General features: G+C 32.8%; 1 protein-coding gene across 1 annotated transcript; it reads right to left on the reverse strand.

The window, feature by feature from the left end:
* Positions 1-35,056: 35,056 nt before the first annotated feature.
* On the reverse strand, positions 35,057-40,237 carry LOC128238771 (neuropeptide CCHamide-1 receptor-like). The gene is made up of 2 exons (XM_052955011.1): positions 40,041-40,237; positions 35,057-37,635 (listed from the first exon to the last, which is right to left on the reverse strand). Exon 2 carries the CDS (start codon positions 37,564-37,566, stop codon positions 36,367-36,369), a length of 1,200 nt encoding a protein of 399 aa, XP_052810971.1. The 5' UTR covers positions 37,567-37,635; positions 40,041-40,237; the 3' UTR covers positions 35,057-36,366.
* Between the last annotated feature and the right edge of the window lie 31,852 nt (positions 40,238-72,089).

The following is a 72,089-nucleotide window of genomic DNA, read 5'->3' on the forward strand; positions in this document are numbered from 1 at the left end:
ATGTGTCCGTATCGAGATCATTTGATATAACTAACTTGCTCTTCAGAAATGAATAATACGGTCGTTGTTGTTTTAATCAGCATTCTCAATCAAAGCGAGACAGCTTGTATATACATAGCAAGAGGTTATTGCTTTCTGAAGAATTGCGGTACTAATTGTCGTTTAAAATTTCAATGTGTCTGTTAAAAATGAAGATGTGTAAACTTTAAAAGTGGGTTCTCGCCAAACAGTTCATTCGGGCATAAACTAATGGTACATTAAGTCAGCAATTTAAATTTTATAATCGTTTTCGTTTCCAGATGCACAATCTGTAATAAAATCATTCACAAAACTATTGATACGTTTGATGGTTGCTATTAACAAATAATATGTACACTAAATTAAAACAATAATATAACACCCGCTTTTAAGATACGATACAGGTTGAACATCCATTATGGTGCACAACGTAGTAATTGTAACCGTTAGAAGTAATAATTGCATTAGTTGAATTATGTGTCATTGACTGAAACCTGTTAGTCTGTCTGGACATATTTTTAGCATCTGGCAAAAGCTACGGTAATTATATACTAATAGATTATGAGGAGAAACAAGTGTTCGACGTTCCTTAAAATAGTATCAAATTAAGATAATGGAGGAACAAAACAAATATGCTAGATAAATTATATTTTTTGTGCTTTCGGTAAAACATTAATGTAATTGTTTTTCATGTTTTACGAAGCTTGTCAAATCTAAATTTGATATTAAATAGCATATGGTCACAAAATGAAAACAATATTTGTTTAACATACACTCTTTCTATTGTAATATTCAATTTAAGATCTCGAATATGGAATCTTGGAATGTATAGTGGCGGTGCATGTGATTTATACAACTACAGGATCGATACATCTTGTTAAAAGGTACAAGGCAAGGGCCCAAATGCCAAGGACTAGATATACAAACGAACACACGAATAAACAGAACTTACACAGATGAAAACACCACAAACAGACAACACATGCATAAAAAGGCTTTATCGCTACATGATTGGATTACCGCATTGGAACAATCAGTGAAATATGGGTTCACTGGAACACGAGTCTAATGGACTTGATCAGCACATGTAGTATTCTCGCAAACAGTTAAATTAAGAAAGGACATAGTTTAACAAATACATAATCATGTGTTATACGTACAAGATCCGTCAACTTAAGTATTTGTTGTAAAATGTAACTGAATGTGTGAAGTAGAATAAACCTTTAACCAAGACAAATTGCGAAATTTATAATGTTATTTACTACGGATGTCCGTCAGTCGAAAGGCATTGCTTATCGTTGAGATGATCACGCACCATTGACGTATTTAAAGTTCAAACTGCTATAATCGCTTTTAGCATTTACAGAATGCTTCAAAAGAATGCTAGGAGTATTTACATATAATAATATACATTCATTGAATACGTATTTGCCGCCCTTTTTCTTAGTACCATACATACTCGCACCATACAAACTATCTGCAGTGGTGTTTTGTTTTCAAAGCATATGTCCGCTTTCATCACTAGGCATATATTTGGTAATATCCAGTTTTGCTGATTGTTTGAAGGCTGTCATAAACTCCGACATTTGTATGTGTAGTATTGTGACGTCATGTGTCTCAAAAAAGTGTCTGCTAGGCAATAAACCTGTGACTCCAAATACCGTTTATTGTTTAAGTTACTTTGCTTGTCCCTGTTATGTGTTTACATTGCTTTGTTGATACCAAGGGAAAGGGTCAAGCGGGGCGCACAAATTTTTCTATTGTAGCCCAATGGGCGGCACTCGTGGGCGGCCAGAATGCCGCCCAGTGACGCCCTTGCGATCTCAAAGTAGTTAACATGACATCTGCCTTCTTAGAAGAATGCGACCGGTCTCTAAGTGGACGAGAAATGGTCTAGCTAGACACAAACAGTTACCCGCGCATTGTAACTTAATGGGCGGTCCTCGGTGACGAACAGAGACGCCAATGGGTGCCATTGTGACTAGAAACAAACTGTAGTTAACATGACATCCGTCCCTGAGTAAATTGTGTGTTTCTTCTAGCACCATTTTTCTTTGTATGATGAAAAGCATCCTTATTTTAGCTATAATAACGCTTGTTGTGGTACATTTTCGACAGACGTGGATACGAAGTATCATTTCCTATGTCCTAAAGCAACACTTGTAAATTGCAGGTAAACTTCGTATTCCCCACCGATCTCCAAATATGTAATCGGAAGAAGTTCTTGAAGGACATCTGATTAATAAAATAAGGATTTTCTGCAATCTTACTAATGAGAACTTCGAACGAAAATGAATTTCCTCTTTGTCAATACCAAATAGTCTCAAACGCACTCAAATGGCGGTAGATTTCAGAATGTAAACTACATGGTCATGTTTATTAGCCATACATTTAACAAATACCATATTTAAAGGAAAAACATGGCTTTTAACTTACAGACACTGAACGAGAGGAATAGCACATTTATAAAAGACATACAGACCATACAGGAATCAAAACAATCATCTGTATGAAAATATGTGGGAGTCATCGCCCTCGAGCGATCAGAATAAAAAAAAAACTCGATTGTATGCCCCTCTTACATGCACATTCTCAAAGCTGGTTGACACCAATTATTCCCTTTAGCATAAACTAGTTTTACATTTGTTCAGCCATTTGGTTTGCTTTAAGAGTCAATCATTCTTCTCCACTAAAAGATTCACAAGATGAGGATCCATCATCTGCATAGTTTTGCACTCTTTGCTTAAGCAAAACATGTAATAAAAATACGAATATAATTGCATCTATGACTCGATAAAAAATATGTATCCATTTCGTTCGAAACGCATCTTCTTATTTACAAATATTGCGTATTATGAGACTACTGTAACAATATCAAGAGAAGTCCACGTAGCCGTCAAATAAATTAAAGAAATCAGCTTTCTCGAGTATCAGATCGCTTCAATTTCGCCCTTGGCGGTTAAAATGCGCTTACAACACGAATGTATAGCCATCTACAATCTGCTGTAATGCCAAACACTTTTGTATATATATTGTTCAAAATAAAGATGAGGCACTAAGAGTGTGCCGATTATTGATAAATGTGATTGTTGAAGGCACCGAAACAAAATTTGTTTTATCAAAGTGTTTTAAAAGTTCTCGTGAAACGTGTATCATAATGTCAATACTTGCCCTGATCGTATTCAGATGACGCTTGTAATGTTTCATTATAAAGCAATAACCGTGCACTTTAAGTGTAGAGGTTATAACCCAGAATTTACGAAATAGTTTGGGGTAACCGAAATGTTTAAACGCTTTGCATAGACGATTTGAGTTTTAAACGTCAATCACTAAATGGCAATAGTCGTACAGTGTTCCGGGAGAAAAGCTATGTCTTATAAGGCACAACATTGAAATATTCTGTCGTTTTGTAATGATTCCATTGCAGGGCAGGCGTAAAATTGATGGTTACTTTACTGCAATATTAGTTAGCGAATACAAAAAAGACTGTCATTCTGAGAAGTGAAAGTATGCAAGAATTAGTAGTTACTTTCCTACATATATTTTGTTAAATATGATGCAGAAAAGGAGATCCTCAAGCTACATTGAAAGCAAAAGGAGATTTAACACCGACAGTTTGCCTAGCACTGAAAAAATAGCTCACATTTTTTCAAATATCATAAGTTTTTCATATAAATATTACACGATAATTAACCGGAACAAAACAAACACGTTTGCTATATGTCCACAAATTCGCAGTCATAGATCTTATATGAAATGATATGTGTTATGGTAAAACAGTATGAGTCCTTTCCTGTTTTCACGTATCCATCATTCCTTTGAAAATGAATGATCAATGCCCTGTTAAGTATTATAGCGAATCAAACTGTTCTATACACCTTATTGACTTATCATGTACCAATTTGAAGTATGTTCCATAATTATTTTCATATTTATGTATCGAACATTTGTATTGAAGTGGTTACTCTGCATTACACTGTGTATCTATTGTAAACTATTAATTTGGGACTTAAGTCTTCGGTACCCTTTTTAGAATAGCGTCGATAGGCAAATCACGTTCAGTTTATTCATATATAAGTATATTAGAACAGAGAAAGCTACCCGTGCGTCATCATATATGTATTATAAAAAATAAGTGACACTATATATGACATAGTGTAATCTACCTTTTGCACTAAAAGAATGCACGATACGTGAAACATTTGCACACTTTGTTTTAATCAGATTGCAGAGCAGACAAAACATCCTAATACAGATACAACTAATTACACTAACATATACCACCGCATTCTTAGCTCGATACAAATGCACAAACATTACGTGAATTACACAGCTTTATGTTTATAGCTACAATGCACATTTTGAAACTACTGTTACAAGAGCAAGAGAAATCTACGAAGAAGTCTGTGAATGTTAAGAAATAAAAGTAAGGCACCCAGCTTGTCGCTTTATGAGACACCCTAGAGATAAGACTTTTAGAGTGGCCTGAATTTTGTCCAGGCAATTTCCGTGCAGAGAAGTGGCATATCGCCATGATTGTGTACCTAATTATGTCTCTTTGTGTAGACCACGAACAAAAATAAATGTGCTGCGTCAAATAGAAACTCGTTTGAGCAGTTCCGCATCGAATATATATTTTTGGGATTGTTATCACCATTATTGACAGTTATGTACAAAAGTATAATTGAAATTATCCAGGCCACGCTATAAATGTCAATACAAAAGTCGCTAATTCAAATTGCAGGCTGCGTCAAACACGCCTAGATACATCCATCACATAATCAGTTTACGGTGGTCCAAATACGGAAATTAAACATTTAAAACCAAATATTATGTGCGAAATTCGAGATTTCGTTTTTTCTGCGTTGTTTTTTAAATTTATTGCCCATGATAAGAAGGATTATCGATAATCAAACGAATTTGTGAATACACAAGCAATATACCAAGGACAAGCAGTACTGTGTGGTGCTATAAAACTAAGATTACCAATTGAGATAAGTCAATATTTGTTTATTGTCGGATTCTATAATGCTGTTATGATGTAAATTGGTGATTCAAAAATACTTTTCTTGGAAAACGACATGATAATCCACTTAGAAAAGTGGCAAGGCGTTGATTTCGGTTTTGACATTCCGTATCTCAGAAGGAAGATATGTTAATTCACATATCAAGTCACTTAATTCATAATATACGATATTCGTATATGCATACTTTTCTTTTCTCTTCATTTAATCTTTGTAAGATAGTCTAGGGATGATTTAAAGCAAATGGAATATTTAAGCCTTAGTATATGCCATATTGAAAGCTTCTAAGCTGTTTCGTTTCCGATCTAACTTTATACTACAAAGGTTTACGGTAAAAAACAATGTGTATAATCCTTTAAAATCTTATAAAATTGGTTTAGGAAAGTTAACAATTGGCCATTAGTTCCTTAAACATATTATTTCTCTTTGTCGAATATCAATATGCATTTAAATCCTATGACGTTGGCTTACTCTATTCATTTTATATTTTATCAAAACACCTTCTACCGCGGAAAAAAGCTGCTGTATCAATTTGGTGACGTTTTCCTGGTAAAGTGCATAGTTCGTTTCATGGATTTGATCTCAGGTCCGTTCGGTCGCCTTCAAATATATATATATATATTGTTCGTTATATTTCCTTGAATGAAGATATTGTTTTATCATTTTCTATTATTGGTAAGTTTAAAAGTGATCTTAGTTTTTGAATAACTGTAGTTCATCTAAATTATGTTTAATTATATAATGCTGTCTGTCCATTTTGAATGGCGACGTTGTGTGTTTCTAGTTCATTGTCTGTTAGCCCTTGGACGATGTGCCTCTAATCAGCTTTACCGTAAAATGTTTAGCTATTGGGCTAGTCGCTGTAGTTTCCATGATATTACTGTTATATATCTGATAAAAATTGAGGAAAATCCTTTGCGAGAAACCGTAAGATATTGGGGCCATGTTTTTACGGTTATCAGAAATGAAATGAGAGCCGGAGGCGAAATAATAGACCTGGAATGGCCTAAGAGGAATCAAACAGAAATCAGCCGTAAGAGATTCTCTTAATTGTAGGGACTTCTCTTGATGTATTAAGCCTCATTACAACAATAACACTTTCAGCAAATGGTAGCGGGAATGTTTACAAGGTAGGTAGGTGATCAATGCTAGAGATAATTATTTTGGAAATTGGATGAGAAAACCTATTGCTGATCAATGTGCATTTACCGATCGTCGTTCTTGTCGTTATTACCTCTAATTTGACTAGTAGTTTTTACTTTGAAAAGCTTTCAAGTGACAAATAACAAAAAAGGAGGGATAAAAATAGGACGATGTTTTTGAAAAAGTAGGGAAAGATAGGGATATTAAGAGCAAAAAGTAGGGATAGTAGGGCTGCTCTTTACTTACCTTTTGGGATGCGATTAATGACTCTTCGTCAATTTTGATGTACATGTAGTTATCTTTGCTTAGAAACCAGTGCTTCAAGAGAGATTCAGCCACAGGATGAGGAGATGAACCTGAAATAGGTGTCTCTGCCTTGTCAATATGCACCACCCATTCTCATCATAGAACCCCTCTTGCAGCACTTAAGACCTACTGCATCAAACTTATCCTACAACAATACTTGAAATGGCTTCTTATTAAAATCATGATTTAGAATACTTCAATCTATGTATTTCGTTAAAAAAAATTTTTTTATCATTTCTTGAACTATTTTTACAAAAAAAGTAGGGATAGCAGGGCTTTTCAAGAAAAAGTAGGGAAAAGTAGTAGGCTAATAAAAAGTAGGGAAACGTAGTAGGCTAATAAAAAGTAGGGAAAAGTAGGAAAACAAGGAAAAGAAGGGCCCGCTTGAAAGCCTGCTTTGAGCACAAATATCAAGTTTAATGTATAAGGTTTAAAAAATGATGATAGGTACAATTTAACAGTCTCCATTCGTATACCAATTAATAATCGTACGATGAATATATATATAAAATGCAACGACACTTTAGTACTTGAACAAAATTTGATTACATGCATTCCGGTGAGTTACAGATCAGTTAAATATGATTCAAACTTCCCTGTAACAAACAGTGGTATGCCAATTTAATAATATTTCACTGTTCTGTATTCTTAGCGCGCTCTCAGTTCCAAATCAGACGTCAATGTTTCCGAATTGTTGTTATTTGTGCATTAATTTATACATTAATATAAATCCAACTATATCGCTCTTCATTTCGTACCATTTTCGAAGACTGTTAAGAGTTTAAATACAACAGACGTTAGCAAACATTAGAGGTGTTTTTTTTCAGACGATTCTTTCAACGAATGAGTTATTAAACGTGAACAGTACATGCTTAATTACATATGTGGCAATGTGACATATGAAGAAATGCGGTTAGTACGCTTGAGATTTCCTAACATTCTCTGTGAGCCAAGATGTATACACAGTTGAATGAAGAAAAACAATTACATTCGAGCCAGTAGTTTAATCACTTTGTAAATTTCCCTTAAGGTTAATTCAAATAGTTTGACTTAAACTTTTGCTGCCAATATTATAAAGCATGTCTTTAAGGAAAACAAGTTATTCAGTTAAATACGGCAAGGATTTTAATTATTTCCGCGAACGAATAACTTTCTTTATCATATTAGAAAAAATACCTTATCAAATGCTATTTAAAATGCTTAATTTCGATAAAGCAATAAAAGCGAACAATTGTTCGCTTTTAGTTTCCTGGTCACGATTTTCTTCAATGAGTCAAAAGGAAGTTCGGCAATTGTTTTTGTTATTTAATCATGTAATACATTAAGCGAAAAATTCAAGAGGAATTGTTCCCTCTAGGCTGCAATAAGGATTTAGTACGTGCACGTCAATTTCGTCATTCGGCTAGCTGCAATTGGTAGGGATGGTATAACAGATTTTTCCGTCCGTCCGTTCTTGGACAAGTATGCATATTTGGTATATCATTTGGTTAAGAGCATTCCCCATTAAGTCTTTAAGCTAAGTTGATGAAACTTAATAGTGATGGCGATAACTACCTGTGGCTTACTGCTAGTTAGGGAAATGGTAGAATGTTAAAATAATCATTGTTGAAATATATTTTCCGAGTTCAGCTTTGTAAGGATGCAAACAGAACAATTAGAAAATGAGACTGTTTTCTGTTACAAGAATCAAATCAATACAATTTTTATTTTGTGTAAAAGTGGAGAGTTACAAAATTCAATATCATTACTTTCTGACTGCCCATCGTATGTGAAATGAGCCTTTTAAAGCATATCAATTTCTTATCAGAATTATTCAATTGAATGTAAACATATGACAAAGCTTATAAAACTATTTAATAAAACTGGTCATACTTTAGCGCGTCTGGAAAACGATGTGTATGCAGAATTACACTCATCAATCTAGCGGTCTCATTTATTTATTACAAAATTGGGAAATATACCTCGATTGACCGCTCTGTCATCGAAGGTAGTTCTTCATTTTCCTAAACTGCTTTGGAAATGATATTGAATCAAGCTAGAGCGCTTTAGGTGGTGATTTATTTGACATCTTATTTTACGGTCAAGAGATAACATGTGTTTCCTATTTAAGCCTATTCATTCTGGTAATTACACAAAATTTGTCATTCTCATGCATTGATCTTCTTATTCATTTAGTAAACAACAGGAATTATCAGCAGTCAGCTTCTACAGAAACTCACCGCCAGCAACACATGGCTGCTAATGATTTGTTAACGATAATGTATTTTGCAAAGAACGTACTTATCTTTCACTCATGACTTGTTAACCCAAATTTGACGGTTATTTGATCAGTTGGTAGGGGTTTGAAGGACCCTTGAAGAAACTTAGTACAATAAAAAATACAACGAGTCACAGCGTTACAGTCCGACTTATCATTCATGCAGATGCTCCTTGTAACATGCTTTATAGATTTTAACGGTGTATTTCAGGACAATTTATTTATATAGGTAACCAGCTTCTTTGTTACGTTCTGCTTTGAAACCGTGTATGTACCCTTGTTACCTCTAATATAATAACAATGTTTGCCGCTTCTATATATTTTGACAGCTGTTTGTAAAAGAGGTCTGCACCGAAAAGTTGACATAACAAAAATAATATCAACTGAAAAAGAAAAGCAGTCATTATGTAGAGATTTTTTTTCTTTTGATTTAGGAATAATATGAATTATTATTAAGGTCTCTTCTTTCTCCTATTGCGAACTTGGTTCTAAGTTGAGTTTCTACGGTGTATGCAATATGATATATTTATAAAACATGACTTGTAATGTTTGCAATGGTTATACAGTCAAGAATAGCAGGGGGGTGTCCACATGCATTTTGCAACTTGTAAATTGGAAATGGGTCAATTAATTAATAGAGAAAACAAAATGAGTTTCAACATTTTCACATGCAAAACTATACTTGATACACACGAGTGGTAAATTAACATACTTTATACGTTGAAAAACATTGCAGTTGTTTCAAATATTGAAACCTAAACTCTTTTAATTCAGTGTTTTAGATATAAGGGCATTATTATTTAAGCGCTCATGATGATGAACACGGCGAAATACAATTAATGAATATGCTACCAATTTAAAGCCGAACGATGTAATTGGTGTATGGACATTACAAAGAGAAGAGGGACCTCAACTGTTTAATAGCATTATTAAGACATCTATTACGCCAAGTGTTTCACGTAAGTATTAGTTGTATGTAAGCGCCATATACAAACACCTGTGGGATCATGACTGATTTTCCAGTTTACTAGTTCTGTGATATTTAAACTGTTTCGAAAGTTAATTGAAGCAGACATGTTTGATTTGAATGGTTTTACCTTATGCTTCTATCCATATTTGAGTTGGTATGTATTGGTTTTCATTGTTCTAGTTTGCATCTGGTACAATGAATTTGAATAGAATTTGCATTTCATTCACTTGGCTGGACATTTGAATTTGTGACATGTTTTCGTGTCCTAATATAATCTTTTTCAGAATAGCAGAATTATCAGGAATATGTTAATATCACAGTTTTGCAAGTTTACTTAATAACTGTTTGACTTACAATCCTAACAGCATTATGGCCTTAACCATGCTGATGACACACACAGTGTAGAGGCGTGATAGTGATGTGAGCGTTGAGTGAGCTTTCATACAAAAATCATTTGGATCCACAATCCTGTAAGTTTTAGTTGATCTGTGGTAAGCCATATTATTATTGTTTTACACTAGTGTATATACGTAAGGCCAGTAGATACGTGATAAGTTATTGTTTATTGCATTAGGTATTATTCTACTTATTAAATATATAGCGTCATATTTTATTGATTTACTTAATATCGTATTGACTGAGATACTGTACAATGCATACTTATTACCAAGTATGTTCTTACTATTGTTTATTAGTTTATTTTCAGAATGTTCTCATATACGTGTAAACCATTTGAGTGACGAATACAAGGTGATATAGAGACAGAGTTGTACACCATCATAATAAAAGGGCAAATACTATAACCCCTCCCTTAACTCGAGGACATTCCCTTATCGATATATATATATTGACATTATAAGCCGGAAATCCCTGGGTTACACATCTGGTCCCCAAATCACGAAAATAGTAATTCAAATGTCAAGGGCGATCTCTACTTAGTTTACCAAATAAAAGCATGTCATGATCCAAAACTATTTTGAAGAAGCAATGTTAATACGAGATAGAAATGATACGGCTCATGCCTATCATTTCTATCAAATAACATGATCATTAACTGACATGTCAACCGCATTATCATAGGCACTTTATCTTTCAACAGGGTCTATTTGATTTATTCTACACTATTCACACGCGTGTTTGTTTCACGTTAGAAACCTCGACTTTTCAATTTCTTCATTTTAGTGTGTGTTGAAATATGTTACTTAATAGTTAAAGAATTTACGTTAGTTTAAACATTTATCAGACCCGTTTACAACTTTGTCGTTCAAGACAAGTTATAAATGTTGATTTAAATATGATGAAACTGGCCTGTGGTTAATAATATCAAAGTGAAACGGCCACAGGTTCAATTTATTCATTAACGCCAACGTTATCCAAGCTTAAGCATCTACGAATTTAATACTGTTTTATTACTGTCATCATTAACCAGACCTGACTGGTTTTCAGTTAAGTTTTGTTGATATTGTTATTTCTAAATGTGCTACTTATTGGAAATAAAATAACACTAAATGTGCAATAATTTCGACATCTCAGACAGAACGTCAAACGCTAAAGTATATTTGTAGTAGTTTAAGATTCCATATATTGAAATGCCGTCATTTTCGACGATCATTTAAGAGTAATCGGAAATAACTTTTCGATTAAGAAACCGTATACTAGAAGTTCCATTTCCAGCAATGAACGTTTTGATGTAATAACATATTGCCTTTTTAGTGTAAATATCATAAAAATCGCCTAAAATCGTCGGTTTATGGATTGAAAATGGAGGATGATTGGGGAAGTGGGTGTATGGGTGCTTTCATATGTTTTCGTGTCGAGATCATTTGATATAACTTACTTGCCCTCTAAAATTGAATTAAACGGTCATTGTTTGCTCTAAGCAACAGTTTCAACCAATGCGAGACTGCTTCTATATGACTAAAAAGAGGTTTGTGCTTCTGAAGAAAACCGGTACTAATTGTCATTTAGGTTTTAAATGTTTTTGTTCAAAAATGTAAATGTTGCCCTCTTTCACGCAGACATTAAAAATTGGTTCACGCCATATAATTTATTCTGGCAAACATCAATGGTACGTTTATTCAGCACTTAAAGATTATATTAAAACAGGGCCTAGTTCTTTTATCTTCAAAAATGGCACAATGTATTTACCGAGAGAAATCTTCCTATGCGTTATCACATATGTATTAATAAGTCATACTATATATGACATAGTGTGATCTACCCTTTGTACTAAAAGATGCACGATGTGTAGAACATTTGCAGATGGTAGAGTAGACTAGTACAGATACAACTAATTACACTAACATAATATACCACCGCATTCTTTACTCGATACAAATGTACAAACACAATTACACAGCTTTATGTTTATAGCTACATTTTGAAAATACTGTTACAGGAGTAAGGGAAATTCACGAAGACGTCAGTAAACTTTAAGAAACAAGCAAATTCGTAGAATTGATATCCCGCGCCAGATTGGGCTAAGTGAAGTAATGGAAACCAATTGTTGGTGAAATACATATATGAGTTTGAGTTTGATTGCAACTGTTTGAAATAAAAAAAAAATATTGTTTATAATATAACATTTAGAATTGACCAAGAAACATAGTTTATGACTCCATGTTACCCAGTTCCAAACTAATCTAAGATTTCATCAAGGCAAACATTCTGATCAAGTTTCATGAAGATTGGTATAAATATATTGCATAAATATAGCCTCTAGAGTGCTCACAATATTTTTTTAAAGATTATTTCAAACTATTCCGAGATTTCATCGAGGCAAACATTCTGATTAAGTTTCATGGAAATTTGAGCAGATGTATTGCCTCTAGAGTGTTCGCAAGATTTCTGTAAGAAATAACCTAGTGATCTAGTTTCTGACCTCTTGTGACCAATTTTAAAACTCTTGTAAGATTTCATTAAGGCAAACATTCTGACCAAATTTGAACATAACTGACTATTCATTACCAATGTTTGGTTCGGGACACAATGTTTCAAAGATTTCATCTACTGAACTGGTTTTTGACCCCACGTGACCCAGTTTTGAACAATTCAACAACAACCAAAGAAAACAGTCTGATTAAGTTTCATGAATATTAGATTGCCTCTAGTGTGTTCCCAATTTTTTCTTAGATTTTACCTATTGACCTTGTTTTTTACCTATATGACCCACTTTTAAAATGCAGTCTAAATTTAACACCAGAGGAATTTCTGACCATGTTTGAACATAATCCGACCAATCACCATCATAAAATAGTTTCGGGCAAGATTTTTGAAAGATTTGACCTAGTGACCTAATTGTAATGACCAAGTTTGAACATAATCCGACCAATCATTTCCATTCCGGACAATTTGTTCTAAGATTTCAACTAGTGACCTAATTTTCGATCATATGTGATTCAGTTTTTAATAAGTCATATATTTCATCAAGGAAAACATTCTGATTAAGTTTTATGAATATTTGACCATGTATAATGCCTCAAGTATGTTTCAAAGATTTTTCTAAGATTTGACCTAGTGACCTAGTTTTTGACCCCATGTGACCCACTTTTTTAAGTGGTCCATATTTCATTAAGGGGTACATCATGACCAATGTTGAACATAACAATCATTACCATGATATGGTTCCGGCCAAGATTTTTCAAAGATTTGACCTAGGGACTTAATTTTCGATCATATGTGACCCAGTTTTATTTACGACCAAAAGTTCATCAAGGAGAAAATTCTGATTAAATTCATGAATATTTGACCATGTATAATGCCTCTAGAATGGTCCAAAGATTTTTCTAAGATTTGACCTAGTTACCTAGTGTTTGACCCCATGTGACCCGCTTTTACAAGTGGTCGAGATTTGATCAAGGGGAACATTCTGACCAAGTTTGAACATTTTCAGATCAATGCCTACCAAGATATGATACCGAGCGGACGGACGGACGGATGGACGGACGGAATGACGGACGGACGGACAACGCCAAAACTATATCCCCCTCCTGAAACCTTCGATTCGGCGGGGGATAATAAAAGTATGGACCAAGCTTCTCGCTATAAAAGACATCCCAGAGATAAGAGTCGCCTGAACGTTTACCCTTGCATATCGCCATGACTGTGCACCTTATTATGTCACTTTGTGTAGGCCATGAACAAAAATAAAACGCGCTGCATGAAATAGGAACTGTTTTGAGCAGTACCGCATCGAATATATATATTAAGGTTATCATCACCATTATTGACATTTATGTACAAAGGTATGATGAAAATAATCCAGGCCACGCTATAAATGTCATTAAAAATAAATGTCGTTATTTCAAATTGCAGCCTGTGTCAAACAGGCTTCACTTGTCTAGGTCATCCATCACATAACCAGGTAACGGTGGTTCAAATACGGTCACTCAAGGGTATGATCATATTTATGGTAAAAAGAACACAAAGTCGCATTCAACTTTCCCTACACAATGTATGCATTTACGGTTAACTTCTTTTAAAAAAAATCATTGCGGATTTAGGTTTCAGTTTAAATTCATTAAATATTTTAAATGAATCATAATGCGCGAAATTCGAGATTCCGTTTTTTCCAACGTTGTTTTAAAATTTGTCGTCCATGATTCGAACGATTATCGATATTTAAACGATTTAGTAAATACACAAGCAATATACCAGCTGGACAAGAAGCATGTGTGATGCTGTAATAACTAAGAATACCAACTGAGATAATAAATTTATGATGTACATTGGTGATTCAAAAAAAAAATTCTTTAAAAGCGTCATGGTAATCCACTTAGAAAAGTGGCAAAGGCATTGATTTAGGTTTTGACATTTCATATTTCAGAAACCACCAAACATATCATTTATTTAAAAAAAATATGTTAATTCACATATGAAGTCAATTAATTTACATTTATTTTATAATTTTCTTTTCTCTTTATTCAATCGAAGATTTACTTATGTTATCCTTTTGGTTTTATTTCCTCGCTTTGTACGATAGTCTAGGGATGATTTAAAGCAAATGGAATATAATATTTTAGGATAAGTATACGCCTATATTTAAAGTTGCTGAGCTGTTATTTTTCCAATCTATGTTTATACTACAAAAGCTTACGGTAAAATAAAATGTGTATAATCCTTTTCAATCTGATAAACTTAGTTTAGGAAAGTTAACAATCAGCCATGAGTTCTTTAACGTATTTTTCTCTTTCTCGAATACCAATATGCATTTAAAGCCTATGAGGTTGGTTTACTCTACTCATTTTATAACCAAAACACTATCTACCGAAGACAATAGCTGCTAAATCAACTTGGTGACGCTTTCCTTTGCGTTGCATGCTAAAGTGCATAATTATTTTTAGTATCATAGTTCATGGATTAGATCTCGGGTCCTTTGGGCCGCCTTCAAATAAGTATTTTTCGTTGTATTTCAAAGAATAAAGATATTGTTTTTCATTTTCTATTATCGGTAAGTTTAAAAGTCATCTTAGTTTCTAAATAACTGGAGTTCATCTAAATTATGTTTAAAAGTAGTATGTTGTCTGCTCATGTAGTATGGTGACGTGATGTGTTTCGTCGTTAATTATCTGTTAGCCCTTGGACGATCTTAGAGTAAAATGTATGGATACTGGGCTACTAGTGGTGATTCCATGATATTATTGCTATATGTCTTATAACAAATGAGGAAAACCCTTTGCCAGAAACCGTAAGACATTGGGGCCATGTGCTTATGATGATCATATATGAAATAAAAGACGGAGGCGAAATCATGTATCTGGAATGGTCTCAGAAGCATCAGAAATAAATCAGCCGTTTGAGATTCTCTTAATTGTATAAACTTACCTTGATGTACTAAGAAAATAATATAATTAACAATGCCCCTTTACACTAATTAAATTCTGTCAGCAAATGGTAGCGGGGTTTACAAGGTAGGTATTTGATTGAAACGAACGAGGCAGGGCGAGTAACAATACAATAAACATTACCGATTTGGATAAAACAATCCTACGCTGAAATATATGAAAAAGAAGAATATATTTTTCTACTCTAACACAATCTATCAATATGTTTCGGTGAATTACAGATCATTGAAATAAAATTGATATTTTACTGTTACAAACAGTGTATTATCAACTTTATATTTTTCCTGTTCTTAAATTTTGGCCACTCTCAGTTTAAACATATCATATACGTTTTTTTTAAACAAATGAGTAATTGAAAGTGAACAGTACAAACTCATATGTTAAAATGTGACATATTAAGAAATGCGGTTTGTACCCTTGATAATTCCTTACATTGTCTGTGAGCCAAGATGTATACACTCGTGAACGACGAAAAACAATTACATTCCAGCCAATAGTTTTATTCACTTTGTAATTTAATTTCCCTTAGGAGTAATTCAAATAGGTTGACTCAAACTTTCGCTGTTAATATCATAAAACATGTCTGTAAGTAAAACAATTTATTGAGTTCAATTCGGCAAGGATTTTAATTATTGACACGAACGAATAACTTTCTGTACCATATAAGAAGAAATGCCTTATTAAATGATATCTAAACTGTTTAATTTCGATGAAGCAATGCTTGTAATATTGTTTGCTTGCCGTTACCTGGCCACGATTTTCTTCAATGAGTCGGTAGTATTTCGGCAATTATTTTTGTTATTTAATTATGTAATACATTAAGCGAAAGATTGAACATGCTGCACTAAAGAGGAATTGTTCCCTCTAGGCTGCAATAAGGTTTTAGAACGTGCACTTCAATTATTGTTTTTGCTAGCTACAATTGGTGTGGATGGAATTGCACATTTTTCCGTCCGTCAGTTATTGGACAATTATACACATTTGGTATAGCATTTGGTGTAGAGCATTCCTCATTACGTCTTTAAGCTACGTTGATGAAACTTTGTTTGTGAATAGAGGGGGATAGGTACCTGCGGCTAAGCGATAATTAGGGAGATGGTAGAATGTTAAAATAATTACTGTTGAATTATATTTTGCGAGTTCAGCGTTGTAAGGACGCACAAAAAGCCTTAGAAAACGTTCTTTTAGACTGTTTACAGTTACAATAATCCAATCTATACAATTTTTGTTTGTGTAAAAGTGGAGAGTTATAACATTATGAATCTCTAAATTAGTTCATTACCTAAAATAAAAACAATAAATGGGATTCAATATCATTACTTTCTGACTGCCAAGCGTATGCGAATGAGCCTTCAAAAAAATTATAACAATTTCTAAATAGAATTAACTAATTGAATGTTGGTATATGACAAAGCTTCTAAAACTATTTAACCAACTGGTCACATTTTTGTGCGTGTCTTATAAGTGATGTTTAAGCAGAATCACTCTCATCAATTTAGCGGTCCCATTTATTTATTACAAAATTTGGAAATATACCTGGAGGTAATTCTTCACTTTCCTATGCTGCTTTGGAAATGATAGTTTCTCAAGCTAAAGCGCTTTAGATGGTGATTTATTAGACGTCTTATTTTCCGGTCAAGAGATAACATGTGTTTCCTATTTAAGCCTATTTGGTAATTCCACAATATGTTTCATTCTCATGCATCTTCTTATTTATTTAGAAAACAATAGGAATTATCTTAAGTCATTTCCTACAGAAACTCACAGCCAGCAACACATGGTTGATAATGAGTTGCAAACGATAATGTATTTTGCAAGGAACGTACTTATCTCTCAATCTTGACTTGTTAAACCCAAAATTGACTGTTATCTGTTTGGTTGGTAGGGGTTTGAAGGGCCCTTGAAGAAACTTGGTACAATAAAAAATACTATGAAGCTCAGCATTTCAGTCCGGCTGATAATTCAGGCAGATGTTTCTTGTAACATGTTTTATAGATTTAAACTGCATATTTGAGTACAATATATATATATAGTTAACCAGCTTCTTTGGTACGTTCTGCTTTGTAGCTGTGTATTAAACACATATGTACCATTGTAATCGCTAATATAATACATGGATTGGTACATTATAATTATCGGACAGGTTGCAATTGATGCATCTACCTTGCAGCATTACAATCTAGGGTACAGAGCACCAAGATCAAGCTCTGTGACTAGTTAACATGCACGTAAAAGGCGCTCGGAAAGCAAGGTCAACTTTAAATAAAAAAAGCCAAACCTGTTTATGGTGTATAATTTTATGCATGCGTAACAAATAATATAATAATATTTATTATATCATATATGCAGTTCGTTGGTGTATTTTGGAGTTTTAAAGCAAACCTGTTGTTTTCTTTCGATGTCAAAAGCCCAAAACCCAACAGCGAGATGACACTTATCAATTTTAACTTTATTATATGAACCAGCAGCCTGATATAAAAAAGCAACATGGTAATGCTCCGTTACATCATGCACATTCTGCGCTACTGTTATGATGTTTACTATCGATATCAAAATTTTGCGCAGATATCGCCCTTGACGAGAAAGGACGACCATTGTCACCACGTACGATCACTATCTTGATTATTGCTTTTGATTAAGAAAATACCCTCCAAATATTAACATTGTTACCAATTTAAATTTCTCTCATTTGACAGAAGCATTTATATTAAATTATAACTTGGTTATTCCATCAATATCTATTTATGTGTGGTGAATGTAAATATATGTTATTATTTATATTGGGTGGGGTATAATATTGACATAACAACAAATGAACACAATAAATAAATAGCTGGCACCTTTGAATTAAATGATTTAATTTATCGTGTTCATCAACTGTTGTCCGAGTTTATAGATTTTGACCGCTTTTTGTAAAAGAAGTCCGCACCGAAAAGTTGACATTCCGATAAAAAAATCAACTAAAAAGAATAGCAGTCAATTATTATCACCAATAAAGTTGAATGGTCAAGCTATTTGAATAGGATTAATTAAAAAGGTATTTGAAACACAATCATTTAAGAAATGATAAATATCAATCCTTTAAACATGTTGATTTATGTTTTTTATATTGATTTAGTAATAAAATACAATTATTACACAAGGCCTCTTCTTTCTCCTATTACGAACTACGTTCTAAGTTATGTTTCAACGGCGTTTGCAAAATGATACTTATAAAACATAACTTGTAATACTTGCAATGGTAAGTAGTCAAGAACAGTAGTTTGATGTCCACATGCATTTTGCAACTTGAAAATTGGAAATAGGTAAATTAATAGAGAGAACAAATCGAGTTTTACCATTTTGCAAATGCATTACTTTATTTGATACAAACAAGTGGTAAATTTACCTACTTTATATGTTGAAACATCATTGCGATTATTTTAAATGTCGTAATCTTAACTCTTATAATTCAGTGCTTTTAAGTATAAGCGCATTCATTTAGTAGTTAAGCGATCATATAAATGGACATGGTGAAATGAATTAATGAATATAATACCCATTTAAACAAAAACGGTCGTATTGACGTATTCGGTGTTTTTAGGTATAAGTGCATTAGTATTTAAGCACAAGTTGATAAACAGGGCGAAACATAATTAACGAATATGATACCAATTTATTGCCAAAGGATGGAATTGGTGTATGGACATTACAAAGAGAGCACGGGCCTAAATTATTTTTCAAGAAGCAACGGTAATACAATAGAAACTACAGAAACAAGCCAAGTGGCCAACCGCTTAACTATGGAACTGTTTAAGTGACAAAAGGCTCAATGCATAACAAACGCCGAACATCAGACACACAATTATGCCATATTCAATGACCACGAAGGTCTTTTCAAGGTATAAAATGTTTTATATAAGCAGGTATTTTAGAACAAATACTGTTTCAGAGGGATAGGTTTGCATAAGCGTAAGTTGTGCCAAGTGCATAATTCACTAAAACGTGTTTATCTAAATTTGAGCATTGTTATTAAGTTATACCGTAAGTCACTTTTTATATATACTAACAAGATCATTAATTGATTAGTCTCAGCACATTAGGATTGTAATTATATGGCTCATGTCCACAATTTCTGTCCAATAACCTTATCATCAACGTCAAACACATCATCAAAGACACTTTATCCTTCAACAGGACCTAATGCTCCGTTTGATTACTTTTTCTTTTGATCACATGGTATTGCCTACTTCCTGGTATTTAAACAAACACGTGGATAAACAAAATAACAAAGGCAAAATCCATATTAATACATTTCGGATTGATAAAATAAATTGAGTTACCGTATAGTGCATTGACAAGTATTGGATATTTCAGTAAAATCATAAACATGAGTCAAATTTAAAGAGAGACGACTCATGATATGAGATGACTGTGCACACCGATGAATACCCAGATAAATAAATAATATTTCAATCCGATAATCATAAACTGTTAAGAAAACATTTACCAGAACCAATTACAACGCATGACGTAAAAGACAACTTATAAATGATTGTTGATATAATGAAAGAGAAACGCCTGTCTTGCTAGTATGGACATGGTGAGCTAAAAGAAACATGTGTTTTAATCATAATTATTAACTAATATCGTTTTAATTGTTTTATTTTGATTTTAATATTCATGCGAAAAACTACAGACACAAGCTCAGTAGAATAAAGTTTAAATATAAACCCGGTTTAATGGCACTGGGTAAACGCCAAAGACATAGAACATAAAAACAAAAAATCACAAACATGAAACAGGGAAAAACAGCACAAAACTCCACAAACAGCACAGTGCATACACACTATATATAAAAAACTAGGTATGTTTATCAAGGATTGTTAAGTACCGCCTAAGCCAACTTTATTCAATATTCAGTATCTTACACTTTTTGTAACTCTGTAGTCAGTAATCAGCCTTACATGGTTTTCAGAAACGAGGGAATCAAATGCCTCACTCACTTTGAACTTATTTGCTGGCTAGCAATGCTCCTACTCTGTTCTGGAGACGTTCATGAAAATCCTGGCCCTGCACATTCTCTATCCTCTTCCTCTGAAATCCCAGTTGACGTTACTGGATGTCTTAATGTCGTCCACTATAATGTTCAAAGCTTCAGTAGTAAAAAGGATATCTTGTACGCTGACTTACGCAACTTTGACATACTAGCCTTCACCGAAACATGGCTCTCTTCTAATTCAGTAACCTCCGATTTGATATTTCCGAACTTCCATGTTCCGTACAGAAGAGATAGACTATCCGATGCACATGGGGGTATTATTGTATATATTAAGTCAGATGTTTTTGTATTAGAAAGACATGACCTCGAGATAAATGACCTTGAATGTATTTGGCTTGAACTGCGAATTAAAAATAGACGCATTCTACTTGGAACATTCTATAGACCTCCTAACTCCAATCCATATGTCCTTGAATGTATTACCAACTCAATTTCATTGGCTGTTGATACAGGTATCAAAGATATTCTTATCACAGGGGATTTTAACCTAGATATGAATAAACCCTCAACCCGTCAAAAGATTGATTCTATCTGTCAACAGTTCAACTTGACCCAAGTAATTCGAGACCCTACCCATTTTACCGAATCCTCTAAGTCTCTTATTGACCTATTTCTCGTTTCTTCAAAAGATATTGTTCTCGACTGTGGAGTAGGTGAACCATTCCTCGAACAGTTAGTCCGATATCATTGTCCAGTCTATTGCGTCCTACGCTTCGATAAAACTGTCGGTTCATCATTTAAACGAAAGGTCTGGAAATTCGTTCAAGGTGATTATGCCAAACTAAGGAACCTTATCTCTAATTTTGACTGGCAGTCCTGTGTGCACACAGATATCAATATATATACCGATAATTTCACTAACCACTTCATGACTATGTGTGAGACATGCATACCTACTAAGACTGTTGTAATTCGCAATAGGGACCCCCCTTGGTTTCATAACGAAATCCGAAAATCTCTTCGACAAAGACGGCGCGCTTATAGAACGGCGAAACGTATAAATTCCAAACACCAATGGTGTATATACAACCAAATACGAAATCGCGTTACCAACCTTGTTCGAACTGCCAAGCAGTCACATTATGACAAACTAGCTACACGACTTAAGGAAAAAAACATTGCCACCTCCGATTTTTGGAAAACCATAAAGAACTTCGCTATCTCAACAATTTCATCTAAAGAAATCCCTCCACTTAGCAATAACGGTACTATCTACGAATCAGATACGGACAAAGCGAACCTATTAAATAATTTCTTCCAATCCCAGACTCTATTAAATATACCAAACAGGCCCCTCCCTTCCTCCACTGACAGTGATAATCCAAAACTTCAAGACTTTGTTATTTCACTTCAAGATGTAATCGATTCAATAATGGCTCTTAAAACCGGCAAAGCAACTGGACCAGACTTAATAAATAGCTATGTACTGCGCGAAGTAGCAATTGAAATTTCTTACCCACTCCGTGATCTTTTTAATACCTCACTTCGTCTCGGTAAAGTACCATGTAAGTGGAAGTTGGCTCATGTCTGTGCTATTTATAAGAAGTCTGACCCTCAAGATGTTGGAAATTATCGACCAATTTCACTTTTAAGTGTTGTCAGTAAGGTTCTTGAAAGAATTTTGCATAAGTACATGTTTAATTTCTTGCGTCAAAACGACCATCTATCATCATTTCAATCTGGTTTTGTTCCTAAAGACTCCACTGTCAACCAGCTCGTATCGATCTATCATTCTTTTTGCCTCGCTCTAGATGAAGGTAAAGAAGTAAGAGCAGTATTTTGTGATATTTCGAAAGCCTTTGATCGAGTATGGCATGACGGTCTTATCCATAAACTTCGTGAAAGTGGCATTACCGGTTCTTTATTGTTATGGCTTCGTGATTATCTCAGTGAACGTAAACAACGTGTTGTTCTTTCTGGTTCTATGTCTGATACAGTTACAATATCAGCTGGAGTTCCTCAAGGCTCAATTCTTGGGCCGCTGCTCTTTCTTATCTACATTAACGACATTGTTGATGATATACAATCACATATTCGACTCTTCGCAGATGATACAACCTTATATATAATTGTCGAAGACCCCGTGTCTGCTGCACAGCAACTTACTAATGACCTAGACAAAATTCATATGTGGGCTGAGAAATGGCTTGTTACATTCAATCCTGCAAAAACCAAATCGCTATTATTCACTAGAAAGTTTAATAGGCATATGCACCCCTCAATATTCATGAATAATACAGAAATATCTGAAGTTACAACTCATAAACACTTGGGCGTCACACTTTCTAGCACCTGCTCCTGGCACGATCATATTCAATCCGTCAAACAGAAGGCTTGACAGCGAATTCACTTCATGCGATCATTCAAATACGTTCTTGATCGTAAATCGCTTGAGGTTCTGTATTTTACATTCATTAGGCCTTTGTTGGAATATGGCGATGTTGTCTGGAATAATCTGACGCAAGCTGACGAGGATGACTTAGAAAAAGTTCAACATGAGGCGGCCAGAATTATATCCGGTGCAACTCGTTTAGTATCTTTGACAAATCTTTATGTTGAAACTGGAATCGAGCCACTCAAAGAAAGGCGGCGTAAACATAAACTTATCCTATTTTACAAGATGTTTCACTCTCTTGCACCAGCATATCTAACTACTCTGATTCCAACAAGAGTTGGCGACACTACTTCGTATAACCTTCGAAATGCAGCTAACCTTCGAAACATTTCATGCAAATCACAGTTGTTGACGAGTTCATTTCTGCCATCAACTATATCCGCATGGAACGCACTCCCGGAAGAAGTTCGTACATCGCCATCCGTGCCCTCTTTCAAATACAAACTTAATAAGAACAAAAAACAAGTTCCTGACTTCTACTACGAAGGTGACCGCAAATCTTGTGTCAATCACGCGAGGTTGCGTATGCACTGCAGCAACCTTAACGAGCATCTATTCTCAAAAAATATTGTCAACAGCCCTAATTGCCAATGCGGTGAAATTGAGGACACTTTCCACTTTTTCTTCACCTGTCCATTATATAACGTCCAACGAAATTATCTCATTGTTCAGTTATCCACCGTTGGTCATTTGTCTCTTCCACTATTACTCTTTGGATCGAAGGAAGCTTCATATCAAACGAACAAACTTATCTTTGACCACGTCCAGAACTATATACGCCAATCAAAACGTTTTTGAGTACAAGCTCCAACAAACCTTATCCCGATCCCGATCTGACCAGTCCCTGTACCACCTTGCTTATCACACCTTCCTTTTCTTCAACCTTTATCCTTTCTTCCTTCTAACTAATTGATTACAAACTAAAACAACTTGTTTTTACACAGCATAGTCTGCACCATTCGATAAGATTATATTTATTCGAGTCACTGCAACTTGCGCACCAGCCTAGCAGCGTGAATGACATACAGAAGAGAGACATAGTATAAGCCTCAAGGCTTTCTTCTCAATTCTGTGTACACTATTGTTTTGTGCATAATTTACATGTTCTTCTCTTTCAATGCATTACTTATTTGGTCTTTGTTAATTTGGATTATGCTCAAATTTGTTAAACTAAACTAATTGTAAATATTATATCGAAATAAATATTGTTTAAACCTTTAATGTTTTTCATAATGTTTATGAGCTCACGTGCTATGAGGTAAGGAAAATATAATTATCGTATTTCTTATATATTGTTGGTGGTGTTCTTTTGCCACAAAGTTTCAAATATTTGAGAAATGCATTGGTTTTCCTTTCGTACATTCTGTAGTTTCATTTTGATATTTTGTGAATACAGCGTACCTTAAACATTCAGATCATACTCGGATAATTATTGTTGCGTCTGCAAGATGGCACTATTTCCCCGTTAGTTTGTAGGCTAGGAGCAAAACCATTATTTGTCAAGATGCGATAAAGGACATAATAATGAGACAGTAAACTGAGTTTTGCTTGATAAATTCAGGTTTTCATTCTGTTTTTTATTCGTAAAAAAATGTAAACTAGTTTTGTTCAACCGGAAAAAAAGTAATACGACTGCCAAGAAAAGCTTTCTTACAAGTATCTATATGAAGTTGAAACGACATTGTCGAACATGACTACTCGTTATTAACACGTAAATACCTCATGAGTGATGTGACTGCAATATAGCTTTGCTCTTTTATGCAAAACTCAGTTCATTGTCAATAGAATACATTGGTAGCGTCTAGATGCCAAATCCCAAATGAGTGATACAATTATTGCTTAAGAAACTTTTTGTCGTTCTGGGAAAATCAGAATGAAAAAATATTTCCCAGAAATGCTTTATAACCTATTGTTGTCAAAACGACAAAAGTGCAATTATTAGACATATTACGAGTATGTTGGGAGCATTTCTATCGCCTGATAGGACAAAAACAAAATCAGTGCAAATTACCGCTTTAATTATCTTGCTTATAAATCGGATGTATCAACACTGATTGTATTTGTTTATGCATTATAGGTGTATAAATCGGGTAGCCAACATGTTCATCGTGCTAAAGGTGAGTTACCAATGCTTTTAAATTTTTGCAAATGTTTAATTACATGACCAGTGCACTAGCTGAACTTGTTTCCGATACATATTTGGTACATCGCGTTCTTTGTTAAGGTACAATATTTTCCTTTTTGCCAATAATCAAAGCCGTTAAAATTGTTGTCCATGTTTTGCATTAGTGTATCAGAAGTTTCTATGCAGTTGTTGTTATTATAGGCTAAGGTGATTGTCTGTTTAATTTAATGGTATTTTGCTTATATAAATTGTTTGTTTCCATTTATTCGGATATAACCTTTTATTAGAGCGTATTTTAACATGAGCTGTGGCGTACAATAAAAGGTTGGTATACACAAAACGTATACATTTATCGAAAACTATTTACAAGTCGAAGGGAACATTTTATGTTTGACATTAATAAAGCCTTCGGATGATACATTCATCGTAATAATAGATTGAATGGTTTAGAAAGTATTATAAAAAGCATTGGTCGTTCCAATTGTATTGATGTGTCAGATCAATAATTAAAAAAATAGTTCTATGGCAAGCTACAGAAACAAGTTCAGTAGGCAAAAATTAAAACCTAAACCCCGTTTAAAGGCACTGAGTAAACGCCAAAGACATAGAACACAAAAACAAAAAATCACAAACATGGAACAACAGCACAAAACTCCACAAACAACTCAGTGAATATAAACTATAAAACAAGGTGTGTTTATCAAGGATTGTTAGGTACCACCTTAGAACGGTCAGTTAATTAAATAAATTTACTGGGCGTTTAAACCAGTTTGCGTGCACAACCACCCTCATACCCCAACACTCCTGGATAAATTAAAACGCAAAAGGTCAATCTTATAAAAGTATGCATTAACATGAGGAAACTTAATAATAAAACAATACTAATAAACTAATAGGTAACCCCCAAGTACTTCAATGAGTAGGGTTCCAACTCTGTCTGCAGATGAAGGTATACAATTTAGAGTACCAAAAAGCATCATTGTAGTAAAAGTCGGAACTAAGAAAGATTGATGATTTTATTTAGCCCATAAATAAAGATGTTGTACAAGAGATAAAATATCAACAATACACATACAACAAGTACTCTTAAAAACAATATTGTTTAATGCCATATCCGTTAAAAGTTAAAATGTCCGTGATGCATCACTTACATATCATTACCAAATTATCTAAACAATTTATAATAAAATATTTAATGTTGATTTGAAAATCCATCTCATTAAAGTATTGTGACCTGTCTTTTTTAAAGCTGATGCAAAACCTTGATGTAGCTGCAAAGATGATGTATGATATATCGTCATAATACAATTATTATTAAATAGTATAGCCATTTATAATGGATATTACAATGTCAAAAAAATTCAAATTTTATTTTTACATATTATAAAAAATGTAAAAAAGTACTATGAACAGGTTTCGTTGTTTTAAATACATGAAAAGGATTCAACAAACAGTAGACCAGAATAATAATCATCTTACTTGATAATAATAGAAAAACAGATCGATGACTCATGATATGGCAACTTCTGAAATACATGTATTCGAATTGTCGTTGTTTGATAACATTTCACTTTCGAAGTTTTATAAAGATTTATTGTTTCAACACTACCTTTTATAATAAATAAGTTAATAAAGCAAATTACTGTATTGCAATGTTGTATTCAAGTCCACAGAACCATTTAAATCGAAGTTCATCATCTTACTTTTGTTACTTTTATGACGTCAATTCAATTAAATTCAATAATCTTTATTTCCACCAAATGTTGATGATAATGAAACACAGTAGGAGTACCACAATACTACAAAACACAACATATATACACTGTTATTTACAATCAGCACATAGTAAGTTGTTATTTACAACATGCATATGAGTTCTTTCTTAACTTATATTTACACATACAACAAAAAAACAACAACACAAGTTAATGATATTAATCATTTTCAAACTTGCTGATTGTACATTATTGTTCTTGATGTGATTATACATCTTTGTAGCCCACACATTTCATTGCAAACCGTTATGATATGTTCAGGAAGGCTGAATGCGTGTCTTTCAAATAGATCCTTTGAAACCAAGTACAGTTAGGTAGAATGTTTCGGCATCTGCGTGCAATACGTTTTCGGTTATATTGATGTCCAGATCGGTGACTTCACAAAGGAATTCCCATCTTAGTCGTTCTGTACTCGTGCTTGGTCAAATTCCAAACTTACGTAATTTGCGACTGACCACTGCAATTTAACAGCAAGCAGACACTCGCTTGGTTACTCTTCGTTGAAAAGCAGCCTCCAAAAATTACTACCTCTAAAGCAAGTGAAAGATAACCGCATATCATTATATACCTATTCTTTGGGGTTTTGTATCAGTTATATTTTGATAAATATAATTAGATATATCATAAAGAGACAATCTCAAAAGAAATGATTTGTATCTAAGCAATGTTGATTCTGTTTTGCAAACAAAATCATTATGAAACGATATTTATAGACAATTAAGGTGACAATCTTAATACGCTTATTACTACCAATTTGAAGATGTAATTTGTATCTGTTTTACAGAAGTATGGTCAGTTCCTGAGAAAAAATATATTTAATCAGTAATGGTCAACAAATTGTTTGGAGAACAGTCAATGAGCACCCTTTAAGACTCTTCCTTTCACCATAACTATAGGGTTAAGCTTCTGTCATACTATTGTAGAAAAGGAATATTAATTTTGTTAGTATGTCATATCTATGATTACAGTAGGAAATAATAAATAGCATATGTGAATTAATTCACATATTTCAATTTTCTTACTAAATATAACGTCCCATTTAAGAATGAGAATAACTTTTACCCAGGTTACATACTTCCTTGGCAATATGCCTGACAACCTTACATGACTACTAGATTCTGGGACCATGTCAGTGTATATTCTGCTGTTGTCGTATATAAACTGAATACACCAGCAAAGTTAAACTGTCAATAATTGGCATGCCGTTAAGTATAAAATTTCTATCGGAGTTGTATTTGTCCCCTGTTGTTTCTAATGATCTGCATGCACGTTTTATGTTGATATAATCATATTACAGATAGAATATATATCACTGTTCTCTGCATCGCCTTCAATCCAGAAAATACTCTCTAATTAAAATATTGGTTTACATTTTTCATTGTCCTGTTGTTGCTATATAGATGAGCATTTGATCTATTAATAATAACAAATTCATATGAAATTATTTATTAAACGCTTATTAAAATATGTGTGCGTAGATTGTCGGTAATGCATTTGATGTCATTTCATTCATAACCGCAATTTTGATATGCAAAAGCATGTGGAAGAAGTATGGTCTTAGCCATTGCCGTCACCTCTTTTCCAAAACTGTAAAAGAAAGTATTTCATTATATAGTACGTACTTTGTGTAAATCGGTATTCGCTTATTTATTTAATTTCCAATTACTTTCGTGAATATAGCCAGCTACCTATAAAAGTTCATACGTTCATTGTTTGGTGCTCTGTGTTACCAACACTGAACATTGAGTACAGAATATTGTTAAAACTTGTCTTGGTTGTTTTGTATTTCGGTTTCAGTTCGGTGAAAACATCAGCAAATACATGACTTTTGCAAATGCTTTTATGTTTGATGTACCGATGTATCGAAGCTAATCGCATTTGTTTTACAAGTTAACCCTGATAATTACTATACTTATAAAACAGCGGTTTGTGAAATTATTATGTTGTTTAAGTTGCCAATCAGGGACTGAACGGGTGGTTCAAGGGATTGAACGGGTGGTTCAACATGCAAATTCATGTTTAAACGAAACAAAACTTAAGTATACTTCCACTACTAAATGATTTCAGCTTTTGTATTATTTCATCAGTAAACGTTTAACCACCTTGCCATAATATACAAACAATGTGCAAACGTGCTTGGAGATAGTACTCTTTCAGGCTCGCACTATACATAGTATTTGTTTCATTTCAAAGATCACCCAAATTAAGTTATGCTTTTTTCCCGCTGTCAACGTTATTTTGTTTACTTTTGCTTCCTTTATATTTTATCATATTTTTGTCATAGGAATATGCTTTTAATTCGTTATTCATACATCGTTCTGTTATTACGCCAAAAATATATTTGTAAATCTGTCTGTTTTACTAACAGTTTAAAGTGGTCAAGGCGATGATTATCTTTAGGCTACTAATTGTACGTTTATTTGATCATAATAAAAACATGTATTGACACACGATTGATTGATATGTGTACTGTGTGTGTTCTCCAGTATGTCCTTTCTTGTCGGTTATCAATTTTGTATTTGGCTTTAGACGAAATTGTCATTTGACGAGTTCCCACTATAATTTGCTAAAGGGTTTTCCTTCTTGTCTGAATGGGTGATGCATAACATAATTCAAATTAATTATTTTTAAAAGATAACTTCTATTGTTGTAATGTTTAAATAGTCCCTAGATATGGCCATTGCTTATATCAGTTTAGACCGTTTTTCATGTCATGCTCATTAAATAACTCACTTACAGGAAAGCTATATATTTTGAAATGTGTAGTTTAAAGTTCACTGGCAAAAGCGGCGTATAAATGCATATAGATCCCTATAGCCAGGTTTATATTATACGTGTGTGAATCATAAAGCTAGTATTTTAGAAACAGTGATATTTTTAGAGAAGAGTTTCTGAATTCGAAAGCCGCTTTGATATATCTAGCTACATAAAACATTTGTGTGCCTGAGAAGGATGAAACGAGAGCCTTTAGCATATTTATAGAAAGCCATGATGAAATACAAAGATAGTTAGGTTCACTGTGAAGTGTACAACACAACATATGGTGATAATCATCTTCGATTATTTGAAGAACAATATTTGCATTTTGATCGACTCTTGAAATACCAGTATGTCTACCAATTCCAATTTTTCATTTATGTAAAGATAATCTTAAAATTGTATTTTATTTACCTCAAGTATCTTCTTTGATCTGAACCGAAGAAAATCAACAAATCGAGAAGTTTCATACTAGAATTGATTAATTGTGCCAAGCATGAACTATGCATATTAATGCATATAACTTCGTATAATATGTCCATTAACACAACGCGTTTTAAATGTACACAAACCATTACATATAGTGTGTAGCATTTATCTCTTAATGTACTCAAGCTATTAACATTAGGGTAGAACATTTATTTATTAATTGTATGCCAACGCTCTGAGTTTTTTTCAACATTAAATGAACATATAAACACTTTAAAATATTCAAATAATCGAAGAAACTTGCTAAATGTGTTTTAATTTATTACTTCAGGAGTTGCACCATAATGTGTCTCAAGAGTTTTAATACCTACCTGCGTAGAACACTAAACAATAATAAATATTTTATTAGCAATAAACAGAAGGCGAATTTATTTTGAATGTAGCTTTTACAAGAACGGGTTTATCTTACACTGAATATTATTCACATTACAAGTCACCAACATAAAGAACTGTTATATCATTAGAATGTCAATTTGATACGTTATCAATGTTTAGTAGGTCACATAGCATAAAGGGTACACAATTGGAACAAATTATCACTTGTCATACAAGCCATAACTAAATACGTACCAGTAATACGACAAACAATTAAAACTACTGGGACAGTAGATTAAAATATTTTATATACTGTTAAAATACTGATTAGAGATTGGTTGCATTGCAATAACTCATTCACCTGTTACTCCGAATTTTTAATTCATTTGTAGTTGATGTCTACACCGATAGTTGAGACATTTACATATGTTTTGTTACCTGAAGAGCGCATTGTCAATTGATCACTATTCAGTGTTCTTCAGTGTTGTTTATTCCTTTGTGTTTATTGCAAAGTTAATGTGTTTTTTTTGTTTTTACTTTTGCTTAAAACAGTTTTGAAAAGTGTTTGAACGTTTGCTATCGATTAAACAAACGACCTGGGGTGGTATTCAATATACAACTTATTATAAGCTAACCTTATGGTCACAGATCGTTGACTTAATTCACTCCATTGGTCAGTTATTTAAAACAAGTAATTCGATTATCTACATGGTTCTTAGATCCAATTAAGACCAATATTGAATACAAGCGAAATTGAATGTTTGTAGTTTAACGGACCGTTTCAAAGCGGGAACTCCACCTATTATTTATAACACAACTTTAGCTGCCATTAAGTGTATACATAGCGACATCCAATCCTGTATAACAATAGCCAGAGATAATATTTATTCTCAAATGTCTGATGCTACAGTCGATCTGAAACAGGGGGAGCTATTTTCTCCCCTTTTGTTTACATTATCTTTAAATGATATATATGAAAGTATTGATTTTAATTCACTCTGTACTAAAGGCCTTGAACTGCTATCATGGTATGATGATATTGTGCTTTTTACTGCTGATGCAGCCAGTCTTCAAGCTCATATTTGGTCTATATAGCATTACCCTATCAAATGGGGTTTGAAAACTAATGTTTATAAAACAGAAGTTTGTATATTTAAAAAGAGGAAGGAATTAGAAATATTGAGTTCTTTATAAATAATGGGATTATTGAAGCTGTTGATAATTTTACGCACTTATGCATTAAGTGCATGTTCTCCGGCCCTATGTCTAGAGCTGTTAAGATGTTACATGATCTAGCCCTTAGGGCATATAATAGTCTCCTGATGTTGTTCGACTAAGTCAAATTAGATGTTAAGACCAAGTTATCGTTATTCAATACGATGATTGTACCTGTTCTTGTATACGGGTCAGAAGTCTGGTTTATAATTATTATAAAAGAAGTTGATAAACTGCAAATTCAATTTTTAAAGCATTTATCTTGTGCCAAAAAACATACTCCTAATAATGCATTACAGTGAATTTGGAGAAATACCACTATCAATCGTTTGCAAGAAAAGGGCAGTCAAATTCTGGCTTAAAAAATGAAAAACGGTGATTCTTCAAAGAATTATATGTATCTATATCATTGTATCCTTGCTGGGCGACTAAGATGAAAGCTATAATAAATCGTTCAGGAGTAAATGTTCTTACTGATAACTTTGATGTTAATGCCAAATACATTCCGTTCATAAAAGCTAGACTCCGTGACCAGTTTATCTAAGATTTGTGCGGAACGATAAATAGCATGACTAAATCATTGAGTACAATGTTTTTACAAACGAGGAATATCTTGATAAAAAAATGAAAATGATAATTTATGAAAACATTTTTCTCCCATGAGGTTAACTGCTAACAAGTTAGAAATCGAAGTCGGAAGATAAACCGGTATTGCGAGAGAAGTCAGACTATGCAAATGCTATAATGCTAATGTAACTGAAAATTAATACCATTCTTCATGATGCTGTAGTTAATTTAGACATTTACGCTAAAAATACCTAGGTAAAATATCATGGCCAAATTTAGATATGTTAAAACGACTAATGTTAAGCAAAAAGCAACTAAAATAACAATATACATTAAAGAAGCCATCATTTTAAGAAATATTTTCCTTGTACAATAGCAATGCTACTAGTTTAAGCTTCGTTAATTAATGTATTTCATTCTAAATGTTTAACAATTTATATTGTGATATTTAATTACATAATGTATATCTATTATCATTCCGTTATTCTCTATAGTTAATTAATGTACTTGCAATAGTTATGTTGTGAATAATAGACGTCTATTCTATGCCGATTTGCCAATAACCTTTGAAACTTGCCATTGATGTCAAACATGTGTGCCTGCGTGCATTTGTGTTATCTTGTGTGCGTGTGTCTGTGTGCGTGTGTGTGTGTGTGTGTAAGTGTGTGATTTGTGGTCCGTTTGACATATGGCTTTTGATCATTGTCACCAATTACGGAATTTGGCTCCTGAGTTTAGTCTTATTTAAGATAACAAAAAACATATCATATTGTATCTTTAATCAAATTGTTCAATTTAAAAGGCAATATTCCTAACGAATAAGTTAATATATTGTTTAAATGTAAGACATTTTCTGCATTTCAAGTACTGTTTGTATAGGCGTTATCTTACTCTTGTTTTTACTTTGAAATCCTCTAACGTTTTCCGAAATAGGATTTCTTTTCTTTATTTTATACTCTATCTTGATTGTAAAGACTGATTTATAGGTATATAAATTATGCTTAAATATGTTTGCATTACAATAATCTGTTTTGACCAGCTCAGTCGTTAATATTTGAAATATTTGTTAAAAAACAAGTTCAAATTTAATATCCTCTCGTGGACTCAAGCAATTGAACTGCCATGAGACAGGCATATACTTTAGAAATCGACCAATATATCCAAAATATCTCTAGTGGGATTTATCCATCGACTCGATGTGCTTTATGCCAGATAAATCGAATATGATGATCCCCTTATGATTTTATTTACCTTGTGAGTCGATGTGTCAGTACCTTTAATGCATATGGAAATCTTAATATCTAAATATGTACTTAGATATTTGTTCAAGTCGAAAATGAAGTTTTTCATGCAAATAGTACTTTTAAAAGACATCTGTTTCCCGTTATAATATTTCTCCCGAATAATTAATTGTTCAATTGTGCCGACGTCATAACTCCTACCTGTACACATACTTTTGTTAAAACTAAACACTTTTCATTGCTCTGAAGACTGCAAAATTATTCACATATTTCGTTTAATCTATAACACAGATTTCAGCAATTAAAGAACATTTGTACCTACTTATCAATAAAGCACATGATAAGTGTGTATTGGTCATGAACTCTCCTTATATCTGTATGCTCGGCATGTGCAGCTTGACTAAGTGTAAAACCGACCAGGAGAAAGGTTTGCTTTTTTGCGATTGTTTAGTTTTGCTTTATAAAATTGTTCGAGAAAATGTAAACGGTTTACAACTATAACAGGGCATTCATACACCAACAGAACTCATGTATGTGTAGCTCTGAGCCCTAAGCATTGAGCTTTAACACACTATGAAATCACAGAAATTGTCCATTATAAAATGTCGGTTATAAAAGATGGTGACCCCCATACTATTTGAATAACGCTTAAAATTGTTTTCTGCAGAACGAAATACCGAAATTATTAATACTATCATAAGGTTTTGAACAGCCATTTAACGATAACAAACTTGACTGATGTATAATGTTCGACTTCAGTTGCAATACACATCACGTATAAAGGCTGTTATACAATTATGAATATCATTTATTTACTGTATAGATAGCCTTATGAATTACATAGATAGCCTTATAAATTACATTCAAATGATACGAAACTAATATATATGGTCACCAGGCGTCGATGTTTCACATTTAAGCCGCACCCTCACATATTGAACGTTTTGACAACTTTTTTTAGTTTTTGTCTTCGACCGAGCCAATTTATGCAAAAATACAACTAACAAAAAATCAGATCGCAGATTTTCATAGTTTAGTTTCAAAATTGATGTTTTACACATTTCTCTTAAACCGCTTTTAGGCATAAAATATTAATTTTCTAACAGAAATATGAAAGTCTTTGATCTGAGAAAGTTAGCTTCTTTCAGGGTCGGATTTTGTTTAGAATAGATGACTTTTCGGGCATAAACTAACAAGCTTCATTAAAGTTACTATCAGTGCATTTGAAGCCTTGTTGACATTGCAAACGCATACATTTTGTTTTCAGCAGCAGCACACTTTCAATTTTGGGAAATAGCTTACAATGTACAAGACGATGTGAAGGCACTCAAAACAGATGTTATGAGTTGAATATATTCGTTGAAAAGTCAGCGCTCATGAGGAAACCATTTAAAAATTAAAATACTTAAATGTACATTTTGGGTTTTTCTGTCGTTATCTGGATCTGTTCAACCTTTCAATATGGTTTGTTTCTTTACAGTTTTTCTTCGACGGCACATATGCTTAAATCTTAATACAAAACTTGTAGAACAAGGAGGTACATTAATCAATATTGAAAATGGCATTTGGTTTATTTATTGCAATTTTAAGAAAGAAATTTTGATCAACAGTTTATTGAACAAATGTTTACCATATTAACAATACATACCATTACAATTGTCTTCTAAAGTATATTTTTAAACACAATAATAATCCCCCTCGTTGGATTAATATTATGAAAAGTTGAAAAGTGTGGTCTTGCCCTGTGGGTAAAAACAAGAACACCCGGAGGAAACCCACTTATTCGCTAAGGTGACTGAAAATCATTTTAACATGCACAAAGGAAAGAAAAACGTAAATATAATAACGTAATAAAATATATATAATTATACAACTGATTTATAAGAACACATTTCACACTCATACTGGACACCATATGCTGAAAACGTTGTCCGAAAAAGGAATATATTAATATTATATTACTTTATATATTTCTAATGTCTATTCGATATCTAGCAAATTCCCCACATAAACACAATAAGCTACAATGACATTAGCTTATTTGTAATAATAAAGAAGAAATTAAAAGAAGCATCACATTAAAACGCATTCAAGACACGCAGTTTCAGCGACTGACAATAACACAAGACAAATAACTAAGAACCATTGCTCTAATTTCGCTATTGTTTTTGCCAGGCAAGTAAATTCTGTCAATTAGTGTTTTAAGCAACAGACCCAGATAGAACACCAATATTAGCAACAACAAGCGTACTGCTTTGTAATAATGACAATGACTTATGTATTTTATTAAAGCTTAATTGTAACAATGTATTTACTTCGTGCTGTGTGATGTTAGTATAATTTTACACAATACAACGAACAATTCAAATGATATACGGCTTACATTTCATCCATTGAGAGAACGCACATTCTGACATGTTCATTCTTACACTTAAATGACTTTCTGCAGGGGAAATGTAATGCATTACCGAATACAATATATCTAAGCATGCATTTATTTCTCCTTTGTTATAAAAATGAAATCTCTACTGATAATGTTTCTACAATTGAATTCTAAATATGATTTGCATAAATTCATATTTCTAGCCATCAGCATTACGGGCTTTTGCCATTCCGAAATATTTCAAGCTTACATTTAGCTAATCCCATGTTGTTTTCAATGGTTATGTCCCATACTTCGTGCTGGTTAACACTTAAATACCGTTCGTTTTTTTGGCTATACAGCACGCGTTCGGGTTCGTATTATTGTACAAATTTATGTTTCAGTGCTTATACATGAAGATCAAGTTGAAAAAGACTTGCATGTTGCGACAATTCAGAATAATCCATATCTACCTTTTTAATGATTAATATAGATGTGCACTAATTTGGCCTCATTTACAGCCTTAACACATGGACTGTGAATGCACCACACCCGTATATGTTGTGCTGCCCCGGCGCATAGTATTGTTACAATTACACGTGGCCGAATATTCCCCTCCCGCTAAACCTGGATAAGAGCTCTTACGACAGCAAAAGAACAAATATCGGTTGTAATACTTCCTAAACTTGCTGCTTAGAAAGTAGAGCGCGTATGGATTCACGCATGAGTAGATATAGGTCAGGCAAAATGATGTTATTTTAAGAACATGCCAAAACATGTTGTATTCCGGGTCGGCGAAGTGGCCAGCTAGGATCGAGATGTGACGTGGTAGCCAGCATACAACAAAGATGACGACGAATGAAAGAACTACTTTGGCTACCTTCAAACGCGCTTGAATCTGCCTTTTCTGCTGTTGATTCATTGCTGATCCTTTTACGGATTCACAGGGCAATGCCGTATTGCTGATTATTAATATTCTCGACATCATGGCGTAGAATATTGCGATTACGAGGAGAGGTATTCCAAAGAACACCATAAATCTGAACATAGAGTGTGCCTTGCTATACCACAACGGCAAGCTGTTCGCCGGATATATTTGACAAATCGCTATAGTTACTGGTATAATTGTGGTGTTGCCATTGTCCATAGGGGCTTCTCCTTCAAAATAGAGAACGTCTGATGTAACTGCCTCAGGTATGGCAAGTGCTGCGGAAAAGATCCAAATTCCAACCACAGCTACCACTGTTATAAGCGTAGGTTTTCCCGTGTGTTTGCTCATTGGATGAACAATGGCAACATACCGGTCGCCACTAAGGGCGGTTAGTGTAAATACCGAGACACCAAGAGAAAATGTTTGCATGTATTCGTTAAATTTACACAGAAATGCCCCAAAAGGCCAAGAAAAGCACGTGAAAAGTGTAGCAGAAAACGGCACTGAACACAATAATAACAATAAATCACCAACTGATAAACTGACGACAAAGATGTTAGGAGTATTCCGCAAAGATTTGGTTTTCAACACCGTAAAGATCAAAGTGACGTTTCCCACGACACCTACAAGGAATATTATAGCGAAAAGAATTGGCACCAGGAAAACTTCCAAGTTTCCGTGTGTCTCCTCGTAAACTTCCAAGGTAGTCGTATTATTCACACCATCGCCTGTCGAATCAAATGATCCGGATAAAAACGTCTTGTTCACTTGAGATAATGTTTCTGAAGACATCGTATTATACAGTCCTACCGCTCCAACTTAATTTACTTGGCTTACGTAGTCCGGTATACGGAAACAAAACTGAAATAAGAAACGTCGGTTGAAAATAACGTTTGACTTGATTAATTTCAACAAAAACATTTTCAGCAATAATTTTTATTGCTGGATGCAAGTTTTATAAAACATAACTGAAATGCAAACGATAGTTTACTCTATTACGAACGGTTTATATGATCACACATAACTGTATATAACTGTAATATATATTCTGACACATAGAAAGTAATTAATAAATATTGACATCATTTTTTCATTTTCAAGATACATACAGTGGTACAGTATGTTTAAAATGTATGTTGTTGATGTCAAACCATTTGCGGAGCGAATTTGTCTATAGACGGCTAATTGTTGAGTTAAAGCGTAATACTACTACTCAATATTTATATAAAAACTTCCGTGTTTGTTTAAGTATTTGCAATCAGGCAGCAGCGTATTGAAGAGCTTTCAAAAAAAAACCATATCAACGTGCATTTTATTCATTTGTTCGTAAATATTAACAAACCCTCTGGCGGGAACATTGCATGTCTTAGTGCTGCCTTAAAATTGACACAAAACTACTACATTGTAGTCTGGAAAGGTGTCCCTTAAGAAGCACGAACTCGATTCAAAGTATCAACATTGCTTCAAACTATTAGTTATCTATAGTGGTAAATTAACCACTGTAAATGCCCTTATACACGGCTTAAACAGGGTTCATTTTTATACATAAAAATTCGGTAAGGAAGAAAATTAATTTAAAAAACATTCACCCGATATCATTTGTATATGTATACGGAACAATTTTATTGTTTTAACGTTTTATTTCAGTACTTTACCTACAATTAATAATGTTATTAAAGACATACGCGTGAGTAAACTATGTTGCTTAAGTATAAAGTTGCAGGTGTTCTAAATTTATTTGTTGTTGTGGTAACTTCGTCAAAATGTTGGTTCTATGTTAATTATTTCAAAATAAAACATAAATGTTCTGATAGACCAAGTTACTTGCAATGTATAAGCAAAAACTGTAAAAAGCAAAAAATAAAAGGTCATCAGCATGTGCCAATTTTCAACAAGCAGAAGCATATTTTAGGTATGAACTAAAAAAATATAAAAACAAATTATTTATATTTACACTAACTGACAAATTTAAGTTTGGCAATAAATGTATACTCTTAATTTATATTTTTTTCATATTTGCGAAGTCTTCTGTTGAGAATAAGTTCAATATTAATTTTCAAAAAATGTATTGTGAATTGCTAATTCAACTACTTTTTTTTACATAAGATGAGTATTCGATAACTCAAATAATTTCGCACTAGATACACAAACATTTTCGAACTCTGTACACATTCATTTTCTCACTTGGTACACATACATATTTATTAGTATATGGATCATTTTGTCATCTATGGTATTACTTCTTTGAAACAAATATTCCGGTAGTAATGCAATATACTTTTTTGAGATAACTTTTATATAAAAAATGTTGCAAACACTTGTAATTTGTAGTGAAAAAAGTCGAACTGAAGGCTTTGATCTGTTGATATTTTGTTCGTATGATAATGGATGAGATGGTCTCGGAAAGATATGCATTTTTCATTGTTAGAATAGACAATTAGTAGGTGTAAATGATTGACAGATATAGTAAAACAATATGATAATAAGTCTTTAGGGTAAATCAAAATTATTAAGTGTTATATCAATATATAACCATAACTCACATTACATTAACTGATGTGAATATCATGATAATAATCGAACTATTAATTTGATTTAAAAAAAATATCTGCCGTTTTTGCAGCATTAGAAAAACGACATTGGTAAACAGTTAAAGACAGTATTCATTTAAAACAACGTGTAAAATGCCTGAATCGAGTACGACAAAAAATCGCGAATATATTACGTAATCGGGACATTACGTCTTAAAATGAAGATACCAATGCATCAATGGCGATTTTTATAAAAGTTCTTCCAATTATCACAATTCACTTGTCATTATTTTATTCTAAGAGCAACCGGAAAAAATGTCGCTGAAAGCTATTGGAAAAGTATGAAAGAAAAAGTTGTTTCTAAACCGATATGATTGGCTGGGCTTTATTATTTTATTTAAGGTATTATAATCCCAAGCTATGTTAAGAAGAATGGATGCGAAATATCAGAATTGTATCAATTAAATTTTAAATGTAATGGCCATTTCATAACTTTAGACTTCAATTAAAATCCCTATATTTATATACAAATGCTTACTTGTTTCAAAGAAAACCGTTCTGAAATGATGACAAATACAAAATTTTTGAACGAAATTGCCTACAAAAACTGGTCTTTTTGTCACTTACATTTTATAGCACATTTTATAGCAAATTTTTAAAAACATTTTAAAATATACCTTAATTCATTTAAAATTATTATATTTTTTCAAACTAAAAGTGTTTAATATATTTTACCGAATATCCCAGGCAGTAAGGTAATACGTCCTCTTTTTGCAATTATACATATTATTCCAAATCAAACAATGGGTAAACAACCTCCAACCAAGAAACATTCTGAAATGTTGCCCGAACTATCACTATATGTTATTTCATAGTGTATCTCACCACATGCTGATCACTTTTCACAGGTACAACAATATACAATATTTTCCCTTAACACATCGGGTACCAAGAGCGCTACTGCAATATTATTCAACTATTCTGCCGTCTGCGAAATTGATTACTTGTTGTTTACCAATCGGATTGTTTGCCAAGTCCAAGTGATGTTGTGGTCGCTGAGAAAAGAACTCAAAACGGTTTAGACAAAACGACGACATTTCCGTCTGCAAATGAAATATGCAGTGAGAAACTTGCCATGTTATAGCCAAACTTGCACGTTAGAAATGTTCTTTTTTGTATTATACATTGTTCTTCATCCAGCACACTCGGCAATTATGTTTCTGAATAGAACTGACATGTGTTCTTAGATTTTTCTCATGGAAGACTGACAAAAGAAATTCGGCAATATGAGCGATGATTTTCGGAAATATGTTTATGAGCCCAACCCTTAATTTCCACTAATTACCATTCACACATACAATCACAAGCAGGTAAATTCTGATACAGTCATTGTTACGATTAGCAAAGATAATGTACCGAAACTAACATTTTTTCTCAGACATACACGCTGATATGAATTATATCAGAGAAATTGTGTACGATTACACTAATTTTATGCATAAATTGTTTACAGTGATTTATAATTTGCAGATTCCTTTGCTGTCACGAATTTATTACTACGTCATAATTTGAGATAGATAATTAGTTTGAATTATTTATCGTACTTAAGCTATTCGGGCATTTAATGACTTAAACATATGCAAACCATATCAACGGTGTAAGAAATGATTGAATGTCGCTTTGATAATGGTATTTTATTGAAATAAAGGCAGCAGTTATAAGCCTTTAATATCTAGAGCATTTTGGGAGGTATAATACGTCATTGTGTGATTTTTTTTAAATATTACTGGCTTTTTGTTCCAGCTGAAACTTAATTGAATGCATTAATATGGGCTGGAGAATAAAACCGAGATCTAGTAAAAGAAACCAAAAAAAAAAAATTGTCGATCATAATAACTGGTTAATGTTATGGTGAACAAGAGACGTTAAAAGATTTCCAGTGAATTATATAAATATTTCCCCAAAAATGTGCGTTGCAACAACAAAAATAACTCAATTAATACTGGGCGGACGCATGTAGATCTCTACTAAATTGACACGTGTATAAACTGTGCAAGTGATGATGTGTAACAATCTTGGGTGTGTGTCATTTTTTCACTTGAGATACGGACCATTTATAAATGGGCTTTTGCTTATTCATAAAGCAATGACATACAGTTATCCTTATATATCTTTGGAATTTTTTTTTTTTTGAAAATAGTTAAAAGTCAAACTGAACAGTCTCTGAAGTATCAATTAACAGTTTGTGTATATAACTGACTTACAAGTTCAGTGGTCGAAATTGCCCAAAAGCAACAACTAAATGCACAAGGCAGGGCGATGTCGCAAGAGACAGGGAACTAGATACACAAACGTATAATAACCACAAACATATATACAGACACCACTTAATAAAATTTATAATATACTAATCAATGATGGTATTACTGCCTTGAAACGGTCAGTGAAACTGAAGTTCACTTTGACACGATTTTACAAGGGGCTTAAGCTAGAATATATAGGCACTTGTACTACGTCATGTTTTTTGTATTGTTGACGTCTACCTATAAAAGATGGGGTCTATAGGTACAATATTTTTATTCTTAAAATGACTAAGTTCGTGTTTTTTTAATCGATATTGTTTCCAAAAGAGACGGCTTTCCCATGCAGACGTATTTAGGAAGTTATGGCTTACAAAAGTTGAAATGGTTCTACGGAAACCATGTTTTTCTGAAAAACGCTGTGCTTCGATGATTATACCATACCTCCAAACAATCATCAAAAGTATCATTTGTGTTGTCATGTAGATTAACGGTTCAATGCAATGCCATCCACAGAGTTTTTAGCAGAGGTTTGATTACATGTTCATGGTCAAATCACAAAATACAGCAGACGAAGACATCGTTAGGGTCATTGGTGTTGTGGTATTATAAACCATTGTATCATATAAAACAATTCACCAGACATTTTGTTATTATACTCAACGGACGGTATGTTCTAGCATTAATATTTCTTAAATCGGAAATAGCTGAATTTTACAGATGTCTTTCATAACTTTACTTTATCTGAATGGATTTTATAATTCAAGATTTCCATTATTAGCCTGCATTCGTTTTTACCATTGGACAGTTTAATACACGTCAGCTAATACGGATGAAATCCAAGATGTATTTCAATAACGAATTATAATCAACGTGAAATTTGATCAAATAATAATAGATATCCCGCATGGAAATTTTCCATGGGGATAATTTTTCTGTTTTGTCTCATTTATATTTAATCCGAATTGTTCTACGATACATTATTGTTTCTAGCTTTTTACATCTGCAGAATATGTCAAGAGGTCCGAAATCACGATGAGCATCAATTAGTGTCTTTTCTATTATCTTTCCCATTATTTCTGTTTGATAGCATCATTCACGGACGTAAATTAATGATTAGATTTCCAGGAGTTGTACAGCGTACCTATTGCATGGAATACATAAAACGAATGCCTCAGAAATATGTCATAGTGCACAGTTGATGAATTTCTTGTTATTGCACTGGATTTAACATTAATATCGATAATTCATAAATTGCAAATACTTACATTTAAACTATCTACAGGAAACAGGACGGTAATTCATTGAGCGATATTTCAAATCCATCTTAATCCATCATAACCTTGTCCGCTGTCGCTTGCACCCGGAAAGATTTGTATTTAAGACTGATGTCACGACAACAAACCAGCAAATATTTCGACAGAATACAACCTTTTCGGGTCGGCTGTTTTTTCTGGCTTTTTTTATTTGTCGAAGAATTATCATAGCCTTGGCACCGTGGTCGATTGTGTCGTCGTAGACGTAGACAAAACACATAGACAAAGCTTAAAATATGCTGAGGTTATTCTGATATGTCTTCGTTCGTGTGTTTTGGGAGGCAAAAAACACGTGCACAGCAAGGAAAATAGCTCTAGACTAAATAATTGTTGATAATTTCCTCTTGTTTGACTGAACACATCAAACTAAAAGAGTCGACGATTGCTCAGAAGCGCTCTTATTGTGTAATTTGTAAGACGAAATGTCATACCGCGGAAACTATTATAAATGATATGCCTGTTGTAGTAATGGTAATTGTAACGTTATTTATCGCCAGGAAACACATATTGAAAGGCGAATAAATTATACTTGAATGAGGATGAAAACAAGCTTAAGTAAATGAGAAGGAGGTTGTTAAGGTATTGATTTATCAGCAATTTAATTATTGGCAGTCACCAAATCTAAGTTGGTTCTACATATTGTATACACATTAAGCAAAAAAAAACAATATTAGAATGTTGCCTTAGCGATGTTCCTTACATTACATTCTGGGTTATTATTTCATTGTCAATTGTTCGAACAATTATGATATTTTTACTTCGAACGTTTGTACCAAGGAACGTTTAACTTATTTTCACTGAAACATCATTTTTTTGTCGAATCGGTAACCAGGAAGAATACCTTTACCTTTGATAATCTATAAATAAATCAAACACTTATGTAAGGGTTGTTGACATATAACAGGCATATTGCCAATCGTCTGCGTCCGAAATAAAGTCTTCTGTCGTCTACAAGGTAATATGTGTTTACAGTTTTGATGACGGTTATGCTTGGCAATGCTTGGATTAAAACATCTCATCTCTTTACAACTTGTTTCTATGTTTTATTGAATAATTCTAAAGAATAGTTCATTTTGCTTCTGTTGAATGCGCAGTTTGTAAACTAAATTGATTACTGTGATGTAAAGACTTGTTTATGCCAAACGTTGTCTTAAGAACTTAATAATTTTCTGGTCATTGTCATTTGGATTCGTTTTATCTTAGTTTTTCAATTGATGTTTATGCTTTTCTGATTTCCTGACTGATCATGATTTAATTTTAAAATTAACTGGTCCTCATAAATACGTAACAAACCTCCACATACTACAGGCATATCTGCCTCCCGTAACAAATAATATCCGAAATGAATTTTCAATTATTGCTTGGCATTGGTTTGCCTGTTTTAAAGGTCATTTTATACAATATGTATGTGAAAAACAAAAATAAACAAAAGCTCAGTGACCAAACATTAACACATAAACCCCGTTTAATGGCACAGGGTAAACGCCAAAGACATAGAACACACAAAATATCACAAACAAGAAAAAAGGAACAACAGCACAAAACTCCACAAACAACGCAGTGCATTTATACTATATAAATAAATAGGCATGTTTATCACGGATAATTTAAGATGCATTTGATATCGGAGAACATATCAAAAATATTAAGCAAACCGTTGTGGAAGTTTTTTTTGATAAATTATTCTAAGGTTTAGGTATTTGAGTAATGTAGTACATTGACATTATCTGTAAGAATACGTGCATATCGTATAATCATGGCATACGAAATATTAATCTAAGGTAATAAATAACTTAAATTAGACGACACATATTCATTAATTATCTGCGTTTAAAGTCAGTGCGCTGTGAAGATAACGTCTGTTATATCGAATGACATTAATGTTGATATATCAGTAGCATAAGGTCAATAAAAATTTACAAGAAATGTGGGTGCTTATATGTGTTTCACACATTTTACAAACAATACCACTGCACCGAAGCAAGTTATTGCTGGCAAATTTTAAAACACAAATACCAACAGGGGGTTTAAGACGCTTTTAAATTATTTGTATAAAATAAGGTAGCTGAGATGACCGCCATGGAATACAATGTTCATTCAAATGCATAAATGTTGATTATGTTTTATTATGTTCAAATTGACTTTTTAGAGATTGTAAATAACAGTAAATTTAAGGATTGAAAAAAGTGTCTTAAATGTTTAAAATAGTTGTGAATTATTGTTCTAACGGTTGAGTTTAAAGGACAAAATTATTTTTTCAATGGAATACCTTTATTTTAATGATATGTTCAAATATTTTACAACATAGCGTCTTGGTCTTAAAGTCAAATTCTTAGAACTTACTGATATTGGACAAGTCATATCAGTGCGTAGTTTTGATAATTTATCTAAATTAAGCAACATATTGCGTTTTATTATTATGTCTGTGACAGTAAAGAACCGCAAATATTTAATTAAACCAGAAAAAAATCTTTTAAAATAATGATTGTTTCGAATCAAATGTCCAAACCAAACAAACTCAACCGTTTTCCTTACATTTTGTCCCTTTTGTAAATAAACGTTTATATTTATGTTATGGATAAATTTTAAACACCTGGCATGACAAGTAATAAGAACTTCACCACAGCAGCCAAAATGTTCTCAGTTTTGCTTTCTCATCACTCAAGCGTATGCGTTTTACATGACTGTAACATTTCAATGTTTAGTATAGTTTACATCAAACACATTCTACATCACCTATTGAGTAGAGTGGTAGTGGCAAAGATGGAGCCAAAAGATCTCAACCCATATAAATATATTTCTTTTCCCTCTTACAAAATAATAGTTGTTTACTTTCATTGACTCATCTATAAGGAACTAACCATATTCCTATAAAACAGATACAACATATGACTAAAAATTGTTAGCATTTAGTGAATATGTTTCAATAAAGATTGTCGCCATATTTATAATTATTTATATCTTTACAAATAGATTCAACATACTGAGAGACAAAATCGACAAATTTATGTGTCTTTCCGCTCTCTTTGGATAAAGTGTTCTCGGACGCTGCTTGTCCGAATCAGGTTTTACTTACGGTCAAAAGGGTATATAAAAAAAAAGTTAATACCTAAGTTTCGAACCATTTCATTTTTTAGGCAGTTCATCGTTTTTATATTTGAAGACCTATGTATTGAAGTGAATTATGTATTAGACTTATTATGTAAAGTTAGGCTTTCACTTGTGAGATCATCGTGACGACGTAGCAACAAAATAGAAATAACGAGGATAATGTCTACTACTTTTTGGCTGATTAAGTTTCACTCAGATAAATCGATTTATAAATCATACGTCAACATTCACAACTTAATATATATCGTACAACATTTTTGTTTTTCCAGTAATGGCTTGATGATTTTTTCTTGAAACTATAGTTCACGCTAGTCATGCCAAAACGGCAAACTATTTTTACGCAATTATTGTAATTACCATTTGGGATTTGACATCTATACGTTTATAATGTTTTGTGCAGACGCAGAAATGCATGATAATATTCATTTGAAAAAACAAGATATATGCAAACACAACATCCAGGAGCAATTTGTGAAACATGTCTATCACGAGTTGTCAAATAAGACAATGTTTATTCTTAGATATTTGGAACAAACCGATTCGATGGCAAGCGTATTCATTAAAAAGCATGCATTTATAGAAAACAGATACGCCAAAAACACAACAACAATATCTTCAAACGTGAGCAGTAATAGAGAATCTAAATCAAACTTGTTAAAAATTATTGAATTTCAAAGCGGGTCATTGCATGTGTATTTTAGAATAAAACATTCTTATTATAATTGTCAAATGAAAATGGTTTAAAACTATTTTAACGGATATATTAACTGCAGATAAATAATAAGTCGATAGCTGGTAACTTGGTTGAAAACAAACGGTGGCGTATACCCGGTTAAACCTAATTTTTTAACAATGACATCATTTAAACTAGTAATTCATTAATTAGATCAACTAAGTCTGATTTAGAGTAAATAACGAACTGATCGCAATCTGGCCTGGCAAAAGAAATAATCACATCATTTCCGGTATGTCATGCCTTGGCCAAATGTTGATGCAGATTGCATATCAAATATCAATAAATATTGTTTTTAATGAATTACCTCGTTATATCTTAAGGAAAATATTTCACACATGTCAAAGCAGTCGTAAAATAAAACGTTTAGTGCTTACTGAAACGAAAAGTTATCCTCTTTCTAATTAATGATTTCATATCAGAATAATATTTAATCATTCTTGCTTATATTTCAAGATAAGTATTCCACAAAAATTCATCTAACAATATAATTGCTGTAAGAATGTCACTATGAAAGGCTACCTCAATTAGTTCAAACAAAGCTTGTCAAAGACGAAACAATGGTTAAAAAGTGAAAATCTGCAAAAGTAGAAAGTAACGGCTCTAGATATTCATTCAAGATATGACATTATATTGAAGAAATCAGCTTCTTTATACACCGTTTGTGATAAATGTCAATCGCAAACTACTGAATCTTCTCTCTGTAAAAGCAAGGCATAACAATGTTGTGTTCCGCATCACAAACGGAAACGGACGGTGTCATCTTCAAATAGTTTGCTTCAATGTTCTTTAAATAATACCGTATTTTTTATTCTCTTCTGAAATACACGCCAATTTGATCGTCAATTTGAATGGTAATATTATAAGTAGCTGTGGTGTTTGTCATAAAACTGAAGTGTTTGTACTGTTTATATCAATATTCTTGAAGCATTAAGATAAAGTCGAAGCTAAAGACCCATATAACAACACCCATCTCTATGTGTGTTACGGAATCAATTTTGGCAAGAACTTTGCCTCGATTTTGGATCAAGCCCAAATATCTCGACGGTTCTCAAGAGTAACACGTGTAAACATGTAGCTTACCTTTTGAAGCCAACATTCTTAGTTAATATTGAATTTAGTTAACAAAAATAGTTTAACCTGACTATCAAAAGGATTTCCAAAAATTGAAAATGTTTGCATCAATCTAGATTTTAGTGAGTAGTTACAATTATTTTCAATACGAATGCAAAAAGTGGCATTGCGTATGATTTATGATATTAAGCAAAGTATGTATAGCTGTTCAATTGTCAATGATCTAACCATCGTGAACTAATAAATATCAAACATACAAATAAAAATAACATTTTCTATAGTTAGATGACACATTCGGGACTGATTTGTTTTACCTCCTCTAGGGCGAGATATAATGCCCAAACCACACTTTGTATATGTCTTACACAATTGTCGTTTTGACAGCTATAAGTTGATATTAAGCAATTCTGGGAAACAATAGATCATGCTGATATTCCAAATACGGCACCAACCCTTACCCGAAATAATTGTATCTCCCTTTTGGGATTTGATATTTATACGTTAACAATGTATTGAATTGACAATGTACTGTGTTTCACATGAGAAAGCAAGATAAATTGCAAATACACCACATAGAAGACATTATTGAATCGTGTCATTTACGAGTAATAATACTCGGCAACATAAGAAGTTATTACTGTAAGTGTTAGAAAGCGAAACTTGTAAGGTGTATATATTTATTTATATTTCAACAAAACTAGCTGGCCTGATTTTTACAAAGATAATATATTGTTTTTAAAAAAATCCATCGTTATCAATCGAAACACAGTATATACTCTATTCAGTACAAATTATGTTTTTCTCCCTATGCTGTCTTTCGTCGCGTCTGAACTGGATGGCTTCCACATAATTGCGTATACCCTACCAAACAGCGTGGAAACATTGCCATATTGCATACGCAAATTTTATTCGCCGAGTATAATGTAGACTTTGTATAAATTACAAATTATTAAAATAAAACTACGTTAATGTGCAATAAGTTCAAATAAGGAAACCTAAAACATTTTCAAAACATTTAGAAATTTTTGACAAAAAAACAACAACACTGTCAAGTGTAAGTACTACGATATTTTACACAACTTGACTCATTTGTAATCATGATTTTATAATGAACGTATTGATGACAGCATAAAACCAAATCAGCACGGATATGGCAATCCTGAATCATAATTATACGCCAATCCAGTTGATGAAACTTCGATTGAACTACATTTAACAGTTTTTACCTTTATCTTCCCATAAGTTAAGGTAAACAACCGCGAAAAACAGACGCAGCTTAGTTCCACAAAATATTGATCTGTAAAGAATACGGCCCAATAAAGATTTTCTCAGCATGTGTAGCTTTTTATATCCATCAGTATGCTATTGGTGTTGGAATAATTACATCGGATTGAAAATTAAAGATTTAGATCCCTCTCGACTTTCTTAAGATGTAGTTTCATTCTGTAAAAAAACTATTCTTTTACGATGAACAACCCAGACATCGTCTCAACACCTTTAATCTTTGTGATATCTTGTATCGAAGTGGGAATATTTTAAGGGGAAATAAATAGATTTCCTTGCAAGAAACTGTTACGAAATATGTTCACACATGCACACATTGCAGACAATTATCTTTTGTTGCTGAATTGATAATAGGCTTAATGATGAAACACATGCCCCATTAACTGAAGAAGCGATAAAATTGCAAAAACAAATACTAGCTAAATACTGAAATATTTGAACGATTTGTTAGAAAGATTTTCTCATTTAGTTGCAATATCATTACTAATTATATTTCATCTTGCATTTCAATTGCTAGCAGATGAATACCTTGCGTAGATTTACTCCGTGGTATTCTACTAAATTAAAGGCTGTTGAAAAACAACGGTTGAATCAATGATTGCATTGTTGAATACGTTTGTTCTAGATCCTGACACGAAGTCTGGAAAGTAAATAAAATCCGCTCTCCTGTAGATGACTGTTTTATTTTAGATCGACTGCCTTTCGATAAAGAGTTGAGTTATCGCCATAGCCTAGTGGCCGGAGCCGAACTCATCGGCGTCGTCATCGCAGTGCGGATACCAAAACAGTCGGAAATATTCTAATGAAACTTCGTTAGACAAATTAGCTCAGATCTGGTCTCAGCGTTATAAATTTACCGACTCAAAAATACTATACTTTTTATGTTACCTAAAACAATGCTTCTTCAAAACTGTATAAATATGTTCACAAGTAAGTATAAATTCGTAATGGTGAAAAGATGGTGCAAAATGTAGCTACACAAAATCTGTAGTAAAACGCTTTTGGATTTCGAAAAACATATAAAAACATCGGTTGTCTTGTATACGTAGAAGTCCTAATTTATCGCTCTTAAACCATTACTTATTAACTGTATAATAGTGTGATGTGCAAGTTTCCGCTGTGATCTCTTGACCAATTTCTCGGAGAATCCCAAAAAGCTGCACTCTTACAAATTTACCATTTTTACAACTTTTTTATTTTTTGTCTTTGAAAGAGAAAGTTTTTGCGTAAATATCTGCAAACCAATAATATAAGATTGCTGACAAAAGATCAGGTCGCAGATTTTTATATTTCCGTCATAAAAATGCATAAACATCAATTTTACAACTTAAATATTAAAATCTGCGATCTATTTTTTTGTCAGTAGTCTTATATAAATTGTTTCCATGGATTTTCGCAAATATTGGCTCGTTCCAAGGCAAAAAATTAAAAAGTTGTCAAAACGTTCAGTCTGTGAGAGTGCAGCTTTAATGGACAGGATCAAGCTTGGCACTCTGTCTGTATCTTGGTATAATGGAGATACTAGTCTCATTATGTTAACTTCTGAGAACTTTAAAGGAAATATATAAATATATGTATAATAAAAACCAGTTTTAGAAAGTTGTTTGGCTGAGTTAAATATCATACTTACGCGTTTTTTCATAAGATTTTTCGAGAAATTGTGGCTGGTGTTGCATCTACAATCGTTTTAGATACAGAGATAAGGTCCAACCTGTAAGGTTAATGTCCAAAACATTTAGGAATTTAAAAGTAGTGTAAAGTATTCACCATTTTCACAGTTTTTTATCCGTTTATTGTGTTCAAAGTTATAGACTTTTATATCAGTTTATGTGCTTTTGTTTTTTAAAATTTGTTGAATTATAGACTCAGGTGATTGTCTAACTGACCTTATGGAATGTTGCTTTTTGATATAACAAATTTTTGTTTCCATATGTTGGGGTTGAACCAATAAAAGACGATAATTTCAACGTAAGCTGGTGCGTACAAAAAAGGTTTTCATGCAAAAACGGAATGTATCCTACTAACCAAAGACAAATTAACATGAACACTTCCATTTAGGAAATGTATAAAGCCTGAAAATCAAACTTTAATAAATGAATGGTTTAGAAATTGTGAGAAATAGAAGATAAGTTGAGGCATAGGTCGGTATGTATTTTCTACTGTATCGATATTTTAATTATATTATTTATTTAAGGTCAATATTTTTAATTTGTAATGTTGAAATTTTGTAAAAATGAAACATATCGATACACAATAAATATTATTATAAATGTTCCATCTGTGTAAATGTCACCAACAGTTGTAGCGTCCGTTCCACACCATTTACGAATCAATAGTTTACAACCAATTCAAAATGAAAAATTATGTTTGGGGCTTCAAATATTATTCAATATTCAGGTGTTTCCTTTTTCTGATAAAATTATTGCGATACAATGATGTACTGTTCGCAGCACTGTAGCGTTCGTAACACAGAAAGAACAGTATCTCTATTTTTTGCACTGATTTCCATAAACCTATACTATTATTGGTGAGGTCTGGTTGACATAGATACAAATCCTACTATTCGATAGTACTTGTTAATGGACATTATAAAGTTTGAAGTTCTACAGTTTCTCATGAAAAATAAATAGATAGAAATGCAATATATTGTGGGTTACTGTAAAGCGTGAACGGTTTAAAATACACGCATGGGTTCACAAGACAATAAAACAAAATGTTTAACACTTGTTATTGATAATGATAAAAATAGAAACATTACAGAAAAATATATTTAGACCAAAACATAACAATAACATTCATACAATTGTAAAAAGTTCATTTTATCCTTTTGCAAGATAGTTGCGCAAAATGCATTGGGAACAACATTTAAAATTGGAAATGGATATAGAACATCATGAACGTCATTATTGAACATAGACCAGTAATTTGAACATAATTTAAAGTCTATCGGATGCGGGTTTGATAACGGCTTATATTCGTGTTCGTTAAACCTTAATTTTAATTTCATTTTAATTCCAAAATTTATTTATATCAATTGTTATCACCACCTTTTTAATAGGTCTTGGTTATAAATGACCATTAATATCTACGTGAGTGCGTTGATTGGTATTTTGATATATTCAAGATTCAAGATTGATATACAATATAGAGTTTTCTGGTGATGAAATGCAAAATATATTATTAAAATAAAACAATTTAAGGAAATAAATAAAAAGAAGACTAAATATAAAAAAGGCATACATTAGTGTGGCAAATCTGAATATTTCATATCGTTGTTTATTTATATTCATAGGAATCTCTAATTGTTCAATGTATGTATTATATTCATAGTAACGTGTGTGTGTTCTGTATTATTTTTTTTGTCATTGTATTTTGTTAATATCGTGTTTCACGAAAGCGACAACAACTATTATTTAATGATTGTTATAGAAACAAATATCTCTAACTCCGTATATTTGACAAACTATACACAAACCTAAACTATAGGGACCCTTAGGAAAAATGTTTTATTCTTTAAATATACTCTTGTTATATTAACTGAATCAAATAAGATCAGAAATGACCACTGAGATATCCACAAACCATTTTGCATTAATTCAAATTGCAATACATGTAATGATATATTGATTTCGGATCGATATTGATTTTACAATAATCTTCGTGAAGTGTTGGATGCTGTCAAGTCGGTAACAGGAACTTTTTTATTTGGCGAGTCCTTACATAAACCAGCCATGGTCCCGCTTGAGTAATCTCCCTTACAACGGTTTAACCCGCAAAGTAATCGAGATCACATCAATTCACACAGTGAAAGGCCGTAGAAGGGGTAGCAGCATTCACAATGAGAATCCTGAAATGAGTAAAGAACTTCTGAGCCAACTAATCAACTACAAGTTAAGAAATAAGGTCATTAATGTAGAAAAGTAAACTTTGTAAGACAAATAGCAAAACAAGAGGAACTTTAGAAAACTTTACATACCCCTATTATAATGCTTAATTTTGATGGAAATACAAAAAAGATGTTAACATCACAACATCACACTTCAATTTTTGTCATTTATTTTACCAATTATGATCGCAAACCTTGAATTAGCATTTTCGAGCAAAATAATATATATGTCAGTCAAACGAAACAGCATTAACGCACAACGTTCAACAAATTGTTGCATTGTAACATAATATATTCGCTACTTTGCGGCCTTAATGCAATATGTGTATTTGGTTTTTGGTGCAAAATGCACATGTTTTACTACTTAACCCTGGTAATGACGATACTCAGAAATAAGTGAGCCGGAATCAAGGAAATGTTTTGTATTGTTGCCAAGAAGAAGTCGGACTGGTGGTCACCGACTGTGTTCAATAAACCGATTGTTTCGTATATGAAATACGTTGCCATTAAAGGGATCTTTTTGTCACCCGTGTAAAACTACATCAGTCTCTTGTTTTTTATGAGCGAAAATCTATAAGAAGTGATGTCGTTTGAAACCATTTTAAAATAGTTTAATATATAATGTTTTAATCTGACGGATGATATATATGGTAATTGAAACATGCTTAAACTAATTATTTTCTCATGGACTTCATCAAAAGATTCCGTGTCAGAGGCAAACACTTTCACCACGTCACCACTGTCCCAACATATCCAAAAAATGTCTAGTGAGATAAATGACCTCATGCAAAAATCGATTAACACACGAATGTATACACATTATAGATATGTTTGTTTAGTAGGTTAAGTACATGCTAAATTCTAAATATTAAAATATGTTATTGATTTGTTTTGACACGCGAATGTTTTAAACCTCTCCAGAAACCTTATCATTTAAGAGCGCTTACGCCTTATCTTTTACCTCTGTATATACCTTTTGTTTTTAGGAAATCCTTCATTTTTTATTGCTCTGAAAACTTGAATGCACATATTCACATATTTTGGATAATTTGTAACGCAGATTACGGCAATTAAAGAACATTTATATGAACTGCTCTTATCAAAATTCTATTAAATAGCGTCATAAAGCAAATAATAAGTCAATAAAACTGATCATTATTCCTCCTTATCTCTGTATGATCGGCATGTGCAGACTGACTAACTGTATAACTTTGAACGCCTTCGGCGAAAATGTTTAGGTGGGAGGTTTGCATCCTTAAACTTTTCTTAGAGACCTGGGTAGCAACATGCGGGGCTGTTAATATCATTAATAAGAACATTTATTTACATATATAGAATCACAATTTTTTTTGTAGGGGGGGGGGTATATTCGAATGTATAGTTTTTTTTATATATTTCTTCTGATGAAAGTTAGTCGATAACGGTCGTCGAATTGGCCTCAATGTCAATATACTATTAAGCGCCCATGATTTAACCACTATCAGAGATAATAAAATTAATTGATTAATGTACATTTGGCGGTTGGTTTTGTTAAGCTTTCTAAATGATTCGGAATTCGTTCAACGAACCCATTGGCGGATAGTATGAGCGTCAACGCTAAGGATTGTTAATGTTTCGTTCTTCCATATAAGCTTGCTAGCAAATACTATAATTTGCAAAGTTGTACCTCCTTACTGTACAACATAAACAGACAAATTTCCTTGAAGATGGTATCAGGTTCATTTATTGTAATACTATAGATATTTTGTTCAACATTTTAATCACATGTCTGTATAATCTAAACGCGATCAATAACGTTGCATTATTTTGACATAAAAAAAGAACTATAAAGATGGTTTGATCAAAACTGGCTAATGTGGGAAGGGGTTAATGCAAGGAGTCAAATTTTGTTTTAAGGAGGTGACGAGTTTGCCCATTGAAATACATAAAAGCATGATGAAACAAAGAATAAACATTGTGTAAATGCATATAAGAATCAAAACACAACATATCCTTAACAATAATTTGCTTCTCTGATTAGCTTTTGATTACTATTGACTTGTAGAACGATTTTGTGTAAGACGGAGAGAGAGAGAGCAATGTAGAAATTGCAGGCTTGCGTAATCAATTTCAGAAAATGTGGGAAGCACTTGTTTCTGACTGAGACACCCTGAAAGTTATAAAGCTATTGAAAAATGTATTTAATTATTTATTTCATTTTTTATGACGTTTGTATTTACAAAAGGAAAATCCGTCTACAAATAGACAAAAATGTATCCGCAATTGTTTTTATGTCATATGTTATGAAGTAGGGTTGAATCTGAATCACAGTTTAATTGTACATAGCATGTAAATGCAACCAGAAATAGATTTACTCAGCAAAGACTTGTCTCTAGGTTGCTTTCAAATTTGGCCAAATGCTGTGTTTTCTTTAAAGCTGGATGAAATCATTCCATTGGATAACAAAAATTTAAATTGTCCCTTCTCAACAAAGAGACCACTTTTTTAGCAGAAGAAACTATAGGTACACGCCGGTAACCTTAACAAATAACGAAGATCTCGTTTAAGCGAACAAAGACTAGGTTCAGGCAAACACCAAACAGGAGATAAAAACAAACAACAAACATTAAACGTTTTTGCTTCCTTATTAGCTATTTGGCTTGTCTCCATAACGGACATTGTATCATTCTTATAAAACGAAGGAAAAATGAGCGTTTTATTATTGAAAGATCAAGTGAAAACTTTGAATATTTAAAATATTAAAGCATATAACTGCCGACAACTTCTTAACAGCCTCTTCCGAAAAGCATATCGCCTCCATTCCATCATGATCGGAAAATAATGGCTTACAAGATAAGTAATGGTTCAACGGAAACCATGTAATCTTTACAAAAACGCTGTGCTTCGATGTCAATACCAGACCTACATACTATCATCAGTAGTATCGTTCGAGATGTCAGGTAGGTAAACAGTTCACTTCAAACCCATGTGCGGAGTTTTGATAACATGTTTAGGGTCAAATTACAAAGAATAGCAGACGTAGATATCGTTTAGGGTCATTAATGTTGTTGGATTAAGATCATAAAACTGTCATTATGGATTAACCAGACGTTTGAAAATGATATTCACCAAATGCTTTAATTGGCATTATTTTTTTAAATTAAAATAGTTTACTTTTACAAATGTCATAACTATATGAGTCAACAGACGCAAATCGCACTTGATCTTCATGAATTTCATTTCACATATGTTTTATAAGCTATCGTCTATATAAACCATTGAACAATCAATTTTTATAAGACAGCCAATACGAATTAATTCTAAGATAATTTAATTACGAGTTGTAATAAACGTGATGTTTAATTAATTAATTTCTGATATCACACGTGCGAATGTGCCATGGGTATTCATTTTTATTTTTATTTTCATTTTAAGTAAATCCAAATCGTACTTTAAAATGTTGGATTGTCTATCTTTATATGTGGACAGAATGTGTCACGAGGTCTGTTGTCAATGTGTGTAGAAGTCATGCATTTAAGAATATTTACGCTCAACATGGATTTAGATCTGAACAATGTCTTTAGTTTGAAATAATTTCCATTGCTTTTTCTCAGAAAATTATTCTTTTCTTTATAAAACCACTATTCCAGGGCGTAATGAAATGATTGGGCTACTCCAATAGTTGTATAACGTAAATGGAAACAGATCAACGCCAATCAAGATAAATCACGTACCTCTTAAAACGGGGTTCCTTGACATAAACACATTCGGTAGAAACGAAATGTAAAATTAAACATTATTTTTATATGAAGTTGTAAATAAATGTTCATGGTCATTTGGGACTAGACACTAGATTATACAATATGGAAGAAAAAAAGGTATCAAAAACTTACATAACATTTATAGCCTTGTGTACAGCGCATTAAATCTTACTTACTGATGTAAAACATCGCTAATGACACATGTATCATTTGCAGATTATGCATATTTTTCAATGCACATTTAAAACTAGCATCGGTATATGAATATCATCTAACCATGCAACTTACAACTGCTAAGAATACACACTATAAATTGGGAATAAACAGGTAAACTCAGCAGACTTTTCTAAGTTTGTTTTGAGGAAATACTGTATTTTGCGACTTTGGGACCAACTGATGTCCCTTTAAAACTCTGCCATTATAAAAAGTAAAATGCTATTAAAGTAATTTAATTTTACAATGTAAGACAAATTACTTGTTATTGCATGCACTAGATTTAAAAAAAATCGATAGAACATTCCTTGCAAATAATTCCATTAGAACTACAAAAACTAATTACGACGATTACATTATAGGCGGAAGCATTTGTATTTAAGACTGATATCATGACAACCCAAACAAAATTAGTCGACAGCATACAACGCCTTCATGTCGGCTTTTGTCTGTTTTAAATAGCGTTTGCAGCGTGGTCGATGTCGTCGTCCTAGGCTTGCAAAAAAACTGGGACAAAAACACACTGAGGATATTCAAAAAACATTTCTTACACACGTTTTAGTAAAAATATACAGATGTAAAGCACGATTAAATTTTTTCGATTATTTCAGTGTTGAGGACTTCCTCTTGTTAGACATAAAAATAAATGAGAGTTAGTGTTCGATCAGCGGCCCTCTTGTCGGGTGAAATGGGTTTTTTGTAAGACGAAATGCTATTCCTTAAATAATAGCAATAGGCCTAGAACTGGCTACGCTATTTATCGTTAGGAAACATGTAATGAAATGCGAACATGTTATGCATAAATGAGGTAAATAAGAGCTACAGTAAAGAAGTATGAGGATCGTATGCTATTAACAAGTCAGTAATTCAAATATTAGCAGTCAACAAATCCAATACATATAAGTGCCACTTGTGTTACGTCAAATTACATATGTTTTGGTGAAGCCTGTTTCTACATAATGGTTATCTGTTGGCAAGAAACAGTATTTGAATAATGCTGTAGCGATCTTCCTTACATTAAGGGCTTGAAAGACCAATCTTAATATTGTTTTCCACTTTCTTGGTTTGTGGTTTGTTGAGTTGTATGCTTTCTCATTCAACTCATTCGGCCAGCTGCTGTCCAAACCCATCGATTAATGATACAATGGGAAGTTTACGGTAGCTCAGGATCGCTCTTTTGATGGCATATTTTCTTATTGTATATTTGTTCATTCCTTTTTATCATATAAACATGTTGATTGAACTATAAGTGTATCTAGCCAAAGACAATAAAATAAATAAACAGGATAATGAAATTATAAAAATGGTTCGTGGAAGAAACTTAAAATATTTTAGAGTATGAGTATAACGCTTAATTATGGCATATGTCATAGCTATCAATTTTTAAATTTTGTTCAGAAACATAAAAAGCAGACAAATATTAATTTATTATCCGTGTTTAAACCCACTGCGCTGTAAAGAAAGCGTCTGTTATGTCAAATGATATTCATTTTGATATCGAAATAGCATCTGGTCAATAAACATTAACTGTGAAAAGGCATCATTTTTGTGCTTCTCATAGTGCAATTTGATTTATCTGTTCGAGACTCGAAAAAATAAGTACCTGTGAGAGGCATTATGCAGTGTGTGAAACTGGTTAACCAATAATAGTTTGAGCTATTTGCAAAACATACAATTCCATTTATTATTTAATATTTCGAAAACAAAATCAATTGAAACACATTTGTAAACATTGTGAACCAACCGACCACACATTTTACATTAATATCACGAACGCAAAGCTATCTATGGTTGACAAATTTTAAAATACACAAAGACCAAAGCCTTAGTGGGCAATAGTTGCGATGATATGTACCCACATTTAAAACAGCTACTGAATATTTCGTTTAATTTATTGTGACTTCCCTTAATTGTATTTTCGGTTGCGTTAAGATTGGATTTATTGCAAGCACTATACAATAATATACCCTTTTTTACAATCAGATTCTTTATTTTTCATTTAATTTCAATATATACCATATTTACACAGATCCTTAACATTAATTGATATTTGAGGAGCCAAAGATCAGATCAGTGTGTATGTTTTGCTTTTAATAGTGTACCTGAAATCAGAAAATGGATAATATGTTATATATGAAACATAACACTGTCCATGGTGACTGAGTTTCTATTGAAAAAACGCCAATAACATTAACTCACATGTCAACACCCTTCAATATTTACACCTCAACTTCCATTCCTTAAATGAACTGCCTTGCGACAATTGCGTTCATCAATCGATGAACGCAACATCGTCGGATATGTTCGGATCGTAATTCATTGCATAATAATAAACATGAAAGCTATTGATCTTGTTATTGGTTGTATTGTGTCAGCAGGTCCCGTAAACTATAGATCAACATTTTAGAGAGTGTTAGTTTATTATATTTTAAATATATTGGTGCCAGGAGTGTTTCAATTTTTACATTTTAAAGTGATTTCAAGTGGTTGATCTTTTCCCGCGTTATTGTGATGCCATTTGGAAAAAAATGTTTCCGGTTCTAGTCGGGTCGTTCTATTTACAGAATGGGTAAGAACGGATTACTGAATGGTTTTCTTAAATGAAATAAAGGAGTTTTTTTAACAATTCTTGAATGAAATAATGAACTATTGGTGTAAATATAAGGAATGAATTGCGGGGTTGATGTCATTATCGGGGATATGAACGCAATTGGGTTGGTCAAAGTACGCGTGGAGTCCTACGAACTCCACACACATTGACCAACCGAATTGCGTTCATACCCCGATAATGACATTAACCCCGCAAATCATTCCTTCTTTTTGTCGGTTACTTGTTTTTAATTAGAACATCCCAAGGGAACTCGTGTCGTAATCAATGAACATCTCTGTCGCCACATAGCGTTAATGAAATACAGACTCGTGCAATGCTATTTAAATCTGCACTCTCACAGATTGAATGTTTAGACAACTTTTTTGTCTTTGGAAAAGCCATGGAAATCAGTTGAATTTTTTTTTTCATTCAGCAATGATTCCGAATGGAAGTATTTGAAGTCAATAGTTCGATTTTGAAATTCTTGAAACCAGAATATATTTATAATGAACTACAGAAGCACGTTAAGAAGTCAAGAGTTTTACATAAACAGCAAGATAAAATAAAATAATACCTTATATAACAATACGCAATACGCTTCAATTCGTAACAACTTAAAATATTATCCCAACATTTTATAATTACTCTTGTACGGACGTATTTCTGTTTAATTGAAGAAACATCTTTTGTTTAACAAAAGCTAACTAAAAAAATGGTTTAACATTGAACATGTGGTCCGTATTAACGTCTCTTTATTTGTATGTTCAAATAACTAGACAATTACCATGCTTGTCATTTGCGATACTAAATAGGTAGCATAGTCGAATGAAAGGATAAATTTAAACAAATATTGGACCTAGATAGCGTCTAAAGCCATAAATATTGTTTGATTATAAGACATGTTTAAATTGTTCTGGTTTCTGTTTTTATTGCCCAAATGTTCATTCATACAAACATTTATAAATGACATATATATGTATACCATTTAATACAAACCGTTATACTAAATGATATCAATGTGAACAAATAAATATTGATCTAACTCTTTGTTTGAAAATTCCTTTTAGCGTTTGGGACTTGTTTTCTAAAAATAAAAGGTAGACAAAAAATAAAAATGGAAGAGATGGTGTGTATTTGATGTTTTGGAATAGTGTTCCTAACATAAATGTTAGATTTAAAAATGAAAAAAAAAAAACTACTAACTTTAAAAAACCTTCTTACTTTAAAACAAAATCTTATAAAGTACAGTTCTTTGGTGGACATTTCATTCAAAATTGTTAAGGATTATTGAAATGCACCCATTCTTTGATTATGTCATTAAGTGTATTAATGTCGCAACGATTTATCTTAGGATTGCGTTTCAAAGAGTTTTAATTTCAATTTAGAAATGGTTTGAATTTCGGTGTAATACACGATTTCTTTCGTTTTGTGCATAAAACATGAAGGCGTATCTTAATACACTTTTTGAATGTACTCGTTTCTTAATTTATACAACATGATTGGCAAAAGACTCAGACGACAATGACGATTGGACATTGAAATATATATCATCCGTGAAGATGGGAACCGATCATTATTTCCACGTCGACTTGTTATCAACATCTTAAGCGTCCGATAAAGAACATTTTAATGCAACTGTTTGTTTGATATCGTTTAAAGGTTATTTAATATACATATATGTAAGCTAGGTCATCGTTAGATAATATTCCCATTTCGTCTCGCTTATTTCTTTCCTCTCGTTGTTTCGATGACATTATGACGCAGTATGTAATATTAATAACGACGATTTGTGTTTTTATTCTAATTACTGACGACATGCATTTAATGTAAGGTTAACTATTTACTGCGATTAATTAGTTCAAACACGATCATTTAAAAAAAATGGCCAAATCATGACAATTGTTCTTTTGACATTGCCTCTAATTGGATCATAAACCTGTCTGTAAAACTTTATCATGGCATCTAAAGGCTCTCTTAACTGATGCAGTTCTGAGTAAAAAAGCAATTTACAACATATGGGATATTCCTGAATATAACGTTACGCATGTTATTTTTATTTATCACATGCTTACCCTTGTTTTCCGTGTAATATACCCATTACGAATATTTTTATCTTACACATGTGTAAGATAACCTATCAGACATTTCGATTGGCCAGACTAATCACACGCAACCTAGATATCCCTCCGCATTGTTTGTAAACAAAATGGTTTAAATGCCAACACATACTTACTGTAATATAATGAAGCTGTAAGACTTTCGGGAGAGAAATAGCTAATGAAACATAGTGCCAGAAAGCATCTTGTACACAAACTTTCTGATAACAATGTTCCGCCAACCAGATAATGCAGATTACTAGTCACAGAAATATCCAGTCAGTCAACAAATACAGCCACAATAATGACAAACACCACAAGAACATTTCGAACATCTCCATCTTGACCAACACAAGCAATATGCAATCAATGCCATTTGCTTGCCAATTTAATCAGCTGTCGGTTACCGAAAACACAAATACGAAATCCGCAGCACAGACATCTCCTTACACATCCCATGGCGGCTAGAACATCATGTTCTTTGGAAACATTCCTGGTGGAAATTAACTTTTTCAACAGCAACATCCTTGCAGTACAGAGTAAGGCTTCGCCGTTATCATCTGCATGTTGTGAAACACCATGTACACCAAGAAAACGCTGCAAAATCATCGTAGAAAGCGACAGCGAATAAATTTTAAATCCGTGCACACAGAAAACTTGACAGACCGATGTAGGTCACATAAACCGCGTAAATGCATGTACTCTGAGTGTGACGTCATCAAATTGTGTACTTATTGTTTTTTTTTATTAAATTCGTTCGTTATTCATGGTGTTGGATATTTTACTACACACTTTTGTATGTGTGACTTGTTAAGCGCTTTATCAGCTTTTAAAACTTGATAACTGCTAGTTACTTTTGTCATTTCAATTTGGAACTATTTATATGGCGCATCGTTAACATTCTACTCTGAGTACTTTGGCTGTCAAACAATCGGTTCAGAAAGTGGAACTTAATTGGTAATAAAAACACCGTTTTAAGCATGTGATAAAAAAGATCTGACACTCGTTGTCATTTAATTCAAGAATGTTATTAAACTCGTCCATGAAAGTTGTTAGTAAGCTCGCCAGAGGCTCGCTTACTAACAAATCTCATGAACTCGTTTAATAAAATCTTGTATTAAATGACAACTCGTCTCAGATCCTATACCTCCATGATCTTTATGCGTTGACTGGCTTTAAAGATGAAAAAATATGAGACGCTGTTCACGTTGTCGATGGTTCATTTGCATTAAACAACTATATTTAGACAATCAAATTGCACAGCCTGCCTTTAAAATATGTGTTTAGTAATTTTAAGGCAATAACTAACCAAAACAAGTTTCCATCCGAGTACTTGATAGATCGATAGATATATTTTATTCCTCCAAGTTGGAGAGCAAAACATATATACATATACAGAAGGTTAATTACAAAAGTGTGTATATGGATTATTACAATATACAAATATACATCTACAAACGATATAATACAAAAGTGATAATAGTACTGTCAACATACAATGATATAAATAGCTTGTTTATATATATATATATATATATATATATATATATATATATATATATATATATATATATATATATATATATATATATATATATATATATAAAGTTTATAGTTTGTAAAGAAGTTTTTGAGACGGTACCAATGCAAATTCAAACTAAGATACAGCATATAATACCGCAATATCGTAATAAGCCGCAGCTCTGTATTACAGCTAGTGGCAAGGTTGTCTTAACGTAAATCGAAACATTACCGATGTTTCTTTCGGTAAGGCATCTAATGTAAGAAGAGCAAAGTTTACATTGACATATTTTTGGCATTTGTTGAATGTACTTTAAACAAAATCTATGCGCAAGCTCCAGGTGTAATATTTCACTCGACGAGTAGATGTTCCATGTTTCACACTCATATAGGGCCTTTGGGAGAACTGCTGAAATATATATTGTTCTCATGGTCAGAGGGTTCAATTTTTTGGATGTAACCCAGAGTTTAGGACATTCAAATACGATCCACGCAATTTATTACACGCTTCGCGCATTGCTTACAAGTTTCAATGAGAGATTTTTGCCCGTTTTACTCCAAGGTGGGTATAATTGTGGTACCATTAATATTTGTCATTCATATAGAGACTACTAGTTTAGTAGCTTTGGTAGAGGAAGTTTCGCCTTCGACTCACCCGATAAATTTTTCCGCCTTCCCAGTTAAACTTCCTTCAGCTACGGCACTAACCTAGTATTCTCTATATGAATGACAAATATTAATGGTAATGCTATTACTCGGAAACTTGTTTTTAGGCCACACCAAATTAATGTTTAGTTCCTCGGATTTTTGCCAAAAAAAAATTGAGCGAGCGAGCGAAATAAAAATTAAAAATAAAATTTTGTCAGTTTTCATTAAAACCGAAGCGAACGAAGATCGAAAAATATATTTTTCCTTATATTCAATATGAATAAGAAGGATTGTTCAAAATAATTGCCCTTAAACCCATTTTAATGCCATCTTAAACTGAACCTCTAATGGACATTAGGAAAATGTCAGAATACACACTACTTATTCATCCGTGTTTAGTACAAACATTATATGGATAAATGTGATTTCTTATATGATTAAAACGTACTTTAATATGACGATCATTCATAATAATAAATAACCCTGCTTTTAGTAAAAAGTTTGAAACGACTTATATAAATCTACCTGAATCAGTTTAACATCATATGCAACTGTATTTAGACATAACTTAGGATTGATTTTGTATTTGTAAAAAATGATCACTTACACAGGCATCATCAAACATCAGACTCCATTTAACATAGACTAAATTTTGTTTTTATTATCACAGGAAATGCAATGACATGTGCTTATCAAAACAAAAAGAAGGATATTTTTAGAGTACTTTTTTGGTTATTTAGATGTTTTTATGCACCAGCCAATTGTATTTGCCACCCCCCCCCCCAAGTCCGGAATAGTGGGGATTTTGACTCCCGGTCTCTCAAACCCCGGGTAAAATACCTGACCTGCAAGGACACATTGCTGGTAAAATCCCTGCCAAATGGCCCCGCAACCCCGAATTTCTATGTGAGGCCCATTCCCGATCATTTTCAATATGAAGACAAAACCACATTCACAAGGCACTGGGGGCCACCTGTAAGGTAAAACACAGCCAATTGCCTCTGCTGTCCCCGGTATACCCCTGGAACAAGGGCGAGGGGTAGGCGGGGGAGTGGTTACAATTGACAAGTGCATTACAATCCCGGATTATGCTGCAAATAAAAACACAATATAAGGTGATCGACTTACGCTTACTTATGTTGAGTTATATTCAGACCAGTGTTTATATCGCTATCGCTTGTGAAAAGATACTTGTTCAAAACTGTTGTTTTGTCAGAATTTGATCAAAAATGAGCTTGATACATCAATTTGGACCAAACAATGACTCATGTTTCATATCATCCTCAGCATCGTCGTAACGAGGAAAAATTTTGGTCCCTTGTATTATGACTTGAATAAAATAGTACAGTACTAAGTTGATCATTCCGATTTCCATTCAAAACGAGTCACTAATTACGCAATATAATCGCTACCAGTCTCTGATACACATGCTTTATTGCATAATGATTTCTTTAAATAATGATCCTTTTGTGCATGAGACGATCAACAATGACTTCAAGCATGCTCAAAACATATTTATTGTCAAAAATAAGATTTAATTTCCAAACTTCGAGCCACATTGTTTATACCGGAAGCCGCCATTTTGATTGAATTTATTGAAACCCATGCTAAACCGATCGAGATACAGTATAAAACACTACTTCCTTTTACAAAAACACGAAAACTAGCGTAGAAAAATTAAACTTGATTATTTTAGCCTTTTAATAAATTATCACCTGAAAAAAATCTGCTTGGCGGTCAAAATGGAGGTGCGGGCGCACAAAAAAAATAAAAATATTTTTTTACATTTTCAAAAAATAGGAACGGTAAATCCGAGGAACGAAATATCAATTTGGTGTGGCCTTAAGTGCGAAAAATGGATTGTGGTGCGTTCAAGCTATTGACTTGTCAATAGTATAACTGTTAAAAGCTCTAACATATGGAGGTGTCACTTGTCAAACAGGTCATTCTTAACATGAGTTTGTTTAACCTGTTTACTCATTGTATTCCTGTTCATTGTGTACTTTTTTGGCCAAATAATATTAAAATGATTTTTGTAACGATGTTCCTTACACAAATGGGTTTAAAGGTTTAAGTATTGCATTCTCGTCTTGTCATATCATTCTTCAGCGAGTGAAAAGAAGAAGAAGAAAAATATTTTTACTACGACGTTAGGTCGATATATCGAATAGCCCTCTAGTTGGAATGTGGGTCATTCGAGGCCCTGTTGAAACAGTGGGACGTTAAAGGGAGACATGATTCCATGAAGTTGTTTCTTCGTTTTAATTAACGATAACTTGCTCAAGCATTTAATTAAGGTATTTGCTGCAAACCAGAAATTTACTGACAAAAACAAAAGGTGTCCTGTGTGCGACAGAGAATTATGAAAAATAAAATTTGTTATGGTTTTATACATTCAGGCGTACCAATAACGAACAGCAAACGCATGCGCAGTTACGTCAAAATAGTTTTATAACCCATATGCTTTAAATTTTGACGGTTCGCCCTTCGTCCAATGTAAAACACTTTGTCATCAGTACTGTATGTTGAACTTACCATCATCAGTTTATATGTTATACTAATTTCTTTAAGATCTTGGGTGGGAGGTGGACACCTAAACACTCTGCTCCATTATTCAGCGTGTTTAAGCCTGTTTTGACCATTGGATAGGGTCATATGGTATTAAATCGTTCCATGGCCACGACCTACATATAGAAAAATATGAACCGGGATAACCTATATACAAAGCAAGCTCTTATGGTCCGGGGCCGCTTTTAAGAGATCGGGGCGGAGAGTTGAATTACCTCCGCAAATACCCTCCTAATGAGTTAGATAGTGTACTATTTGCACAGACGTTGTTGTAATTAGGTGTATTGTGTGTAACGAAACAAGGTCCTGTATTATCCACTCTGCTTTTCAAGCAGTTCTTTACTGATGAATAAAGCAGACTTATAAAGTATTCTCATAATTTTAGATTTTGAAGTAGCATGGAGCCATATTACACAACTGTGTCACCGATTCATAGTTGTTGGTTGTTTGTTACTTATCAGAAATTGCATGAACTAAGGTCTGATACGATCAAGTAATGAAACACTTTATAGATTTAAACAGGCCGTAGATGTATTATTTGGCAATCTATGTTTTGAACTTGAGTCAACGCCCACATTGTTGATATCTTTCAGAGAGGCCATTTAATTTGTCAAAGTGTTAGCGTGAAACTTAAATTAAAACCATTTCAACATGGTAATTTTAATAATTTGACGCATTCAGTATTATTATGTATTGTAATATTGCAAATAGCAAAATGCTTTACAAAATGTTGTAGTATTTACTTATTTAGACTATTTATTGATAAAGGGGCGTGCTCAATGGGCGAAGCGTTTTAAATGTAAACAGGTTTTCTAAAGCAACGAATGAAAAATGTTGAGAATAATGAGAAGGTGTTTTGTGAAGGTTATGATTAAAGCTTGTCATGCTGTAAACCAAACAATGTATAAACAATTATTCAGCATTAACAATGATTCTACTACTACTACTACTACTACTACTACTACTACTACTACTACTACTACTACTACTACTACTACTACTACTACTACTACTACTACTACTACTACTACTACTACTACTACTACTACTACTACTACTACTACTACTACTACTACTACTACTACTACTACTACTACTACTACTACTACTACTACTACTACTACTACTACTACTACTACTACTACTACTACTACTACTACTACTACTACTACTACTACTACTACTACTACTACTACTACTACTACTACTACTACTACTACTACTACTACTACTACTACTACTACTACTACTACTACTACTACTACTACTACTACTACTACTACTACTACTACTACTACTACTACTACTACTACTACTACTACTACTACTACTACTACTACTACTACTACTACTACTACTACTACTACTACTACTACTACTACTACTACTACTACTACTACTACTACTACTACTACTACTACTACTACTACTACTACTACTACTACTACTACTACTACTACTACTACTACTACTACTACTACTACTACTACTACTACTACTACTACTACTACTACTACTACTACTACTACTACTACTACTACTACTACTACTACTACTACTACTACTACTACTACTACTACTACTACTACTACTACTACTACTACTACTACTACTACTACTACTACTACTACTACTACTACTACTACTACTACTACTACTACTACTACTACTACTACTACTACTACTACTACTACTACTACTACTACTACTACTACTACTACTACTACTACTACTACTACTACTACTACTACTACTACTACTACTACTACTACTACTACTACTACTACTACTACTACTACTACTACTACTACTACTACTACTACTACTACTACTACTACTACTACTACTACTACTACTACTACTACTACTACTACTACTACTACTACTACTACTACTACTACTACTACTACTACTACTACTACTACTACTACTACTACTACTACTACTACTACTACTACTACTACTACTACTACTACTACTACTACTACTACTACTACTACTACTACTACTACTACTACTACTACTACTACTACTACTACTACTACTACTACTACTACTACTACTACTACTACTACTACTACTACTACTACTACTACTACTACTACTACTACTACTACTACTACTACTACTACTACTACTACTACTACTACTACTACTACTACTACTACTACTACTACTACTACTACTACTACTACTACTACTACTACTACTACTACTACTACTACTACTACTACTACTACTACTACTACTACTACTACTACTACTACTACTACTACTACTACTACTACTACTACTACTACTACTACTACTACTACTACTACTACTACTACTACTACTACTACTACTACTACTACTACTACTACTACTACTACTACTACTACTACTACTACTACTACTACTACTACTACTACTACTACTACTACTACTACTACTACTACTACTACTACTACTACTACTACTACTACTACTACTACTACTACTACTACTACTACTACTACTACTACTACTACTACTACTACTACTACTACTACTACTACTACTACTACTACTACTACTACTACTACTACTACTACTACTACTACTACTACTACTACTACTACTACTACTACTACTACTACTACTACTACTACTACTACTACTACTACTACTACTACTACTACTACTACTACTACTACTACTACTACTACTACTACTACTACTACTACTACTACTACTACTACTACTACTACTACTACTACTACTACTACTACTACTACTACTACTACTTGTAAAAAGTAAAAAAAACATCTTTTGACCGATTTCGAATGATAGAATATTATTTTTTTAAGTTATTCTACAATCTAACGAAAAATGCAAATTTACCTCTTATTTATTAAAAATAAAATATCTTACCTCCGACACCGTTAGAGTCAATCTTGCTAAAATGTATCCAGGTTAATTAAATCTGTGTACATTTGGACGGTAACGAAACGTGTATAAATCTTTGCCGACAAATTATTTAGCTTTTTTTAGCTTTTCAGTATCCATTTTTTCACACATAATCCCAACAGCACACAACACAATTTAATAGGATAGTCAAACAAAAAAAATGAGTATCAAACTGTGTGCTGCAATCGTATAATTGTCTCTACCTAAACACACTGCCTTGTCTTTATATTGATTGTTCATGTTTCCTATCCAATCAAATAACGTCTTTGTCGATGCATGATTTTTGAGCCTTTTATTGCAATATTTGGTCAGATATTTTATTAGTTTTGCAATCAATGCTCTTTATACCTCATTAATGCAATGAAAGTCCAAGAAAATATGTTTGTTACAGGAATTGAAAATTAGGCGGGAATAGTTTTCACCAAATCTGAGCTTGCCTGATTAATTTTAATCGGTTGAAACATGTTGGGTCTACGTATATTTGTGGACCTCCTTGAGATATTATAACAAAAGAGACAGACGAAGGCACGGGGTACAAAAGCAAACTTTTTAAATATAACCCTATGTATACCAGTATACACAGTAATGCGTATAAACATAGTATATATGTTAAAATAAGAAGTTTGCGTCTCTCCCTGTGGACAAAGGTCAAGCAGCCAAAATATATGGCGTACACAGTGGCGCAAAAAGTGTACAAGAGCAAAACACAAACTATAGCTACATCTATAAATGAACAACTATGACTGTATTTTATACCTTCAGCTGTATTTAAAAATTGCAGCTGTATGTTTATAGCTAAAAACTATACTTTACTGCTAACGCTGTAGAAAATACTACACACTCTAAAATTACAACTATAGCTTTTTATAGCTATACAATACAACAGTCTGTTGTCAATATGTAGCTAAAGCTGTATTTAGATATTCTTATAATGTCCTAAAGGTAAATATTATCATTCTAGCCAGACGATACCAACAACTGAACCTTTGTTTACAAAATATAGTTTGCAATCTATTGTTTTGTCTAAGCTGTACTTAATATATATAACTTTTCATAGAAAAACAACAAGCAAATTGCTTTTACCAGACGTGTAATTGTGAACTCAGCCGGCATGGTACCATATACAATGAATATGAATATAACAGTATTCATGAGACATACATAGCCAGTTATAGTACCCTACAAAATGATATTCAGCAGTGACTCGAATCGCCCACGAAAAACCAGAGATAAAAACATAATGAAAAAAATCGCTCTGGTAACGTGTACCCCTTTGTCCCTTTCTGCCGGTGAAAGGTTACGAGTCACAATGTCGGGCCTCATCTACTGAATATTTTAACAAAACCAATGAAAAATAATTTCAACAAATAAACATAATCAATTTCACATAAGACAAATCAATAACATTTTATAAAATATTTCTTGGAAAATTCGATATGAACGGTATGCAATTGTCAGGTAGAATGACCAAATTATCCAATATAATACTGCACGAAAATCTCGTGCATAAACCATCAATATAAACCAGTACCGCATTAGACAATTTTTATTTCGCTATTCTACGAAACGCTCGTAAATACACATATCGTTGGTCACGTTCCGTCACGTGAATCTTTATCATATGTTTTTGCATGGTCAAGAATATCGATATTTTATTCATATCTTTACTATTGATATGGCCATTAGTTATCTATGCTTGACGGTAGTATGTTATACTCTAATTGTATACTGGGACTATTTAACTCGTCAATTGCAAGTCCAAGTATAACGTTTTTATTTTATATCTTTCCTATTAATATTGTCATTAGTTTTATATATCTGGCCTGAATACTCTAATCAAGTACATTAAAAAACAACCTTTAACATTTAAAGCAAAGATGTTTTTCCAATCAATATAAAATGAGAACCAAGGTACAAATATTAAACGAGTTGAGTTAACAATGGTTTTGTCCGACTATAAACTTTATGAATTGCGTTATGACCCGTCTGAAAAGAGCAGATTTCGGTAATGTATTTCTTTATGAAACATCGTTCACGTTGATACTTGTTGAAGCCGAAGAATGAACTCCATTGATAACATGGTAGTAGCTACAATAACAAAGAGGGTATGAATACCCCGGTACCTATACGACTCGGCAACCGCTTCAAAATTAGTATAACCTTTTTGGATACCCTTTGGATAACATATAATTTCAAATCTTCTACCATGGTAAGAAATGTATTTATGTTTTTACTTGTGATCTGTTTTTGTCTAAACTGACTAAAAGATGTTACCATGCCATTTATGAGATATACAAATTATTTCAAATTGCGTGCAAAAAAACATAATATGTGTTACAAATTAAACAAAAACGAACAAAAGTGTGTAAATGAAACAAACTAAGATTATAGCCAAAATTATTAGCATCATCTTAAACAAACGCATAACGTTTCAACCTAATTAAAATGTAATTAATAAAATGATGATTTTAGATACTTAGAATATAAAAGTTTTTTTTTCTCAACAAAAACCTTTATTAATAAATGCCTTTTATACATTCGGTGTTTATGCTAGTTTTCATTGTAAATTCATCATAATTATTTATACGGATATTGAGCAGAGCTTCTATTTCATATGGATTATTTCCTTGAACAGATTTCATTTCATTTTTAAACTCGTAAAATGAATTCTTTAAAATGTAAAATGCGACCAAAAATTACGAAATCTGGAAAGTTTCAGATATTTTTTTCCATTATGGAGGAATGTTGATATGCTTTACTGCGTATTTGAAATAAA

This window comes from Mya arenaria, chromosome 6 (assembly GCF_026914265.1).
Source record: "Mya arenaria isolate MELC-2E11 chromosome 6, ASM2691426v1".
Taxonomy (NCBI): Eukaryota; Metazoa; Mollusca; class Bivalvia; order Myida; family Myidae; genus Mya; species Mya arenaria.

Coding starts and splice junctions, on each gene's coding strand:
- LOC128238771 (XM_052955011.1), bottom strand. CDS start 37,566: ATGTCTTCAGAAACATTATCTCAAGTGAACAAGACGTTTTTATCCGGA.